At 39.9% G+C, this 72,089-nt stretch overlaps 6 gene segments (V, D, J or C); all 6 read left to right on the forward strand.

Annotated features, from left to right (window-relative positions):
• Positions 1–11,093: 11,093 nt before the first annotated feature.
• On the forward strand, positions 11,094–12,488 carry LOC133067372 (T cell receptor alpha variable 13-1-like). The segment is given in 2 exon segments: positions 11,094–11,204; positions 11,373–12,488. Coding segments are annotated over 2 exon segments (399 nt in total).
• A 4,039-nt stretch (positions 12,489–16,527) lies between these two features.
• Positions 16,528–17,888, forward strand: LOC133067011 (T cell receptor alpha variable 14/delta variable 4-like). The segment is given in 2 exon segments: positions 16,528–16,721; positions 17,452–17,888. Coding segments are annotated over 2 exon segments (486 nt in total).
• Positions 17,889–25,076: 7,188 nt separating this feature from the next.
• LOC133067373 (T cell receptor alpha variable 9-2-like) lies at positions 25,077–26,371 on the forward strand. The segment is given in 2 exon segments: positions 25,077–25,199; positions 25,323–26,371. Coding segments are annotated over 2 exon segments (381 nt in total).
• Positions 26,372–30,628: 4,257 nt separating this feature from the next.
• Positions 30,629–31,474, forward strand: LOC133067012 (T cell receptor alpha variable 22-like). The segment is given in 2 exon segments: positions 30,629–30,765; positions 30,960–31,474. Coding segments are annotated over 2 exon segments (567 nt in total).
• A 3,312-nt stretch (positions 31,475–34,786) lies between these two features.
• LOC133067374 (T cell receptor alpha variable 13-1-like) lies at positions 34,787–35,517 on the forward strand. The segment is given in 2 exon segments: positions 34,787–34,889; positions 35,048–35,517. Coding segments are annotated over 2 exon segments (399 nt in total).
• A 25,752-nt stretch (positions 35,518–61,269) lies between these two features.
• LOC133067013 (T cell receptor alpha variable 12-2-like) lies at positions 61,270–61,989 on the forward strand. The segment is given in 2 exon segments: positions 61,270–61,419; positions 61,631–61,989. Coding segments are annotated over 2 exon segments (411 nt in total).
• Positions 61,990–72,089: the final 10,100 nt, after the last annotated feature.

Genomic DNA, 72,089 nt, shown 5'->3' on the forward strand with positions numbered 1-72,089 from the left:
TCCTGGTTTCCTCAGTGTGTATGCCCAGAAGTGGGATTGCTGGGTCATATGGCAGTTCTATTTCCAGTTTCTTAAGGAATCTCCACACTGTTCTCCATAGTGGCTGTACTAGTTTGCATTCCAACCAACAGTGTAAGAGGGTTCCCTTCTCTCCACACCCTCTCCAGCGTTTATTGCTTGTAGACTTTTGGATAGCAGCCATCCTGACTGGCGTGTAATGGTACCTCATTGAGGTTTTGATTTGCATTTCTCTGATAGTGAGTGATGTTGAGCATCTTTTCATGTGTTTGTTAGCCATCTGTGTGTCTTCTTTGGAGAAATGTCCGTTTAGTTCTTTGGCCCATGTTTTGATTGGGTCATTTATTTTTCTGGAATTGAGCTTCAGGAGTTGCTTGTGTATTTTTGAGATTAATTCTTTGTCCATTGCTTCATTTGCTATTATTTTCTCCCATTCTGAAGGCGGTATTTTCACTTTGCTTTCAGTTTCCTTTGTGGTGCAGAAGCTTTTAATTTTCATTTTAATTAAATTTGTTTAATTTAATAAACAAATGGGTTTGTTTATTTTTGCTTTTATTTCCAATATTCTGGGAGGTGGGTCATAGAGGATCCTGCTGTGATTTATGTTGGAGGGTGTTTTGCCTATGTTCTCCTCTAGGAGTTCTATAGTTTCTGGTCTTACATTTAGGTCTTCAATCTATTTTGAGTTTATTTTTGTGTATGGTGTTAGAAAGTGGTCTAGTTTCATTCTTTTATGAGTGGTTGACCAGTTTTCCCAGCACCACTTGTTAAAGAGGCTGTCTTTTTTCCATTGTATATTCTTGCCTCTTTTGTCAAAGATAAGGTGTTCATAGGTGTGTGGATTTATCTCTGTGCTTTCTATTTTGTTCACTTGATCTATATTTCTGTCTTTGTGCCAGTACCATACTGTCTTGATGACTGTGGCTTTGTAGTAGAGCCTGAAGTCAGGCAGGTTGATTCCTCCAGTTCCATTCTTCTTTCTCAAGATTACTTTGGCTATTCGAGGTTTTTTGTATTTCCATACAAATTGTGAAATTATCTGTTCTAGTTCTGTGAAGAATACCGTTGGTAGCTTGATAGGTAGTGCATTGAATCTATAGCTTGCTTTGGGCAGTATACTCATTTTCACAATATTGATTCTTCTGATCCATGAACACGGTATATTTCTCCATCTGTTTGTGTCCTCTTTGATCTTTCATCAGTGTTTTATAGTTTTCTATGTATAGGTCTTTTGTTTCTTTAGGTAGTTACATTCCTAAGTATTTTATTCTTTTTGTAGCAATGGTGAAAGGTATTGTTTCCTTAATTTCTCTTTCTGTTTTTCCTTGTTAGTGTATAGGAATGCAAGGGATTTCTGTGTGTTAGTTTTATATCCTGAAATTTTACTATATTCATTGATTAGCTCTAGCAATTTTCTCTTGGAGTCTTTAGGGTTTTCTATGTAGAGGATCATGTCATCTGCAAACAGTGAGAGTTTCACTTCTTCTTTTCCTATCTGGATTCCTTTTACTTCTTTTTCTGCTCTGAATGCTGTGGCCAAAACTTCCAACACTATGTTGAATAGCAGTGGTGAGAGTGGGCACCCTTGTCTTGTTCCTGATTTTAGGGGAAATGCTTTCAATTTTTCACCATTGAGGGTGATGCTTGCTGTGGGTTTGTCATATATGGCTTTTATTATGTTGAGGTATGTTCCTTCTATGCCTGCTTTCTGGAGGGTTTTTTTTTTTTATCATAAATGGATGTTGAATTTTGTCAAAGGCTTTCTCTGCATCTTTTGAGATAATCATATGGTTTTTATTTTTCAATTTGTTAATGTGGTGTATTACACTGATTGATTTGTGGATATTAAAGAACCCTTGCATCCCTGGGATAAAGCCCACTTGGTCATGATGTATGATCTTTTTAATATTTGCTGTATTCTATTTGCTAGAATTTTGTTAAGGATTTTTGCATCTATGTTCATCAGTGATATTGACCTGTAGTTTTCTTTTTTTGTGGCATCTTTGTCTGGTTTTGAAATTAGAGTGATGGTGGCCTCATAGAATGAGTTTGGAAGTTTGCCTTCTGCAATTTTCTGGAAGAGTTTGAGTAGAATAGGTGTTAGTTCTCTAAGTTTTTGATAGAATTCAGCTGTGAAACAATCTGGTCCTGGGCTTTTGTTTGTTGGAAGATTTCTGATTACAGTTTCAATTTCTGTGCTTGTGATGGGTCTGTTAAGATTTTCTATTTCTTTCTGGTTCAATTTTGGAAAGTTGTACTTTTCTAAGAATTTGTCAATTTCTTCCAAATTGTCATTTTATTTGCATATAGTTGTTGATAATAGTCTTTTATGATCCTCAAAGAGGCATGATTTGGGTTGACATATTCTGTTTTCCTTCAATTATATTATAGGCATGGTTTTCAATTATGAAGGTCCTCTCAGAATGATGTCTCTTTCTATAGACCACACTGTTTTATACTATTTCTGATTTAGTTTGATTTAGGTCTGTTTGGTGTGAGTCCATTGTACTCATATTTACTTTCTAAGGTGACGACTATGCAATTTTTCTCAGTTTGTAAAGGACCTGTAATATTTTTCTTTATATTTTAGCTTTTACCTTATCTTCAAACAAATTTCCCTCTCTATATTCCTACATGCTCATGTCTCTATACATAATCAATTTAACTTTCCTTTTTATATTTATTTTTAATTTTCTTCCAAGTACAAAAATGTTATTTAGATTAAATAACTATAGTATGTAACTCAAGAAATTAGTATGAACAATAAAATGAAAGAAATCAAAGTTAAGAAATTAAATCAGAAATTGACTGATCAAAGGAAAATAATAAAATCAATAATAAAACCATAATCTGACATTTTGAAAGGGATTATTCTAATACTTGGAAGTATTGTTGGGTTTGATCTGGAAAGATTTCCTTTCGACCTGACATGATTCATTAACTACGGCTGTTCAGAACATATGTATTTGTGCAAGCTTATCTGATTTTGGTAGCTCTTACAAATATTTGGATTCCTCTCTAATTTGATTGAAATTATAAATATAGCATTTATTCCTTTTCTTTAATCTCCTTGTTGCATTTAGGTTATTTCTGTGGTGTATAAGAAAAAAATGATTAGTTTTTCTCAACCATATTTATATTGAAGTCTTGGCTTCCACTTACTGTTTGTGGAATTTGTTTGTTTGTGTATTTGTCTCCTATTGTGAGAGGCTCCAAGTTTTACTCTAGAAGGTGCTGGGGTAGTAACTGTGGTTTAAATTTATGAGACGTATAGATGCTTCAGATTTCTGGAGTGCATCTGAAAATTATTCTCCTTTTTATCCATAAACCTCTCATGATCTTCTGGAAGTCTCACAACTATGATGATTCTGTAGAGGTCAAACCACGGTTTAAATAAAGTAATTGTATAGGAAGGACTGGATTTCATGAATAAAGGCAAGAAAAAGGGAAGAATTTTGGCTTTTACCTCTTGTATTTAATATTGTACCAGGGGATCTAGTCAGTGCAATAAGCCAAGAGGAAGAAACAAAAAACAAAGAGTTTTGAAAGGAAAAGTGAACCTATCTTTAGTCACAGATAGTATAATTGTCTGAGTATAAAATCCACTGGGATCTATGAAAGAAATCTACCAGAAAAAATAAGAAAGTTAGTCAAATATATACCTCCCATATGATCCACCTATTTCACCCCAGATATTTACCCAAGAGAAATGAAAGCATGTCTATAAAAAAAAAAAAAAAACTTATTCACACATATTCATAGCAACGTTATGTGTAACAGCCTTAAACTGGAACTAACCTAAATGTACATCAACAGGTGAATAGATAGGAAAATTGTTTTGGATCCATATAATGAAATACTATTCAGCGACACAGAAGAATAAGCCACTGATACTTATAACCATGAAAGAATCTTAAAATAATTATGCTGAATGAAGGAAGCTAGACAAAAAGTATATATTATCCAATTTATATCATGCTATAAAATGTGTAAACTAATTAATAACAAGTTTTGCATGAAAATGGGAGTAGGAGGTGGGGAGAGGGTTGAGAGGACCACAAAGAGATGTGAGGAAACTTTTGGTGGTGATGCACAGTTCATTATCTTGATTGTGATGATGGTTTCACAATTATGCATATATATGTACATACATATTTGTCTAATCTTATGAAAGCTTACTTTAAATAAGTGCAGTATATTTTTATGAAAATTATGCTTTAATAATGGCATTAAAATCCAAATTTTAAGAAATATCTTCCTTCATTGTTGTGCAAGACTTCTGCTGCTGCTGCTACTAAGTCACTTCAGTCATGTCCAACTCTGTGAGACCCCATAGATGGCAGTCCCATGACTCAAATGCAAATATTTGTCCTCTACATTCTTACTGGCCTTAAAATATATATTTTTTTTAAAGTGTGGATAATAACTTTCTGTATCTGTTCATTCTATACTTATTTTTTCAACTCAGCATCATTAAACCTGTATTGTTTTCCCCCTTTATAGGAGAATAAAAGTTATTAGCTGCTTTTCCTGAATTCCTTTCTAGCATAATTTTGAGGCAGGTTCTGACAATGTGATTTGGAAGGCAAAGGAGAAAGGAAGAAATATGTGAGGCCAACCAGTATCTGAGTCTGCTTTTCCTACTTAATCGGAATCTGGGATACCAGGCACATGTTGACTTTGGACTCATGGAACTCCCTGATCTGAAACTGTGGAGAGTCAACTGAAAGAAACAGCTAAGCTCCCATCTATGTGTCTAGGGACTAATGATTCCAGGGGCTTTACTGACTGTTTCCTTCTCCAGAACTTTATCCTGATAGCCCTCAGGATTTTTGGTTTCTTTTAATTTGTTTAAAATAAACTGAACATTAAAAAAAAAAAAAAAAAAAGTAAGCTAAAGAAGACTTCATTTTGCTGCTGGTAATTCACAGAGAAGGATCATTTAACACAACTTGTAGAGTCATGGACTTCCCAGGTGGCGCTAGTGGTAAAGAACTAACCTGCCAGTGCAGAAGACATAAGAGACATGGGTTCAATCCCTGGGTCAGGAAGATCCTCTGGAGAACGATATGGCAATGCCCTCCAGTATTCTTGCTTGGAGGATCCCATAGACAGAGGAGCCTGGTGGGCTACAGTCTAAAGGGTCGCAAAGAGTCTAACACAACTGAAGCGATAGCACAGTATATTCATGGAAACATTTTTCCATTCTGAGCCCAGAGCTTTCTCCCTGAACCTTGGCAACTACCTTTGTCTAGACAATGATCACAAATGAAATTTTGTTGGACTGTTTTCAACAAAACCTCTTAGGGAGCTTTCAAAATTACAAATTCACAAGTCTCAATTCGGGAAAAAATGATTCATGAAATTTGTGGGGCGTTCGGAATCTGTAATTTTAAATCATGCACATATTGATTCTATCATCAACTGCTGTATAAATATCAATTTATAAGTCTTTAATGATTTGAAAAGCTGGGAAAGAACAGTCCTAACCCAGGCTCCAGGCTTTTGACAGAAATTCACATCTTTAGGGTTCCAGACATGGTGGAGGAAAATTATTTGGTTAAAGTTTGGCATCAAAATGTTGGTATAACATTTTGATTATTACTTATTACATTAAGTAATAAAAACTGTACTTGAGATTAGATATCTGCTGAGTGTATTATTAGTAGGATTTAGTAAGATTAATATTTGTTGCTCAGACAGTAAAGAATCTGCCTGCAATGAGGGAGACACAAGTTCGATCCCCAGGTTGGGAAGTTCCCCTGCAGAAGGGAATGACAACCCACTCTAGTATTCTTGCCTGGACAATTCCATGGACAGAGGAGCCTGGCGGGCTACAGTCAGTGGGTTCACAAATAATCAGATATGACTAAATGACTAATACTTAGCCAGCTTGAAACTGTGAGAGAATAAGATATTCATATCAGAACATCAAGTAGAATTTCATAAATTCAATTATGGTGTTTCTTTCTGACTAGGATTCATATTTTCATTTTCAAATGATTTTTATATCCAGGAATATATGACAGTAAGATATGTGACTTTTCCTCCTTAAAAGCTTTTACTAAAAGATAGAATTCCTTACAATTGATATAATTTAGGACTGGTCCCTCATAGCTCAGTGGGTAAAGAATCAGCCTGTAAAGCAGGAGATCCGGGTTTGATTCCTGGGTCAGGAAGATCCCCTGGAGAAGGAACTTCTGCAGTATTCTTGCCTGGAGAGTCGCATGGGCAGAGGAGCCTTGCAGGCTACAGTCCATGGGTTTGCAAGAGTTGGACAAGACTTAGCGACTAAATCAACCAACCAAGGAAACAGTGCATTTCAAAAAATAGTGATTCCTCAAAGATTGTTTATTCATCATTTTTGTTTAACTGGACAGATATTTTGTGATGTAATAATCTGAGTTTACTGCTCTACATATTAGGGTACAGTGTTGAAAAAAAGAATCACTCAGTAATGACTTGATTTTTTATTACTTCTTCTAAGTTCAACACCAAACATTTTTTTGGTATTTGATGAATTATGGCTAGCTCACACTGAATACATGAGGATGTAAAGGACTGTTTTAACATGCTCAAGGAAATTGGTATCTTTTCAGTTACAGACATACCCTAGGGATGTTATGTTAAAGGACTTCTGTCAGGTAGAGACCTAACAACAAAATAGACCTGAGAGGTTAGAGCAACTTGTTCAGATTTCCAGGTGCCATCTGAAGACTGGTATATATGTCTCAAAAATAAAGCTGGGGATGGGAACAAGTTCTGGAGACGAGGTCACAAGCATCCCATTCCTCTCTCTGTCCACAAGGGGGTGCAGCTTCCTGACACCCACGCATTTCCTGTGTGAAAAGCAGGCTGTGACTTGTCACTTCACTGTGATTTTAAGCTTTCTTCCTCTCAAAAGAAGTGTCAGGTGTCACCTCTTTATTCGGGTGACACTCCAGAGATGAGCTCTTCTCCGGGCTTAGTGACTGTGATACTCCTAATGCTTGGTAAGTAAAATGCCTCTTAAAACACGGATTCTTCCATCTATTACATCAGCAAAATCTCTAACCATAATTTTATCCCAGAAAAAAATGCCCAAGGTGACACAAAATTTTTATTTATAATTTGCCCAGGACAAACCCATGGAAACTCCGTGACCCAGATGGATGGCCAAGTGACTCTTTCAGAAGGGACTTTTGTGACTATAAACTGCACTTATTCAACGTCCTGGTACCCTACACTTTTCTGGTATGTCCAGTATCCCGGAGAAGGTCCACAGCTCCTCCTGAAAGCCACGAAGGCCAACGAAAAGGGAAGCCACAAAGGTTTTGAAGCCACATACAATACAGAAACCACCTCCTTCCACTTAGAGAAAGCCTCAGTCCAAGACTCAGACTCGGCTGTGTACTACTGTGCTCTGAGGGACACAGTGATGGAAACTGCAGGGGGAGTTGAGCATAAATTCTGAGCAGCAGCGGGACCTGGATGCTGAGTGTCTCTGACCCCCTCTGGTCCTAGCAGAGTTTATGGTGGTTTGTCGCTCAGTCTTTGGTTGATACAAACATCATGCCAACGTCTAGAGCATAAGAACAAGAAGTAAACACTCCCCTGTGGGAGTGCTCAGTCACTTCAGTCATGTCCGACTCTTTGGGACTCCATGGACTGTAGCCCTCCAGGTTCCTCTGTCCGTGGAATACTTCAAGCAAGAATACTGGAGTGGGTTGCCATACCCTCCTCCAGGGCATCTTCCCGACTCAGGGATCGAACCTGGGTCTGCTGCATTGCAGGCGGATTCTTTACCACTGCATCACTGGGACATGTTCCCTTTACCCAACCTCTTATTAGTGAAGCTAAAAACTGTCTGACACCAATGGTTCCTTATCAAAGACCAAAGTAATTTCAAGGTTAAACCACATAAACAATGCAATAGTCCCTTACTCAGCCTTGCAGTCAAAATCCATGCCCCACAAGTTGTTCCAGGCCAACTTGATGGGTTTTGCTTTACTGAATTTTATCATACTTTTAGTATACAATACACTTTTAGAGAGCCAGAGTGCACCAGAGAAGGTGTCATTTGCATAGTATCTTCCTGACAGAGCATGCAGGAGAAGTAATAGGAGAGCTACAGCCTCCAAAAACCATGACTTTGTAAAAACTTTTATTTTTAGATTGAAGTAGAGCTGACACACAGCGTTGTGTCAGTGTCAGGTGCACAGCAGAGTCACCATCATGTGCACGAGTGTAGTGTGTGACACACGTGGTGTATGGGTTCTTTCCAGATTCTCCCTTATAGGTTACTGCAAAATATCATAATCTGTCATAATCTTGAAACTATGAGAGATAAGGAAGTAAGAGAAGATGGTGTATTGAAAAGAATAATAGAGCAATCAATCTCTGTATTGCACTGCAAATATACTGCTGGTCTTTGCAAATATTGGTGCAATCCTATTTAATTAACATCAGTTTATTGGCAAACTAGGAGTACTTTTGCTGCTTGGGAAGAAGTTTTAAGCACAGATGTGAACAATATATGTTTTCTGGTTCTGCAGTGACTATTATGATAAGAATGACTAAAAATATTATTGCCCTTGAAATGCCTGCTGCTTCTAAAATGTTTTTCTTGCCTTCATTCTTCCACCTTCATAAAAATTTTCTTCTACTTTTTTCAAAGGCTATATTAGTAGGCTTTGTGGATGAGCTATAGTCATAACATTAATATATTTTTGTTATGCACTGTTGGTTTAAATCTAGTATATATTGCAATGGATTGTTGGTTTAAATCTAGTTAAGTTTTTATTAAATTGGTTTAAATGCAAATTTTATTTTTAAAGTTCTATAAATAAAATCCATGTCAAAGTATACTTTAAACAATACAAAATGTTGTGCAATAAAATGTCTTCTCTGAAATTTGTATAAACATAGTAGATTAATAATACACATTTATTTCTAAGATAGTAAAGAAATCAGAAAGGTGTAAACCTGAAAACACAAAAAGAATAGATAAGGAGATCACAGCACATAGTGATGTCAACAAAATGTCAGAAGGTGAGTTTAAGGCAGAATTAAAGCTTGTGTTACAGACTAGACGAAGAAGAAACCTAGGTTCAGTACAAGAGGTGTCACAATGTGAGCTGTGAAAGAGTTTAAAAAAGAAGGACCTTTGAATAGTTGAGAAAGATGGTGCTGCCCTCGCGAGTGCCTGTGTATGTGTGGGTTGAAGGTTTGTGGCGGGTGCTAAAATAGGAGGCCTGAGTGAGATTACTCATAAGTAAAGAACACCAATGCTCTCCACAATTCTTTATAGTAGTGTTAGTTCCTCAGTCATGTCTGACTCTTTGCGACCCCATGGACTGTAGCCTGCCAGGCTCCTCTGTCCATGGGATTTTTCCAGGCAAGAATACTGGAGTGGTTGCCATTCACTTCTCCAGGAGATCTTCCTGACCCAGGGATCAAACCTGGGTCTGCTGCATTGCAGGCAGATTCTTTACTGTTTGAGCCACCAGAGAATTTAAGACAAGCAATAATTGCTTTCTAAATCCAGAAGAAAAGTGGAAGTTAGTCTTTGATGAATTAAGAACATCACATAAAAAATTGTTCCAAACTTTGTGTATTACCTGGGCTTCCCTGGTGGCTCAGATGATAAATAATCTGCCTGCAATGCAAGAAGTTTAATACACATAAAACCAGCATATTTTAATAAATATACATATTTATATGTTGATTAGATATTCTTCACCATAGTTGTGTAAATTTTTAAAAATATGAGATATGGAACAGAGGTTAAATTAATTCTTTGTAATCCACAGGGCCAGAGAATCCAAATCACAGGAGAGGGGCTTCTACCTCTGGAAATGAAGTAGCCCTGGTTGCCCAGGGACCGTTTCTTATAACAGGTTCTTTAGGGTCAATCTTCTATTTGCACTATTTCTCTAGAAGACATAGGCAGTATTGAGGCTTTCTTAGGTTTATTCTCACAGAGGTAACCAGAAAATTCCAAGTAATTAAAGTGGTTTTGGCAGAGGAAGATAATTCTGGAAACTCACAGAAGTGAAGGGGAAATGTCTTGGGGGAAGGAACCTTTTATTGGGGAAGTGTCAATGTCAGTGTCTTGGGGAAAGAACATTCTAGTGGAGTTTGGAAGAAAAATAATCGAATATAGACTCTGAGCCAGTGATGGCCAAGACAGCAGAAGCATGCCAGTAGAACTGACTCATACTCATCCTACTAAGGTTCTGAGTCATTCACTGCTTTTAAGATATGTGTGAGTTTAAGGTGTCTAATATAATGATTTGATATATGTATATATTTTGAAGTGATAACACTGATAAGGTTAGTGAACACATCTTTCAGTGCACATAATTACCAGGGTTTTTGTCTTGTTGTTATTATGGTGAGTATATTTAAGGTCTGCACTCCTAGCCACTCTCAAATGAAAAGTACAGTATTGTTAACTGTAGTCACAGGTAACAGGCAAGACCAGCTTAGAGGAACACAATCTAAGATAATAGGCATTTGGGATATCAAATGATCTTTTTTTTCTCTTATACTCTTCTTTGGCTTACATGTTCCTTTTAGAAAGATTTTTCTCCCCGTAATAGACATAAGAGCATGGTATACAGGCTGAAAAGGAAAGTTTTATATTTTTATGTTTAAGAGTGAATCTTGGTGCTTTTCTAATTTCAAAACTAATATCAGGCCCATCATTGGATAAAGAGCGACAGCATCTACCTCCTTCTAACTTACTAAAAATGACTCAGTTGTGTGCAGAGGTGTAAATCTTGATCTCTACATTCTTACTGTGCATTTAAATTTTCAATCTAAAACATAATTTGCTTGGTCTTTGCTGTTTTTATGCATCAGAGTCCCTCATAGGCACAGGTATGAGAAGGACATTTAACCAGAGAGTTCAGTAGTTGGAGATGTAACCACCAGAGGGTGGTGCACCTCTGCTGATCAGAACATGAGGAGGGTTCCTTTGAGTGGATTCTGAATGGATAGGTAGGCTTGCGGCCGAAGCAGAGCCTTTTTCTTATTGGCTGGGTAGACAGTGAAAGAAACCACTAGAGAAAAGAAGGGATCACTTGGTAACAGAAGCAGCTCTCCTGGCCAGAGACTGCCGGTCCACAATTGATCCTAAATGGGAAAAACAATGAAGACACCCATTGGAGCTTTAATCACATTCTTGTGGCTGCAGCTGGATGGTGAGTTGAGGGTTTAAGGGAAATACAGTGTATTGGTAGATATTCATTAGACACTGAGACTGACTTTATTCAGGTTTCTTCTAGTTATTGTAGAAAAAGAAAAGTAAACTCTAGAGCTCAATAATCTAGCAGTCCTTCTCCTTTCTCTGACTTCTGCTTTCTCCATAGGTGTCAGCCTGGGAAATGAGGTGGAGCAGGGTCCTTCTACCCTGAGTGTCCAGGAGGGAAACAGCTCTGTTATCACCTGTACTTATAGAGACACAGCTTCAGACTACTTCCCTTGGTATAAACAAGAACCTGGGAAAGGTCCCCAGCTCCTTATAGCTATTCTTTCAAATCAGGGCAAAGAAGAAGACCAGAGACTGACTGTTTTACTGAATAAGACAGCCAAACGTCTCTCCCTGCACATCGCAACCACTGAAGCTGGAGACTCAGCTGTCTACTTCTGTGCAGCAAGGACACAGTGCTTCCCAGGCATCTTCTGTCTGTACTCAAACCTGTGACTGGGGCAGCCCCTTTCCTTTGGTGCAACCTTCAAATATGACAAATGTTATATTGTTTGTCTGCAGGTGGAAACTGATGTGCTAGTCATAAAAAGCATGTGAAAGAAAGTGAAAGTCACTCAGTTGTGTCCAACTCTTTGCTACGCCATGGATATAGTCCATGGAGTTCTCCAGGCCAGAATACTGGAATGAGTAGCCTTTCCCTTCTCCAGGGGATCTTCCCCACCCAGGAATCAAACCCAGGTCTCCCAATTGCAGGCAGATTCTTTACCTGCTGAACCACAGGGGAAGCCCAAGAATACTGGAGTGGGTAGTCTATTCCTTCTCCAGGGGATCTTCCCCACCCAGGAATTGAACTGGGGTCTCCAGCATTGCAGGCAGATTCTTTACCCACTGAGCTATCAGGGAAGCCATAAAAAGCATTGGATAAGAATATTAGGCTCAAGGGTAGCTAGAAAGGGTTAGAACATGTTGTTGGATACCTGTTGCTTACTGAATTCTTGAAGAGAGTTAGTAATTTACTGATTTATTTTGAAATTGTAAGACCGACTTTACATTTTGCCATTCTGACTCCTCTTCTACAAATACTCCCCCTGTTATCCATATCACAAGCCTTATTATGGATGGGTTTTTAAAATATTGTGCTTTGAAAACAGCATATTTTTCTGATTATACAAATTATATGCCAAATATAAGAAAATGCTTTATATAATTAATATGATATTGAAAATTCTATGATCACACAATGTTGCTAATATTCAGTTTACTCTTTTTATAAATTCCTATCTTAACTAGTATTTTTTTCCACTTAATATTAAATATTGGACTGAGCATTCCTCATTTCACTGTCTTGTTCCCAAATATCAGCTTTGAAATATCTCTATGAGAAATATTAATAAATTACAAATTTACATTGTTTGACGTCCCTTTTATGTGCATTGACCACTTTCTTATTGAGAAAATGTGATGTGTGTTTTCCTTCAGTGTCCAGTAACAGAATATATTTTTTGTGTATTTGAGGAAAAGTAAGATAGAAAGTGATTTGAAAATGTCATGTTCAAATGATTGCAAATCAAATGGTGTATTTGCTTTCTCCTGTCTGTGGACAATTTACTGCAAACTTAATGGCCTTCTCTTGATGCTAGGAGGCCACTCTGGGTGTTGATAGCCCCCATGTTTCTTCCTTTTCTTAGGGGGATGCTGGCTGCTCACATCTGTCTTGTTTCCTCCAGGCCAGCAGGGTGGGGCCGCCACTGCCCATGCTCACGAGGCATCTGCAGAGCCTCACTCTGGCTGCTCTTTGAGTCCTGGGAGCAGTGACAGGGAGGGGTGGTGTTTGAGTCAGACGTTGTGTGATGGCTGATACCCCTGGACCACTTTTGATGATTGGCAGGCAAGGCATCCCTGGTGACTGGTGGGCAGTCCTGAGAGAGCCAGTGCCCTGGCAGTAGGAAACTTGTCCACTTTACTGCCCTCCTGGAGACCTGGCTGCCGTTCCCAGGGGCTCCCCACTCCCCACCTGAGCAGCACACCTAAGTGTTCTGGGTGAGGAGAGAAAGGGGCGAGTCTTCTCTGTAGATTCTCCCAAAGCTGGAGAGCAGATGCTCACTCACAGGCCCTCACTTTCCTCTGTGGAGAAATCGCAGGTCAAAATGTTTCTCCTGGAGCCCAGCTGTGTACTGTGAGGGGAGGGGTGATGAAGGAAAGGAAATTGTTCCCCTAACCCTCTGCAGTGTGTCTGACGTCAGACGGTATGCTGGAACTTCTCTGCTGGATTTCTGGACTTCTCAAAGCTCCCTTGGAATATGACTGTGAAAATTGGCGTTTTTGGCGGGGTGAAAAGATGGTAGAAGATTCCTATTTTGCTATTTTGAATTCAGTATTTGAAATCTTAACTCCTAAGTAATTACATAGAATAATGGACTATTTTTTACTTGTATTTCTGTTTATTTTGAATTTCAATCCACTGTGGAGATCATGTAGCCATCACGAGATCCTGACACAGAACAGCTCCGCTGCTCCCCAGAACGCCCCGTGCTCCCCTTTTGTGAAGACAAACCGCCCGATTCCTGCGCTGTGCTGTGCTTAGTCACTCAGCTGTGTCCGACTCCTCTCGACCCCACAGACCGTAGCCCGCCCAGGCTACTCTGTCCACGGGGATTCTCCAGGCAAGAATATTGAAGAGGGTTGTCATGCCCTCCTAAAGGGGATCTTTCCAACCTAGGGATCAAACTCAGTTTTCCCACATTGTAGGCAGATTCTTTATTGACTGAACTACCAGGGAAGCCCATGAATACTGGAGTGGGTAGCCTATCCCTTCTCCAGGGCATCTTCCCAACCCAGGAATTGAACTGTGGTCTCCTGCATTGCAGGCAGATTCTTTACCAGCTGAGCTACAAGGGAAGCACCCCCCTCCCCCCCGCCCATACCGAACTCATTTCAAAAATTTAAAAAAATGTAAATTCAGAGTTTGATGTGAGACTGTCCAAAGAATTGTTCCAGGTATGGATGTACTTTGAGTAACAGAATACAATCATGAGATCCTTTAATTGAGAAGTTTAAAAGACTTAAATAATATGAGGAGAAATTAATGATACTTCATATTTAGTCAACCAGTTGTTAGAAAAAAGTTGGGTGTTTTTAAATTAGAGAACAATTCCTACTGTATGTAGTTCCATTAAACTTAATGGAGATTCCACTGCAAGATTTAAAGATGCTTCAAACAATTTCTCTGAGGCTGTCATTACTGTGACAGGAAGATGTGAAGTGAACAGTGAAGTGAAAGTCACTCAGTCCTGTCTGACTCTTTGCAACCCCGTGGACTATACTGTCCATGGATTTCTCCAGGCCAGAATACTGGAGTGGGTAACCTTTCCCTTCTCCAGGGGATCTTCCCAACCCAGGGATTGAATCCAGGTCTCCCACATCGCAGGCAGGTTCTTTACCAGCTGAGCCACAGGGGAAGCCCAAGAATACTGGAGTGGGTAGTCTATCCCTTCTATAGTGGATCTTCCCAACCCAGGAATCTAACTGGGGTCTCCTGCATTGCAGGTGGATTCTTTACCAACTGAGCTATCAGGGGAAGATAAGTTTTGGCTAATGTATCAAGAAATAGGCTGTGATAGGCAGTGGGTCTTTGTTGTTTGCCATGGTGTTGAGTCATATCCCTAGGCATGGCTTTCCTGTTATATTCATACACAAACAAAGATTTATTACAGACAGGAAGTGGTTAGGGCTGTGGTAGCACAGGTGTAGGGTTGGGGGTGGAATCAGTGGTGATCTAATGGTTAGCTGTCTTATGGAGGTATATGAGATCACCTGCTATGTATTTCCTTTAGAGATGGGCATATAGGATATATAACAGTTTGGTACGGCTTGTTTATGGTCCCAGTTGAGTTAATGGGATGAATATAAGTTCAAAGGCTTGATAATCTAATGACAAAACTAAGGTATCTAATCTGGCTTTCATGAATAGATCTGGACTGTCAAAATTAGTAGAGAATAAAAGGGGATTTCTGTGACAGGAGTCAATCTCTGCAACCTCAGCCTAAACTCCTTAGCAAAAGGTGATAAGACTTTCCTGCTTTGGCCCCAAGATGAGCAACTGAAAACATTGATAGTGAGGAGAATCATTATTGTAACAATAGGCAGAAAGTGAAGAGGAACTAAAAAGCCTCTTGATGAAAATGAAAGAGGAGTGTGAAAAAGTTGGCTTAAAGCTCAACATTCAGAAAACTAAGATTATGGCATCTGGTCCCATCACTTCATGGGAAATACATGGGGAAACAGTGGAAACAGTGGCTGGCTTTATTTTTGAGAGCTCCAAAGTCACTGCAGATGGTGATTGCAGCCATGAAATTAAAAGATGCTTACTGCTTGGAAGGAAAGTTGTGACCAACCTAGATAGCATTTTATAAAGCAGAGACATTACTTTGCCAACAAAGGTCTGTCTAGTCAAGGCTATGGTTTTTCCAGTGGTCATGTGTGGATGTGAGAGTTGGACTATGAAGAAAACTCAGCACTGAGAAATTGATGCTTTTGAACTGTGGTGTTGGAGAAGACTCTTGAGAGTCCCTTGGACTGCAAGGAGATCCAACCAGTCCATCCTAAAGGAGATCAGTCCTGGCTGTTCATTGGAAGGACTGATGTTGAAGCTGAAACTCCAATACTTTGGCCACCTCATGCAAAGAGTTGACTCATTGGAAAAGACTCTGATGCTGGGAGGGAATGGGGGCAGGAGGAGAAGGGGACAAGAGAGGATGAGATGGCTGGATAGTATCACCGACTCAATACATGAGTTTGAGTAAACTCCGGGAGTTGGTGATGGACAGGCAGGCCTGGCATGCTGCGATTCATGGGGACACAAAGAGTTGGAAACAACTGAGCGACTGAACTGAACTGAACTGAACTGAGGCAGAATAGAAGGGCTAAAGTGCTTTGCCTTCTTACCATAAAGTGATTTATTTCTACTTTAGGTGGAAGAACAGAACACAGGTGTGAGGATGCATAATTAGTGTGTCTTATATTATTTCCATAATATATTACAGATAATAGTTTTAAATAAGAGCTGCTCACTCATTTCCTTCACAGAAGCAATGACCCAACACAGCATTGTGTGTGTTTGTATGGAGGGGGGGTCTTCCTTGCAATATCAAATTTAACTTGTGTTTATTTTAAGATGTAATTGCTATCAGTCGAAGAGCTGGTTAATACAAAAGGAAGTTTGGGGTGAATAGGACTCTCATCTTGTTTATAGAGAAGTTGATGTAACCCACATCAACTTGCTACTCAACTAACTGCATCAACTTGCTACTCAACTTGCTACATCAACTAACCCCTATTTCCTGTTGTGGGGCAGCAGCAGCTCATACCCAGCAGTTCTTCCCTCACCCTGTTAACCTCACCTCACCTTGCAAAGCCTTGACACTGAAGAAGATATTTTCCTTCTAGTGGAAGAGTTGAAACATGCTTCTCTCCAGCCTTCTGAAGGTGGTCGTGGCTTCACTGTGTTTCGGTAAGGATGGTCCCAGTGGGATTGTGCCTCTTCTGTGACCTAAGGATCAAGGGAACAGGCAGTCTTAAGGGTACCCTGGGAAGGAAGTCTAGCTGAGTGTAAAGTAGAATTTCTTTATTCTACACGACTTATTCCTCAATCTCTGTTGTTTTTGTTCAGTAGCTAATTTGTGTCTCACTCTTTGCAACCCCATGGACTGCAGAACGCCAGGTTCCCCTGTTCCTCTCTATCTCCCAGAATTTCCTCAAATTCACATCCATTGAGTCAGTGATACTATCTACTCATCCCATCTTCTGCTGCACTCTTCTTTTCTCTTCAATCTTTCCCACCATCAGGGTCTTTTCCAATATGTCCGCTCTTTGCCTCAGGTGACCAAAGTATTGGAGCTTCAGCTTCAGCACCAGTCCTTTCAGTGAATATTCAGGGTCGATTTCCTTTAGGATTGACTAGTTTGATCTCCTTGCAGTCCAAGAGACTCCCAAGAGTCTGCTCCAGCTCCACAATTTGAAAGCATCAATTCTTGAGCACTCAGCCTCCTTTCTGGTCCAACTCTCACATCCAAACATGACTATTGGAAAACCCATAGCTTTGACTATACAGATCTTTACTGGCAAAGTGATGTCTCTGTTTTTTAATACACTGTCTAGGTTATTCATAGCTTTCCTTCCAAGGACCAAGTGCTTTTTAATTTCATGGCTGCCGTCTACTTCTATCTGTTTTTTCCCTCTAGGATCCAGTATTGCCCAGAAAGTAACTCAGGACCAACCACCAATGTCAGTGCAGGAGAAAGAAACTGTGACCCTGGATTGCACATATGACACCAGTGTTACAACTTACAGTCTGTTCTGGTACAAGCAATACAGCAGTGGGGCGATGACCTTCCTCATTCGCCAGGACTCTCATAACAAGCAAAATGCCACAAAAGGCCGCTACTCACTGAATTTCCAGAAGGCAAGCAAATTCATCAAACTTACCATCTCAGCTTCACAGCTGGAGGACTCTGCAGTGTATTTCTGTGCACTGAGGGAGCCCACAGTGAGAGGCGTGCAGGAGGGACCTGCACCAAAACCCAGAGTTCTAATGATACACCCACCTGCGGTAGGGACCAGGGTAGGGAATTGCCTTCACAGACAGGAAGTGGTTAGGACTGCGGCAGCACAGGTGTAGGTTTAGTGGGGAAACACTCCCTCTAAGAAAGTATTTCTCTAGGTTCATAGACCATGTCTAGAGCTATCACTCATCAAAAACATTCTTATCCCTGAAAATTTGGATTTAAATTTCTTATCAAAGACAAATAAAACCACCAAAATCTTTACCGTATGGTGATTAGATAAAACTAGAAGAATTGACTAAGGAAATTCAAAAATGTCAGAATTAAAAATCAGTTTAAAATATGTGTGAATTATTGGTCTTTCAGATCAGTTCAGTTCAGTTCAAGTTGCTCACCCGTGTCCGACTCTTTGCGACCCCACAGACTGCAGCACACCAAGCTTCGCTGTCTATCACCAACTCCCGGAGTCTACTCAAACTCATGTCCATTGAGTTGGTGATGCCATCCAGCCATCTCATCTTCTGTTGTCCCCTTCTTCTCCCACCTTCTGTCTTTCCCAGAATCGGGGTCTTTTCCAATGAGTCAATTCTTCACATCAGGTGGCCAAAGTATTAGAGTTTCAGCTTCAACATCAGTCCTTCCAGTGAATATTCAGGACCGATTTCCTTTAGGATGGACTGGTTGGATCTCTTTGCAGTCCAAGAGACCCTCAAGAGTCTTCTCCAAAACCACTGTTCAAAAGCATCAATTCTTCGGCACTCAGCTTTCTTTATAATCCAACCCTCACATCCATACATGACTGCTGGAAAAACCATAGCCTTGACTAATGGACCTTTGTTGGCAGAGTATTGTCTCTGCTTTTTAATATGCTGTCTAGGTTGGTAGTAACTTTTCTTCCAAGGAGTAAGTGTCCTTTAGTTTCATGGCTGCAGTCACCATCTGTAGTGGTTTTGGAGCCCCCCAAAATGAAGTCTGTCACTGTTTCCACTGTTGCCCCATCTATTTGCCATGAAGTAATGGGACCAGATGCCATGATCTTAGTTTTCTGAATGTTGAGCTTTAAGCCAACTTTTTCACTCTCTTCTTTCACTTTCATTGAGAGGCTCTTTAGTTCTTCACTTTCTGCCATAAGGGTGATGTCATCTGGGTATCTGAGGTTATTGATATTTCTCCCAGCAATCTTGATTCCAGCTTGTGCTTCATCCAGCCCAGCATTTCTCATGATGTACTCTGCATATAAGTTAAATAAGCAGGGTGACAATATATAGCCTTGACGTACTCCTTTCCCGATTTGGAACCAGTCTGTTGTTCCATGTCCAGCTCTAACTGCTGCTTCCTGACCTGCAAACAGATTTCTCAAGAGGTGGGTCAGGTGGTCTGGTATTCCCATCTCTTTAAGAATTTTCCACAGATCAATTTGTTCAATAAATATTTATTATATTTATATTATATTACAAACATTACTTGGAATGAGGAAGGTGGTGAAATCTCTCTGTGGTAGTCCTCTTTTTGAATATTTGTTTGAACACAGTTTTATACCATTTAATGAATAAATTTATTTTAGATTTATTAGTGGAATCAATGTACTCTCATTTACTTTCTAAAATGTTTAGTATGTCACAAACTTTGTGCTAATACTCATTCTGCATTATTAACACCTCTAGCATGAAATAGCTCAATTTCTATAATATAGTTTAACTGCCTCCCATCAATCTTATTCACAAAGTGATTAATAATTAGCTGCTCTTAGAAGGACATTGTGAAGGAGAAGAGTATGAATTGTCTTCTTTCTCTGCTCTTGCTCTTTGCTGTACCACTCTTCAAAAAGCATTTTTACCATCATGTGACTGATTTTGCAACCCTCTAGGCCCTGTTTTTCAATCAGTGTTAACACAATCCAAAATACTCCTTGTCTCCAATTTCCTCCTACCTCTAACCTCATTTTCTCAGCGCCTTAAAATCTGAAGGGTAATGAATGATTGATAAGTGGTCTTGTATTATAACTCCCTCTTATATTTTCATTTAGAAGCAGATGTGTAAAGTAGAATTCTCAAAATACTCCCTTAAATTTTTTTTAAATTAAATTTTTATCATTTTGATATTCATTTTTACTATTTTAAGTGTTCAATCCAGTGATACTAAGTACACTTGCATTGTTGTTCAGCAAACACCATCCATATCTAGTACTCTTTGCATCTTGAAATATTGAAAATTTATACTCATTAAAGACAAACTCCTCAGCACTTGCCTAGTAGTCCAGTGATTAAGACTACATGCTTACAATGCAGAGGACACAGGTTTGATCCCTAGTCAGGGAACTGATATTCCCCATGCCTCAATGTGCAGCAAAAAAATGTAAATTAAAAAAAAAAAAAGACTAACTCCTCATTCCTTTGTCCCTCCAACCATGGCCACTGCTGTTCTACTTTCTCTTTCTATGATTTTGACTACTTTAGATAACTCATATAAGTCAAATTACAAAATATTGGTCATTTTGTGACATTTCTTTTATTATAATGTCCTCAAATTTCGTTCATGTTGTAGATTTTTTTATACCTTTCTAAGCTTGAGTAATATTCCATTGCACACATATACTTTTTGTCTACTCATTCATCTGTTGATGAACATTTGGGTTCCTTCCATCTTTTGGTAGAAACGTGGATATATGAATATGTCAGTATTTGGGGTATATATCCAAATTATTTCAAGTGTTTTGAATGTAATATAATCAGAAGTAGAATTACTGGATCACATGGCAGTACAGTTTTTAAATTTTTGAGAAACGTTTATCCTGGTCAGTCTGAAAAACTATGCTCTAGACTACTTTATCACATGCCAATTTAAAGGAAAAGAGAAATAGAGTGACCAGTAGTCATGAATGAGGTTTCAGAATTCTAGTGGTTTACGGAAACCTAGAAGAGTTTGGTGCACTGGTATGGAGCACGGCTGCTCAGGTGCCTTGTAAGTAGGAGTCTGAAGGGGATGGTCAAGGCACTACCTGGTGGCCATCTCCTGCATTGCAGCTTGAATTTTTTTTTTTTTTTTTTTTTAATTTTGTATTATATTGGAGTATAGCTGATTAACAATGTTGTGATAGTTTCAGGGGCACAGCAAAAGAATTCAGCCATACAGGTACTTGTATCCATTCTCCCCCAAGCTCCCATCCCATCCAAGCTGCCACCTGACAGTAGGCAGAGTTTCCTGTGCTAGACATTAGGGCCTTGTTGGTTATCCATTTTAAATAGAGCAGTGTGTACATGTCCATCCCAAACTCCCTAACTATCTCTCCCCCTATCCTTCCCCTTTGGCAACCATTAGTTCGTTCTCCATGGCTGTGAGTCTGTTTCTGTTTTGTAAACAAGTTCATGAGTATTCTTTATATTTCTTTCCTCTTTTGGCGAAAGAACCAAATCTATAACTATTTAATTAGTTCAATTTGCATAAGTAAAGAACCTATTAAAAGACTGTCTTAAAATATTTCAAAGATTCGAGAAGTAATTTTGCTGCCCTCTCTCTCTCAAAATTTCTCTGAATAGTATCTATAGGGGAAAAAAGGAAAGAGATTTTTGCTATTAGACAGGTCTGTGTTCAAAACTTTTAACTCTAAAATTAAGTTTCTAGATAGCTTTGTTTTACTATTTGTAAAGTGATAGAGTGATATCTTCTTTAATATTTTGTTGTGACAATTTATTAGTAATGTATCCACAGAGATTAACAAATCACAGATGATTACTGACAGAAACCTCTATAGCTACAGAAAAAGCATTGGACAAAACTCGGTGTCTATTCTTGATTAAAAACTCCAGCAAATTAGGACTTAAGGGAATTCATTAACTTAATAAAGGTCCTCTACAAAATAATCTACATCAAATACACTTGATGGCGAAAGACTGAATGCTTTCCTTCAAATTTCAGGAATAAGGGAACAATTTTGACTGGCATCACTTGTACTGAATATCAGACTAAGGGTCTTAGCCAGTGCAATAAGGCAGGAGAAAGAAACAAAAATCATACAGTTTGGAAAAGAAGAAGTGAATCTACCTTTCGTCACAGACAGCATAATTATCTGAGTGTCAAATCCAAGGGAATTTGCAAAAAAGTTACTAGAAAAAAAGGAAAGTTAAACAAAGTCAAATATATACCTAACATAGGCTCCAGTCATTCCACTCCTGGATATTGACCCCAGAGAAATGAAAGTATGACTATAAAAAATCTTATTCGCACATGTTCACAGCAGCTTTATTTGTAACAGCCACAAACTAGGACTAACCTAAATGTCCATCAGTAGGTGAATAGATAAACGTATCTATAGATAAGTCATATCCATATAGTGGAATACTACTCAGCAATACAAAGGAATGAAACATGATTATAATAGCCATGGAAGAATCTTAAAATAATTATGCTGAATGAAAGAAGCTATCAAAGACACATATCATACCATTTACTTGAAATTACTGAATATGCAAGCTATTTTATGAGAGAAATGTTGCTTGAAAATGGGAGTAGGAAGTGAAGAGAGGGCTGAGAGGACTAAAAAGAGACAAGAGGAAACTTTTGGGGTGATGCATTGTTCATTATCTTGATTGTGGTGATTGTTTCACAAGTATATACAAGTGTCAATCTTATTAAGTTAAGGAGGTACAATTTATTTTAAAGAGAACTATGCATTAATAAAGCCATTAAAATCCAAATACAGCAAATACTTTTCTTCAGTGTTGTACAAGTCTTCTTTTATGACCCCGAAAAGCAAAAATACTTCTCCTGTATGTACTCATTGGCCTTAAACTGTGTTTTTTTAAAGTAGAGAGAACAACTATCTGCCTCCATATGCTATACATTTATTTTCAGTCCTACATCATTGCAGCCTATTTTGCATTCTTTCTATATACCAGAATTGCCAGCAGATTCTTTACCATCTGAGCCACCAGGGAAACGCACCTACCAGAACAGAAGTTTGTAACTCATTTTCCAGAATTTCTTTCTGGCATATTTTTGAGGCAGTTTCTCCCTATGTGATTTGGAAGGTGGAGAAGAAAGGAAGGAATATGTGAATTCAAGCAGTATCTGAGCCTGGTTTTTTAACTTCAAGTCTGGATTTGGGAAATGATCCATGTGCTGACTCTGACTCATGAAATTCCTTGATGCGAATCTGAGAAGAGTGAACTCCCAGAAACAGAATGGGCTAAGCTTCCATCTGTGTGTTTAGGGATCTATGGTTACAGGCCTTTACAGAAGATGAATGCCTCTTAGAACTTCATCTTGATACTCCTCAGAGGTTTTGTTTTGTAAAATGAATGATCATAAAAAGAGAGCTAAGAAGTGTTTGTTTTTGCTGCTGGTACTCAAAAAGAGAAGTTTTGAGTATGCATGTAGTCCTGGGAACATCCTGTTGCTCCCTGATCTTTGACAACTACCTTGATCTAGGACTTCTGTCCCAAATGAAAACTTGTAAACCAACATCAGACTGGCTGCGACCCAACTTCTTGGGGAGGTTTCAAAACTTACAGATTCATGGGTCTCAACTCTGGATAATGTGATTCATGAAGTTATTGGTGGGCCCAGAATGTGTAATTTTAAGTCATTCACTCATTAATTCTATTTTCAGCTGTCATGTGAATATTGGCTGAGAGGTCTTTAACAATTTGAAAAACTGGGAAAGAAGAGCATCCTAACTCATGCTCTGGGCTTTTGACACAAATCCACACCTTCAGGGTTTCAAACACTGGGGAAAATTATTTGGTTAAAGTCTGGCAACAAAATGTGGCAGACAGAATAGAAAGTATCTTTGAGGCTAGATTTCAACTAAGAATATATAGTAGGATTAGTACTTGTCTGATTTACATAGGCCAACCCTCTTATCTTAGAGTCAAGGAAGAAGTAGGAGAATAAGATATTGATCTTAGATAATTCTACAAGGATTTGATAATTTCAATTATGATATTTCTTTGGTTTTCACAGTTTAATGATTCTGAAATTCAGAATTATTTGACTATTGATAAGACAATGTGACTTTTTCCCTTGAAAAAAATTTATTAGAAAGATAACATTTCTTACAAATGATATTATTTTAGGACTGAGAAAATATTTTATTTCAAGTAGTAGTGATTCCACAATCAAAGACCCTTTATTCATTACTTTTTTTGTGGTAGAGCAAATATTTAGTGAGCATGTAATAAACATCAGTCAGGGTTTCCCTGGTGACTCAATGGTAAAGAATCTGCCTGCCAATGCAGGAGACTCAGGTTTGATCCCTGGGTTGGGAAGATCCCCTGGGGAAGAAAATGGCAACTCCAGTATTCTTGACTGGGAAATCCTATGGACAAAGGAGCCTAGCAGGCTACAGTCCTTAGGGTTGCAAGAGAATCAGACATGACTGATTCAGTGACTAAACAACAAATAATTGTCAGTCACTCTTCTATAAATTGGGGTACAATGCTGAAAAACAGAGATTCACTCAGTAATGACCTAGCTTCTTATTACTTCCTCTGTGAAAGTGAAGTCGCTCAGTCATGTCCCGCTCTTTGCGGCCCCGTGGTCTGTAGCCCACCAGGCTCCTCAGTCCGTGGGATTCTCCAGGCAAGAATACTGGAGTGGGTTGCCAATTTCTTTCTCCAGGGGATCTTCCCAACCCAGGGATGGAACCCAGATCTCCCACATTGCAGGCAGACGCTTTAACCTCTGAGTCACCAGGGAAGGCCTGTAATCAGCCACAAACTCTTCTGACAGTCAGTGAATTATAGGTTGGCCCACAATGGATACATGAGAATATAAAACACTATATTACAGTGCTTAAGAAAATTGATATCTTCTCAGCTACAAAAATACCTGGGGTGTTTTGTTAAAGAACTTCCATGTCAGGTAGTATCCTAAGAACAAAACAGACTTGAGAAATGTTGATAGCTGTTGATCAGATTTCCAAGCTGCACCTAAAGACTGACATGTGCTTCGTGGATAAAGTCAGGGTAACATTTTTCTAATTTAGGGAAGAGACCAGGATACTTGGGCTTCCCTGGTGGCTCAGTCAGTAAAGAGTCTGCCTGCAGTGTGGGGAACCCAGGTTCGATCCCTGGGTAGGGAAGATCCCCTGGAGAAGGAAATGGCAACCCACTCCAGTATTCTTGCCTGGAGAATCCCATGGACAGAGGAGCCTGGCAGGCTACAGTTCACGGAGTCGCAAAGAGTTGGACCCGACTTCACTTTGACTTTCACTTTATTTCATACATGCATCGCATTTCTGTCCCTGTCCACCAGAGGGTGCAGCTTCCTAACACAGACACGTTTCCTGTGTGTCTAAACTTCACTGAAACTAAACCTCATTGTGACTTCACCATTTCTTCACGTTACGAGTCAAGAACGTTCTTCAGGAGACACTCTAGAGATGATTTCTTCTCCAGGATTAGTGACTGTGATACTCTTCCTGCTGGGTAAGCAAAACGCCTGTAAAAATTTGGATCCTTTCTTCTGTTATATCAACAAAACCTTTAAGCATAATTTTATCCCAGAGTTTTATGCCCAAGATCACAGAGAACTCTCTTGTTTTCCCCTAGGACAAACCCGTGGAGACTCAGTGAGCCAGATGGACGGCCAAGTGACCCTTTTGCAAGGGGCTACCTTGACTGTGAACTGTACTTATTCAGCCACTGGGTACCCCACTCTTTTCTGGTATGTCCAGTATCCTGGAGAAGGTCCAGAACTCTTCCTGAAAGCCATGAAGGCTAATGACAAGGAAACCAACAAAGGTTTTGAAGCCACATACAACGCAAAAACCACCTCCTTCCACTTGGAGAAAGCCTCAGTCCAGGAGTCAGACTCAGCTGTGTACTACTGCGCTCTGGGTGACACAGTGACGGGAACTGCAGGGGGAGCTGAGCGCAAACTCTGAGCAGCGATGGGGCCTGGATGCACTGTGGTTCCAACAGAGCCTGTGGTTGTCTGTCTCTTAGTCTCTGGTTGATAGAAAAAACGTACAAATGGCTAAAGCATAAGAATAAGAAGAGAATATTCCCCATACTCAACTCTTTACTAGTAAAACTGAAAACTCTCTGACACCAATAGTTCCTTTTCCAGGGTCAAAGTAATTTCAAGGTAAAAACCACATAATCAATGAAGTGGTGTTTTGCATATTCTTGAAAAATCCTGCTTCCACAAGTTGTTCCAAGTCACCCAGGTGGGTATTACTATACCTCACTATACTTTCAAAGAACCAAAGTGTGGCAGATGAGGTGTTGTCTGCACAATGTCTTCCTTTTTTTTTTTTAATATATTTTTTTCCATTTATTTCTATTAGTAGGAGGCTAATTACTTTACAATATTGCAGTTGTTTTTGCCATACATTGACATGAATCAGCCATAGATTTACATGTGTTCCCCATACTGATCCCCCCTCCCACCTCCCTCCCCATCCCATCCCTCTGGGTCTTCCCAGCACACCAGCCCTGAGCACTTGTCTCATGCATCCAACCTGGGCTGGTGATCTGTTTCATCATTGATAGTATACTTGGTTCAATACTATTCTCTCTGAACATCCCACCCTTGCCTTCTCCCACGGAGTCTAAAAGTCTCTTCTGTACATCTATGTCTGTTTTTCTGTTTTGCATATAGGGTTATTGTTACCATCTTTTTAAATTCCATACATATGCGTTAGCATACTGTATTGGTCTTTATCTTTCTGGCTTACTTCACTCTGTATAATGGGCTCCAGTTTCATCCATCTCATTAGAACTGATTCAAATGAATTCTTTTTAATGGCTGAGTAATATTCCATTGTGTATATGTACCATAGCTTCCTTATCCATTCATTGCTGATGGGCATCTAGGTTGCTTCCATGTCCTGGCTATTATAAACATTGCTGCGATGAACATTGGGGTACACGTGTCTCTTTCAGATCTGGTTTCCTCTGTGTGTATGCCCAGGAGTGGGATTGCTGGGTCATACGGCAGTTCTATTTCCAGTTTTTAAAGGAATCTTCACACTGTTCTCCATAGTGGCTGTACCAGTTTGCATTCCCACCAACAGTGTAAGAGGGTTCCCTTTTCTCCACACCCTCTCCAGCACTTATTGCTTGTAGACTTTTGGATAGCAGCCATTCTGACTGGCGTGTAATGGTACCTCATTGAGGTTTTGATTTGCATTTCTCTGATAATGAGTGATGTTGAGCATCTTTTTATCTCTAACACCATACACAAAAATAAACTCAAAATGGATTAAAGATCTAAATGTAAGACCATAAACTATAAAACTCCTAGAGGAGAACATAGGCAAAACACTCTCCGACATAAATCAAAGCAAGATCCTCTATGACCCACCTCCCAGAATATTGGAAAGAAAAGCAAAATTAAACAAATGGGACCTAATTAAATTTAAAAGCTTTTGCACAACAAAGGAAACTATAAGCAAGGTGAAAAGACAGCCCTCAGATTGGGAGAAAATAATAGCAAATGAAGAAACAGACAAAGGATTAATCTCAAAAATATACAAGCAACTCCTGCAGCTCAATTCCAGAAAAATAAATGACCCAATCAAAAAATGGGCCAAATATCTAAACAGACATTTCTCCAAAGAAGACATACAGATGGCTAACATGCACGATGTCTTCCTGACAGTGCATGGCATGAGAGGTGATAGGAGAGCCACAGCCTCCAAAAATTATCATTCTTAGTAGAGAAAGAAGGGATGAAAGGAGGAGGAACAAAATCTCACATGTAATGAAACAGTGGAAAGAGAGGAAAGGATTTTATTCACATTTATCTCTGTATTCCCCTGGAACTCTAAGAAATTAGAAAGGGTGTACGCCTGAAAATACAGAGAGAACAGAAAAGGAGTTAGCAGCGCAGAGTGCTGTCAGCAGATTTCAGAGGATGAGAAGTGTAAGGAAAAACGAAGACTCGTCTTGTAGAATAGTTGGAGAAGGAACCTAGACCTCACGTGAGACGCATCAGAATGTGTCCTGAGCACCTGTGCAAAGGTTAAGAAAACACGGCAACAATCATCTTTGAGTAATTGAGAAAGACGGTGTTGCCCCGATAAGTGCATATGTGTGAGTGTTGAAGGTTTTGGGGAGCACTAAAACAGGAGGCCCGAGTGAGGTCGTTTGTAAGGAAAGAATAGCCGTGCTCTCCACAATTCTTTACGACAAGCAATGATGACTTTTTAAACAGCATACAGAGAAGGCAACGGCAACCCACTCCAGTCCTCTTGCCTGGAGACTCCTATGGACGGAGGAGCCTGGTAGGCTGCAGTCCATGGGGTCGCAAAGAGTCAGACACGACTGAGTGACTTCACTTTCATGCACTGGAGAAGGAAATGGCAACCCACTCCAGTGTTCTTGCCTGGAGAATCTCAGGGATGGAGGAGCCTGGTAGGCCACCATCTATGGGGTCTCACAGAGCTGGACACGACTGAAGTGACTTAGCAGCAGCAGCAAACTCAGCATAAAAGTGGAAGTTAGTCTTTAATGACCTGAGAACAACACAAAAAAATTCCCCCAAACTTTGTATGTGCTGTGCTGGGCTTAGTCACTTCAGCTGTGTCTGACTCTTTGCAACCCCATGGACTCCTCTGTCCATGGCTTCTCTGTCCATGGGATTCTTCAGGCACGAATACTGGAGTGGGTTGCCATTTCCTTCTCCAGGGGGCCTTCCCAACCCAGGAATCGAACCCAGGTCAGGTAGATTCTTTACTGTATGAGCCACAGGGATGATCAATAATACTGGAGTGGGTAGCCTGTCCCTTCTGGAGGGGAACTTTCCAACCGAGGAATCAAACGGGGGTCTCCTGCATTGCAGGGGGATTCTTTACCAGCTGAGCTACCCAACTTTGTATACTATTAAACTTTCTGACTTTTACTCATTGGTTAGCCTTTCTTTTCTTAAAAATGTTCTGTAATTTTTTTCCCCTTCTTCCCTGTAACCCCTTGCAAACACTGATGTTTTTACTGTCACCATAGTTTTGCTAGGTCCAGAATATCATATACTTGGAATCATATGGTGTATAGCTTTTTCAGATTGGTTTCTTTCACTTGTGTATGTGTGTGCTCAATTGCTTCAGTCCTGTCTGGCTCTTTGCGACCCTATGGACTGTAGCCATAACAATGGCTATGTGACACTTTTAAAGGTTACTTTCCATTTGCAGTTATTACAAAATATTGGCTATATTCTCCCTGTTATAACAATACATCCTTAAGCCTATCTTATTATACCCAGTTGTTTGTATCTCCCACACCCACACCCTTCTATTGGCCCTGCCCCCACTAATAACCACCAGTTTGTTCTCTTTATCTATGAGGCTGCTTTTATTGTTATATTCACTAGTTTATTGTGTTTGTTAGATTTTACACACAGATGATATCATACAGTATTTGTCTTTCTCTGACATATTTCACTTAGCATAATGCCCTCCAAGTCCATCCCTGTTGCTGCAAATGGCAAAATTTTGTTCTTTTTAATAAATTACCGTATTTACAGCACAACTTCTGTAAATAAGGATTTATTTTGAACTAAAGTAAAGAAATGAAAAAAAAAAAGCACAAAATGAAATTTATCAAATTTTTTAAGGGATAAATTCCCATGAAATGACATTTTAAGAATAACAGTTTATTTTTAGTCTCCATTCAATCTAGGCAGTGACTTTTTTTCTGACTACTTTCTTCATCAGGAAGCATGCAGTTAATGGGACCGGGGTTTTGTGATGCTGCAGTTGTTGGTCTGAATGGGTCTTTGTTGATGGTTTCAGCCCACTAGGGGGCACTGTAGGCTTTACAAGACGTGAAGACCTTTTCTGATGATTCCAAAGATGGAACAGTTAAGAGAGGAGCCCAGATAGCATGGGGAACAGTCAAATTATAGACAGCAAAGGTGGGGAGAGGGGAACAGTGTTTGTGTAAAGTTCATCTCAGATGTCAGCTTTGTCATTGTATACAAGCTTTGGAAAGCTGTAGCCCTTACCTCTGTAAATCAATGGTGAGTATGATTCTCTGTGCAGAGGTAGGGAAATAGGGATACTACTGAGCTCTGAGAGAATGGAAGCTCAGCAGAAAACATCTGCATGATCTGTATTCATTTTTAAAATTTTTATGACTGAATTCCCCAAACCCACTGACCCAGAAATTATTCCAATACCCTAGACCTCCTACCTTTTCACTTATTTCCTCGAGAGTAGAAAGAACAAGAATAAAAAGAGGAAAAAAATAAGGAACAAAAATAGAAGGAAAGGAGAAAGACAATATTGAATTTGAGTGTGACCAGATCAGAATCAGCTGTGGGTCAACAGGGAGTCCAAGAGTTGGACAGTAGGAAGGGGAGGTGGAAATTAAGGCAGAGTGAACATTATACGCATGTCCTGTTTTTTAACAACCAAATTCTTATTGGAATCTGTGCAGAGGCTGACTATATATCTTGGTTTCTAAATGATTTCAAGAAATTGTATTTACTTCTGCAATAAACAGTGCATGTATCAGTAGTTTTCCTTGATCAGAATTTTCACATAACCAAATTATCAAAATCTCTGCCAAACTATGCAGTTTGAAATATGGGTTATCCGTCCCTATAATTCCTCAAGGTTCTACATAATCCATCATGACACAATTCTTCTAGAAATATCATCTACCTTTCCTCACACACTATCCCACAATCTTCTCTTATATATAGTCTTTTAAGAAAAAAAAAAATCTTTACAACTTCACATATTGGAAATATTGCTTTTACCTCTCTGCACTGTCCCCCCAAACCTCAAGTTTGGAGAAATTGCTGACCTTACTGCAGTCTCACTAGGCCACTGTGGGTGGAGTTTCCTGTTAAGTGAGCTGACACACCTCAGATGTGATTGGTACTCAGTGATTCTGGTGGAACACACTGACAGTAAGAACAACATTTCTCTGGCCCCAGGACTCTATATCCTTCAGAGTAGGGGCGAAGGCACCTCAGTACCTGGGCAAGGGATCATGAAGAGACAATGGGGAGCCCTGCTGGGGCTTCTGTGGCTCCAGATTTGCTGTGAGTCGGGGTCCTCCCAGAGAGGGGGCTGGGGAGTGTCCACAGCCATCAGTGGGCGGGAGGGGGAGAGCTGGCTGGGGCTCCTAGATGGTCCTTCATCCTCAGGTGCTTCCTGAGAGGGTTTCCTGGTCTGGAAACCCCATCCGTGACCCCTCAGTGACATCACATGTGTTTGTTTTTCTCTTTCCAAGCAGGGGTGAGAGGAATGAAGGTGGAGCAGAGTCCTTCAGTCTTGAGGCTCCAGGAAGGAGCCAACTCTACTCTGAGGTGCAATTTTTCTGACACAGTGAGCAGTGTGCAGTGGTTGCAGCAGAATCCCGGAGGCAGCCTCACCACGCTGTTTTTCATAACTTCAGGGACGAAGCAGAAAGAAAGGCTGAGTTCCACAATGAATTCTAAGGAACGGTATAGCACCCTACACATCGCAGCCTCCCAGCTGGAAGATGCAGCCACCTACCTCTGTGCGGTGGAGGCACAGTGCTCCCTGGTGATCTGCAGCCTGTGCCCAAACTGCAGCTGCCTCAGCCCCACCCCTCCGCAGGGCTACACCGTGCAAGTACCTAGTTACCTCTTTGGGAGTCCAGATTCATACTTCAGCACTTTTTTCTTCCCAAGATCAGATCCTTTAGGACTGTCATTTCACTATTTGTTTTTTTTTTTTTTTTACCCTTCTTCATCCCAGAAATCTCTCGTGGATATAAAGCTCTAATATGGAGCCATTGCCATAACTGATGTAGATGCCAATATTCAATGTCCTGTTAAAACAATGTAGTGCTCCTGACAGATAAAATATAAGCTACATATAAATTTCTCTGATGGAAAATGCTTGAAAAAATATACGGTGATCAACAAACAGAAAGAGATGACTCAATTATTTGGTTAACTGCATGTGTGTGTTCCTTCAAAGTGAAAAGGGAATTAAATGTGTGTAATGCTTTTAAAGTTTGTATTCAGAGTTTTGAGTCCTGGTAATAACAAATATAAGAAGAAAGATTTTTTTATGTGAAGACAAGGCAGGGACTGGAGCACTGTGTCTGAAAGCCAAGAAGCACCAAACACTGGGGGCAGTTGCCACAGGCTGAGAGAAAGGCATGGGAGTTTACAACAGCTTTATTCACAATTACCAACATTTGGGACTAACCAAGATGTCCTTCAACAAGGGGATCCATAAGTAAATTGTGGTACATCCAAACAATAGAATATTATTCAGTGTTAAAAAGAAGTGAGCTAAAAAAAAAAATAAATAAAAAATAAAAAGAAATGGGCTGTCAAGCCTTAACAATGCAGAGTAAACTTAAATGCATGATACTAAGTGAAAGAAGTCAATCTCAAAGGCTGCCTACTATATGATTCCAACTATATGACATTCTGGGAAAGGTAGAATTATAAAGAGAGTAAAAACCAGTGATTGCAAGGACTGAGGGGAGTGGAAGGATGAATGGGCAGAGCACAGAGGATTCTTAGGAGTGAAAATACTCTCTGTGATACTATGATGATGAACACATGCCACTGTACATTTGTGTAAACCCATAGAATGTACAACACCAAGAGTGAATTCTGGTAAACGATAGACTTTGGGCAATTATAATGTGTTAATATGGGCTCATCAGTTGTGAGAAATAGACCAGTCTCATGTGGAAGTTGATAAGAAGAGAGGTTATGCAAGTGTGGGAGAGGGAGGTATATTGGAAAACTCTGCATCTTCTCTTTAATTTTTCTGTGAACCTAAAATGACTGAAAGTCTCAAAAAATTAGATTCAGATACATGAAGCTAATTTGTATGAAGAGTTAAAGCATTTTAGAAAAATGGTGCCACCAGAAACGTTGAAACTGAAAGTGTTAGTCGGTCCATCCTGTCCTACTCTATGCGACGCCAAGGACTATAGTCTGCCAGGCTCCTCGTTCCACGGAATTCTCTGGGCAAGAATACTGGAGTGGGTTGCCATTTCCTACTCCAAGGGATCTTCCTGACCCAGGGATCGGACCCAGGGATCGAACTCAGGTCTCCCGCATTGCTGGCAAATTCTTTACCATTTGAGCCACCAGGGAAGCCACTAGAAACATTACCTAATGAGACTTTACCCTGCTGCTTGCAAAGAAGATTCCAAATTTCATTTTGCACTGGTTCTAAAAATGATATAGGTGATCCCCACCTACACTTGCACAGAGAGACAGAAGCCAGAAAACAATTTGTTTGCTTTAGAAATAGCCTCTTGCTTTACCTGTTGGCAACTCATTGACTTCCTCCGGGTCCTCCAGTCGTGCAGATGTTTTTTCTTTTGTTCCTACAAGATGAAATAAGACTTACAGAATGAATCCCCAGAAGAACATCTTCTCACCGATTCAGCCACAAAGCCCCTTTGACCTCACTGTCTGTGATGACACTTACATTCAGTGAGCCCCGTCCCATTTTATACCATTTTACTGTGGATTTATATTCTCCTTGATCTTACAGGAGAAATGAAATCACGGATAGGGATTCATTCTAAGGACCCTGCCTCTGCTTCAGAAGAGGACCTAGGGTTAATTAGTGGCAACCGCAGCCCCCGAAGACTGCATGAAATGCAAAAATGGTGTTGCGGTTCCAGAGTGCAAGGGGTTTCTCCCCACTTTCTCTCCTCACTCTACATTGTATATAAGCAGGCTTCAAAGATTTGTTCTGCTAAATAGTATAAAAGAATTTAGAGCTAGATGAGCCCTTATACAGGGTTTAGTTCAACCTCATTTTACAAAACAGAAACTAGATCCAAGATGACAGAATGAAAAATTGTGTAATTAAAAAATAGATCAAACGAGCTAGCAGTAGAAAGTAGAGGATAAACTGGATATCATCACCCCCCCCCCCTTAATGTTCTTTTCCTATCTCCTTCTTCCACACTCTTGTTGCTGAGCAAATAAAAGCTGTCTAATACAAACTGCAACACTTAGATCTCTGCCATTTAGTAACTGCATTTTAGGATACATTTCAACTGTTTCTACTGTCAATTCTCTGAGAAAGCAAGGGCCCACTAAAAACCAGCTTAGAGGAGACAGTCTGAGATAACAGGCAGTTGAAATGTCAAATGATCTCTCTGTTACTCTGATCTTTGGCTTACAAGTTCCTTTTAGAGAGAATTATCCTCCATAACAGGCAAATAAAAAAGTTATATTGGCCGAACTTGATAGTTTCATATATATATATATATAATTTTTTTTGGTTTGTTTGTTTAGGAGAGTGAATCATGGTGCTTTTATAATTTAAAAACTACATATCAGGCCCATCATTGAATAAAGAGCAACAGTATCCACCTCTTTTCAGCTTATAAACAGTCAAATTCTCTATCTCTACATTCTTACTGTGCATGAGCAACGAAGAATTCATGTTTTTGAACTGTGGTGTTGGAGAAGACTCTTGAGAGTCCCTTGGACTGCAAGGAGATCCAACCAGTCCATCCTAAAGGAAATCAGTCCTGGGTGTTCATTGGAAGGACTGATGCTGAAGGTGAAACTCCAATACTTTGGCCACCTGATGCAAAGAGCTGGCTCATTGGAAAAGACCCTGATGCTGGGAAAGATTGAGGGCAGGAGGAGAAGGGGATGACAGAGGATGAGATGATTGGATGGCATCACCGACTCAATGGATATGGGTTTGGGTAGTCTCCGGCAGTTGGTGATGAACAGGGAGACCTGGTGTGCTGCGGTTCATGGGGTCACAAAGAGTCAGACATGACCGAACAACTGAACTGAACTGAACTGAGATTATTTCAATCTGAGACATAATTTGTTTGACCTTTGCTGCTTTTATGCATGTCCCTCATAGGCACAACCATGAAAAGGACATTTAACCAGAGAGTTCAGTAGTTAGAGATGTGACCACCAGATAGTGGTGCACCTCTGTTGATCAGAACATGTGGAGGGTTCATTTGAGTGGATTCTGAATGAATAGGCTTAGGGCAGAAGCAGAGCCTTTTTCTTATTGGCTGGGTAGACAATGAAAGAAACCAGCAAAGAAAAGAAGGGATCACTTGGTAACAGAAGAAGCTCTCCTGGTTGGAGACTGCAGGTCCACAATTGATCCTAAATGGGAAAAACAATGAAGGCACCCATTGGAGCTTTAATCATGTTCTTATGGCTACAACTGGACTGTGAGTTGAGGGTTTAAGAGAAATAGAGTGTATTAGTAGCTATTCGTTAGATGCCAAGACTGGCTTTATTCTGGTTGTTATAGAAAAGGGAAAGTAAACTGTGGAACTTAATAATCTGACAACCCTTCTTCTTTCTCTGACTTCTGCTTTCTCCATAGGTGTCAGTCTTGGAAACGAGGTGGAGCAGAGTCCTTCTACCCTGAGTGTCCAGAAGGGAAACACCCCTGTTATCACCTGCACTTACAGAGACACTGCTTCAGAGTATTTCCCTTGGTATAAGCAAGAACCTGGAAAAGGTCCCCAGCTCCTTGTAGCTATTCGTTCAAATATGGGTGAAAAAAAAGACCAGAGACTGACTGTTTTATTGAATGAGACCGCCAAACGTCTCTCCCTGCACATCGCAACCATCCAGCGTGGAGACTCAGCTGCCTACTTCTGTGCAGCAAGGACACAGCACTTCCCAGGCAGCCGCTACCTGTCCTCATACTTGTGACGGGCAGCCCCCTTCCTCTAGTGCAACCTTCAAAGTAGCATCTGTCATATTGTTTGTCTGCAAGTGGAAACTGATGTGTTAGACAAGCATAGAATAAGAAGGTTAGGTTCAAGATGACCCAGGAAGTATGACACATTTTATGGATAATTGCTGTTTACTGAATTCTTGAAGGGAGTTAGCATTGTTTTGTTTCAAAATTGTAAGATTGCCTTTACATTTGCCACTCAGACTTCTTTTCTATAAATAACCTCTTGGTATCAATTCACAATCCTTATTATGAATGGGTTTTTTAATACTGTGTTTTGAAAACAACATTTATTATTTTTCTGATTATATATTGCATGCCAATTATAGGGAAATGTGTGATATCCAATAAATATGATATTGGTAATTCTGCAATCACATAATATTGTGAATATTCAGCTTGCCTTTTAAATAAATTATTGTTACAATAGGCTTATAATTTTTTTTCACTTACTATTATATGTTGAATTGAGCATTTCCCATTCACATAGTTGATTATCAGTAGATGTTTATTAAAGAAATAAGAAAGGGTGAATCCTGCAATGCAGGAGACCCTGGTTCAATTCCTGCATTGGGAAGATCTGCTGGAGAAGGGGTAGGCTACCCACTCCAGTATTCTTGGGCTTCCCTTGTGACTTAGCTGGTAAAGAATCTTCCTGCAATGTGGGAGACCTGGGTTCAATCCCTCGGTTGAGAAGATTCCCTGGAGAAGGGAAAGGCTACCCACTCCAGTATTGTGGCCTGGAGAATTCCATGGGCTATATAGTCCATGGGGTCACAAAGAGTCAGACATGATGAGCGACTTTCACTTTCACTTTAACAGGCATACATGATATGTGAACTGTGTTAAAAACCTGTAACTACCACTGTATGTATAATTTTTGTAATTTAATGTATCCAAGATAGATCCACAAGTTCAGCTACTTAGTTAATTTCATTTTTGCTAATGATTGGTTTAAAAAGGAGTTTAGAATAGCTATTGCATAGACAGCCTGGTATTGTTTCTTTTCAATATTTAAGATAAGATTATTTTAAAACACATTAATTCACATTTGGTATGAGAGTGTTAAGAAAATCTGTTCTGGACATGAAGCCATTTTGAATAGCAGACGTACTATCAGGAGAAACTTTCACTGAGAAGGGTAACAAAGTTGAATAACCTGAGGGGAAATTAATATTTTATATTAGTCAACTGATTGGTAGAAAAAGTTGGGTGTTTTAGGTTGGGGAACAATTTGTGCTATGTGTGGTACCATCAGATTTAATGGAGATTCCAGGGCAGGATCTGAAAAAAACTTCAACCAGTTTAGCTGATGCTGTAATTACCTTGAGATAGGAAGGTAAGTTCTGTTCAACTTTAAGGGGTAGGCCACTGTAGGTAACAGCTCTCTGCTGTTTGCCATTGTTGACTAAAAAGATGCACAATGTGAGAGTGGTGAGCTAAGTTTTACTTGGGGCAAAATGAGGACTGCAGCCGGGGAGACCAAAGCTCAGATAGCTCTGAGAGACTGCTCCAAAGAGGTAATGGGGGAAAGTCAACATACAAGATTTTGGTAAAGGGGGAATTCCATGCAATCAAATGCTTACTTTACAAAAAATTTTCTGCTAGTCCCAAGGAACTGATGTCACCATGAAGGGATTTAGTGCTTTTCTAGATATGAAGAGATGCAAGGACTGGGATCATGAAATCAGTTCCTGAAAATATCTAAGTATGTAAAGACCTGTTTCACCAGTTTCCCTGGAGGCACAGAGTGCCTCACTGTCCACCCTGCATTACCCTCAGAGGGTTTTGAAAGTCAGCAGCTGCAGCAGCACAGGGTTCAATCTCTGTAGAGGCAGAAGACAAATGCCCCTGCTGTTGTTCAGTTGCTGGCAAATACTCTTGACAAGTGCCAATTTGTAGCTGACAACATGTTGATTAGTAATATTCTTAGGCATGGCTTTCCTTTCACATTCTCACACAAATATTATAATCAGTAGCGGTCTTATGATCAACTGTCCTATGGAGATCTCTTGTGATATATTCCTTTAGAACTAGGTGCACAGAATATAGAGGCTTTTTGAGGCTCTTTTGGGCTTCCCTGGTGGCTCAGATGGTCAAGAATCTGCCTACAAAGGAGGAGACCTGGGTTCAATCCTGGGGTTGGAAAGATCCACTGGAGGAGGGAATGGCTACCCACTCCAGCATTCTTGCCTGGAGAATGCCATGGACAGAGGAGCCTGGCAGGTCTGGGGTCGCAGAGAGTCAGACCTGGCTGAGAGTGTTCCAATTGAATTAATGGGAACAATATAAATTCAAAGTTTTGATAAGCTGATGACCAATATCTAGCATCTATTAGCCCTCTCTGAACAGTCCTGGACTGTCAGAACAAATAGAGAGGAGAAAGGGACCACTGTGACAGGACTCCATGTCTTCGAGATTCACTCTAGGCTTCTGCAAAAGGAGAGTATCTTTCCTCCTACTATTAGGTCCCAAGTTAGGGAACTGAGCAGATGTGGTGAAGAATTATAGTGATTGCTATATTGATATGTAGGTTGAGAAAGCTGCAGTAGTTAACACAAACAGATTTGTCTACTTTTCATAAAGCAATTTATTTCTATCTTAAGTGAAAGAAAGCATATGTAGGTATGAGGATAAATGATCACTACATCTTATGTTGTTTCCATAATCCATTACATGCAGTATCTTGAAACAAGTTCCATCATAGATGCAACAGCTGAACACAGTAGTCAGTCAAATTATCACTCTTCCTATAAATATCAAATTTGACTTGTGTTTATTTTCAGATGTAATTGGTATCAACTAAAAATGGGTTTGGGTGGACTCCGGGAGTTGGTGATGGACAGGGAGACCTGGCGTGCTGCGGTTCATGGGGTCGCAAAGGATCGGACACAACTGAGCGACTGCACCGAACTGAACTGAAGAGTGGGTTAATGCAAAAGGAAGTTTGGGGTGAGTGAGACACTCACCTGGTCCATAGAGAAGTTGACATGAGCCACATCAACTTGCTACTCCAGGAAACCCCTGTTTCCTGTTGTGGGGCAGCAGCAGCACATACCCAGCAATTCTTCCCCTCACCCTGTCAGGCTCATCTCACCTTGCAAAGCCTTGACATTGAAGAAGATATTTTTCATCTAGCGGAGAGCTGAAACATGCTTCTCTCCAGCCTTCTGAAAGTGGTCATGGCTTCACTGTATTTAGGTAAGGATGGTCCCGGTAGAACTGAGCCTCCTCTGTGACCTAAGGACTGGGGGAACAGGCAGTCTTATGGGAACCCTGGGAAGAAGGGATAGTAGGGTCTAAAATAGGATTTCTTCATTCCACACCACTTATTCCTAAAGTTCTGATTCTATTTTTTTTTTTTTTTCCTTTAGGATCCATTATTGCCCAGAAGGTAACTCAAGACTAACCACAAGTACTAGTGCAGGAGAAGGAAGCTGTGACCCTGGACTGCAAGTATGACACCAGTGAGTCACGTTATAGTTTATTCTGGTACAAGCAGCCCAGCAGTGGGGGGATGATTCTCCTTATTCGTCAGGATTCTCATAACCAGCAAAATGCCACAGAAGGTCGCTACTCATTGAATTTCCAGAAAGCAAGAAAATCTATCACACTTGTCATCTCAGCTTCACAGCTGGAGGACTCTGCAGTGTATTTCTGTGCGCTGAGAGAGCCCACAGTGAGACGTGTGGAGGAGGGACCTGCACCAAAACCCAGGGCCCTGCTCCACCTGCCGTAGGGACCAGGGCAGGGAGTTGCCAGCACACACAGGAAGTGATTATGGTTGCACAGGCATAGGGTTGGAGAGAAGATACTCATTCTAAGAAAATAGTTCTCTAGGTTCAGAGGCCATATTCAAAGCTATCATTCATAAAAAAAAATTCTTTATCCCTAAAAATTTAGGTTTAAATTATGTATTTATTAAAAATGTAAAATTATGTGTTGAGGACAAAAATTAGCCACATAAAATCCTTGCCATGTAGTGATTAGTATGAGCTAGAAGAATTGACTAAGGAAATTCAGAAACGTCTGAATTTTAATCAGTAAAAATATGTGTGAATTGTTGGATTTTCATTTCAACTTATTTATGTTTTACCAAAAGTTTTCACTTTTGTCTCAGGTTCAAAGGATTTGTTAACAAGATAAGCCACTTGTTATATACAAATAAATAATATAGATGTTTATTGGAGAATTATCTAGCTTACTTTCAACATATTAGCACTAAACATGCTAATATTAAAAGAAAATAGAAATAGAAAGAGCAGATGATACATAAACCCCAAATTGGGTTTTGACCAACATCCAGACGTGGATGGAGGTCAACCTCCAAACTTGAGAGTTTTCAGCACTGGGAAATCCCAGGTCACAGCACATCTGGAGTCCCAATTATGAAAAGAGTCCTCTCCGTGGGTAAGACTTCAAAGATTACAGTTCAGGGCTCCCATTTACAATCCCAGGACAGTTGCAAACTGATATCATCACCAATCTGTGACCAAATTGCAGCTCTGGTTTCCTTAATGCTGTTCGTTTAGTCATGTAAAACTTGGAATGTTGCTAAGGCTGGGGGATCCCTCTAGGAGCTCAACAATCTCAAGATTCCTTCCCCATCTTATCCATGGTGCTGGAAGTCTTGCACTCACAGCAGGCAGTTACTCACAGTCAACTTACAGTCAGGGCAGTGTCCAGACAGGTTAGAAGCAAGGTCAGAGGCCTGTTCTGCTTTGTCTCTGAAGCCTAAACAAGACTATTTATTTAATTTTCCCAGCAATTCATTAAATATTAATTGACTATATGTTATATTACAGGTATTGTTTTGTCATGAAATCTCTGTGTGATTTTCCTTCTTTTGAATATCATGTTGTTTTACACCATTTAATAAATTCATTCATTTTAGTTTTGTTAGCTGAGTTAATAGTACCTTTATTTACATTCTAAGGTGCCTACTTTGTGCTAATACTCATTGCTTCTTATTAACACTTCTATCACTGAATGGCTCAATTTCCATAATGTAGGTTTTTCCTGCCTCTCTTCAGTCTTATACACAAAAAGATCAATAATTAGTGGCCCTTAGAAGGACATTTTGCGAAGTACTATATGAATTATGTTCTCTGTCTGATCTTGCCTTTCACTGCACACTCCTCCAAAAGCATTTTTTCCATCATGTGGCTGATTTTGCACTCCTCTAGGCCCTCTCGTTCAATCATTGTTACACAATCCCAAATATTCCTTCTCTGCAATTTCTTCCTTCTACCTTGAATCCCATTTCTGTCAGTGTTTTAAAAGTTGAATGGTAATGGGTGGTTGCTAAGTGATCTTGTATAGTAGCTGCCTCTTATATTTGTATTTGGAAAGCAATTATGTAGAGTAGAAATCTTAAAAGGAATGTCTTACATTGTTTACAATAAGTGAGGCTGGAAAAGCTGGACAGCTAAATGTAAAAGAATGAAATCAGAACACTCTCTAACGTCATACACAAAAATAAACTCAAAATGGATTAAAGGCCTAAATGTAAGACTGGATACTATAAAACTCTTAGAGGATAACATAGGCAGAACACTCTTTGACATAAGTCACACTAGAATCTTTTCTTGCTCTACCTCCTAGAGTAATGAAAATAAAAGCAAAAATAAACAAAAGGAACCTAACTAAACTTAAAAGCTTTTGCATAGCAAAGGAAATCATAAACAAAACAGAAAGAAAATTCACAAAGTGAGAGAAAATATTTGCAACCGAATTGACAAGAGATTAGTCTCCAAAATATACCAACAGCTCATGCAGATCCATTAAAAAAAAAAAAAAAAAAAAAAGACAAACAAACCCAAACAATTCAAATTAAAAATGAGGGGACGATCCAATAGACATTTCTCCAAAGAACAGGTACAGGTGACCAAAAGGCACATGAAAAGATTCTCACCGCCATTAATTACTAGAGAAATGCAAATCAAAACTACAATGAGGTATCACTTCACACTGATCTTTGGGCTTCCCTGGTGGCTCAGTTCATAAAAAATCTGCTTGCAATGTGGGAAACCTGGGTTTGATCCCTGGATTGGGAAGCTCCCCTGGAGAAGTGAAAGACTACCCACCCCAGTATTCTGGCCTGGAGAATTCCATGGACTGTATAGTCCATGGGGTCACAAAGAGTCGGACATGAATGAGTGACTTTCACTTTCACTCACACTGATCAGAATGGCCATCATCAAAGAATCTACAAGCAATAAATGCTGGAGAAGGAGTGGAGAAAAGAAGAAAAGGGAACCCTCCTACACTGTTGGTGGAAATGTAAATTGGTATAGCCACTATGGAGAACAGTATGGAAGTTCCTTAAAAAACTAAAATGAGTGCTACCATATGACCCAGCAATTCCACTCCTGGGCATAAATCTGGAGAAAACATACTTTGAAAAAATACATGCACCCTAATGTTCACTGCAGCACTATTTACAATACCAAGGACATGGAAGCAAACTATATGTCTATGGAAAGAATGGATAAAGAAGGTGTGGTACGGAGGAGCCAAGATGGTGGAGGAGTAGGACGGGGAGACCAGTTTCTCTCCTACAAATTCATCAAAAGAATAACTGAACGCAGAGCAAACTTCGCAAAACAACTTCTGATCATTAGCTGAGGTCATCAGGCACCCAGAAAAGCAGCCCATTGTCTTCGAAAGGAGGTAGGACAAAATATAAAAGATAAAAAGTGAGACAAAAGAGCTAAGGACGGAGATCCGTCCCGGGAAGTCTTAGGCGGCATTGCTTGGGGTAGGGTCCGGGCCTGAGTGCCCTGAGGACAATCAGAGGGAGCTTCTGTGAGTTGCCAACTTGAACTGTGGGAGACCAAAAGAGAGAGAGTAAATTAACCGGCCCGAACACACTGCCGGCCATTGGCAGAACAAAGAGACCGAGAAAATCCAGAGAAGAGCTCGCAGGCTGTGGACCGGCCCAGCCCTGCCGGAGGCAGGAGGCAGGGGGGAGGGGAAGGTCGCGGCGAGACACAGGGCGCAGGCACCCGACCGGCGCGGGCGGGGACTGGGGCTGGGGACGCAGAGGGCAGAAGGCGCGCGCACCCGACTGGCGCCAGTGGAAACTGAGACTGGGTCCACGGAAGGGAGGGGGCGCGCCACACCTGGGGAGAGTGCGACCACCAAGCCCCTGGCTGCCTGGACCGCTCTGACGGGGAAGGCACAGAGAGCAGGCGCAGCTTTTCCTTCCGCGCTTTTGTGGAACACCCGAGGGCTGGAACCTCGCGCAGCGCGGGGCGCGCTCCATATAGAACAGCCGGGAGCCTGAGCAGCGCAGACGGAGAAAGCAGCGTCAGCCCCTCCCGGCAGCGCAAGCCCCTCCCCGCAGCGCCAGCCCCTCCCCGCAGAGCGACGGAACTAGCTACTTGAATAAGAGTCCACCTCCGCCCGCCTGTGTCAGGGCAGAAATGAGGCTCTGAAGAGACCGGCAAACAGAAGCCAAATAAACAAAGGGAACCGCTTCAGAAGGGACTGGTGCAACAGATTAAAATCCCTCTAGAAAACACTGACTACACCGGAAGGGCCCTGTAGATATTGAGAAGCGTAAGCTGGAACGAGGAGCTATCGGAGACTGAGTCGAACCCACACTGACTGCAACAGCTCCAGAGAAACTTCTAGATATAATTTTACTTTTTTCTCTTTTTTTTCTTTTTTCTTTTTTATTTTTTCTCTTTTATTTTCCTTTAAAATCCGCTATTACTCCCCCATTACTCCTTAACTTTCATTTCCATAGATTTTTACGATTTTTTTAATTAGGGAAAAAAAAATTTTTTTCTTTTTCTTTTTTTTTTTTTTCTTTTTCTTTCTTTTTTTCTTTTTTCTTCTTTTTTTTCTTTCCTTTTTCTCTTCTATTTTCTATTGTTCTTTTTCTTTCATTTCTTTTAAAGTCCTCTAGTACTCCTCTACTACTCCTTAATTTTCATTTTCAATACACTATAACCTTACAAAAAAAAAAAAGAAGAGAAGCCCTATTTTTAAACCGAAGATTATTCTCTCCCAATCTTGACTCTCTGTTTTCTACCTCAGAACACCTCTATTTCCTCCTTTCCCCTTCTCTTCCCAATCCAATTCTGTGAATCTTTGTAGGTGACTGGGCTACGGAGAACACTCTGGGAACAGACAGCTGCATAGATCTGTCTCTCTCCTCTTGAGTCCCCTTTTTTCTCCTCCTGCTCATCTCTATCTCCCTCCTCCCTCTCCTCTTCTTCATGTAACTCTGTGAACCTCTCTGGGTGTCCCTAACGGGGGAGAATGTTTTAGCCATTAACCTAGAAGTTTTCTTATCAGGGCTGTATAGTTGGAGAAGTCCTGAGACTACAGGGAGAATAAAACTGAAATCCAGAGGCAGGAGACTTAAGCCCAAAACCTGAAAACACCAGAAAACTCCTGACTACATGGAACTTTAAGTAATAAGTGACTGTCCAAAAGCCTTCATACCTACACTGAAACCAAGCACCACCCAAGAGCCAATAAGTTTTAGAGCAAGACATACCATGCAAATTCTCCAGCAATGCAGGAACATAGCCCTGAACATCAACATACAGGCTGCCCAAGGTCACACCTAACACATAGACCCATCTCAAAACTCATTACTGGGCACTCCATTGCTCTCCAAAGAGAAGAAATCAAGTTCCACGCACCAGAACACTGACGCAAGCTTCCCTAACCAGGAAACCTTGACAAGCCAATCGTCTAACCCCACCCACTGGGTTAATCCTCCACAACAAAAAGGAACCACAGACCTCCAGAATACAGAAAGCCCACTCCAGATACAGCAATCTAAACAAGATGAAAAGGCAAAGAAATACCCAACAGGTAAAGGAACATGAAAAATGCCCACCAAGTCAAACAAAAGAGGAGGAGATAGGGAATCTACCTGGAAAAGAATTTAGAATAATGATAATAAAAATGATCCAAAATCTTGAAAACAAAATGGAGTTACAGATAAATAGCCTGGAAACAAAGATTGAAAAGATTCAAGAAATGTTTAATAAAGACCTAGAAGAAATAAAAAAGAGTCAATTACAAATGAATAATGCAATGAATGAGATCAAAAACACTTTGGAGGGAACCAAGAGTAGAATAACGGAGGCAGAAGATAGGATAAGTGAGGTAGAAGATAAAATGGTGGAAATAAATGAAGCAGAGAGGAAAAAAGAAAAAAGGATCAAAAGAAATGAGGACAACCTCAGGGACCTCTGGGACACTGTGAAACGCCCCAACATTCGAATCATAGGAGTTCCAGAAGAAGAAGACAAAAAGAAAGGCCATGAGAAAATACTCGAGGAGATAATAGCTGAAAACTTCCCTAAAATGGGGAAGGAAATAGCCACCCAAATCCAAGAAACCCAGAGAGTCCCAAACAGGATAAACCCAAGGCGAAACACCCCAAGACACATATTAATCAAATTAACAAAGATCAAACACAAGGAACAAATATTAAAAGCAGCAAGGGAAAAACAACAAATAACACACAAAGGGATTCCCATAAAGATAACAGCTGATCTATCAATAGAAACCCTCCAGGCCAGAAGGGAATGGCAGGACGTACTGAAAGTTATGAAAGAGAATAACCTACAACCTAGATTACTGTATCCAGCAAGGATCTCATTCAGATATGAAGGAGAATTCAAAAGCTTTACAGATAAGCAAAAGCTGAGAGAATTCAGCACCACCAAACCAGCTCTTCAACAAATGCTAAAGGATCTTCTCTAGACAGGAAATGCAGAAAGGTTGTATAAACGTGAACCCAAAACAACAAAGGAAATGGCAACGGGACCACACCTATCAATAATTACTCTAAATGTAACTGGGTTGAATGCCCCAACCAAAAGACAAAGATTGGCTGAATGGATACAAAAACAAGACCCCTATATATGCTGTCTACAAGAGACCCACCTCAAAACAAGAGACACATACAGACTAAAAGTGAAGGGCTGGAAAAAAATATTTCATGCAAACGGAGACCAAAAGAAAGCAGGAGTCGCAATACTCATATCAGATAAAATAGACTTTCAAATAAAGGAAGTGAAAAGAGACAAAGAAGGACACTACATAATGATCAAAGGATCAATCAAAGAAGATATAACAATTATAAATATACATGCACCAAACATAGGAGCACCGCAATATGGGCAGCAAACACTAACGAGTATGAAAGAGGAAATTAATAGTAACACAATAATAGTGGGAGACTTTAATACCCCACTCACAACTATGGATAGATCAACTAAACAGAAAATTAACAAGGAAACACAAACCTTAAATGACACAATGGACCAGCTAGACCTAATTGATATCTATAGGACATTTCACCCCAAAACAATCAACTTCACCTTTTTCTCAAGTGCACACGGAACCTTCTCCAGAATAGATCACATCCTGGGCCATAAATCTGGTCTTGGAAAATTCAAAAAAATTGAAATCATTCCAGTCATCTTTTCTGACCACAGTGCAGTAAGATTAGATCTCAATTACAGGGAAAAAATTGTTAAAACTTCAAACATATGGAGGCTAAATAACACGCTTCTGAATAACCAACAAATCATAGAAGAAATCAAAAAAGAAATCAAAATATGTATAGAAATGAATGAAAATGAAAACACAACAACCCAAAACCTATGGGACACTGTAAAAGCAGTGCTAAGGGGAAGGTTAATAGCATTACTGGCTTACATTAAGAAACAAGAAAAAAACCAAATAAATAACCTAACTCTGCACCTAAAGCAATTAGAGAAGGAAGAAATGAAGAACCCCAGGGTTAACAGAAGGAAAGAAATCTTAAAAATCAGGGCAGAAATAAATGCAAAAGAAACTAAAGAGACCATAGCAAAAATCAACAAAGCTAAAAGCTGGTTTTTTGAAAAAATAAACAAAATTGACAAACCATTAGCAAGACTCATTAAGAAACAAAGAGAGAAGAACCAAATTAACAAAATTAGAAATGAAAATGGAGAGATCACAACAGACAACACTGAAATACACAGGATCATAAGAGACTACTACCAGCAGCTCTATGCCAATAAAATGGACAACTTGGATGAAATGGACAAATTCTTAGAAAAGTATAACTTTCCAAAACTGAACCAGGAAGAAATAGAAGATCTTAACAGACCCATCACAAGCAAGGAAATCGAAACTGTCATCAAAAATCTTCCAGCAAACAAAAGCCCAGGACCAGATGGCTTCACAGCTGAATTCTACCAAAAATTTAGAGAAGAGCTAACACCTATCTGACTCAAACTCTTCCAGAAAATTGCAGATGAAGGTAAGCTTCCAAACTCATTCTATGAGGCCACCATCACCCTAATTCCAAAACCAGACAAAGATGCCACAAAAAAAGAAAACTACAGGCCAATATCACTGATGAACATAGATGCAAAAATCCTTAACAAAATTCTAGCAAACAGAATCCAACAACATATTAAAAAAATCATACACCATGACCAAGTGGGCTTTATCCCAGGAATGCAAGGATTCTTTAATATCTGCAAATCAATCAACGTAATACACCACATTAACAAATTGAAAGATAAAAACCATATGATTATCTCAATAGATGCAGAGAAAGCCTTTGACAAAATTCAACACTCATTTATGATTAAAACTCTCCAAAAAGCAGGAATAGAAGGAACATACCTCAACATAACAAAAGCTATATATGACAAACCCACAGCAAGCATCACCCTCAATGGTGAAAAATTGAAAGCATTTCCCCTGAAATCAGGAACAAGACAAGGGTGCCCACTCTCACCACTACTATTCAACATAGTGTTGGAAGTTCTGGCCACAGCAATCAGAGCAGAAAAATGAAGTAAAAGGAATCCAGATAGGAAAAGAAGAAGTGAAACACTCACTGTTTGCAGATGACATGATCCTCTACATAGAAAACCCTAAAGACTCTACCAGAAAATTACTAGAACTAATCAATGAATATAGTAAAGTTGCAGGATATAAAATTAACACACAGAAATCCCTTGCATTCCTATACACTAACAATGAAAAAACAGAAAGAGAAATTAAGGAAACAATACCATTCACCATTGCAACAAAAAGAATAAAATACTTAGGAGTATATCTACCTAAAGAAACAAAAGACCTATACATAGAAAACTATAAAACACTGATGAAAGAAATCAAAGAGGACACAAACAGATGGAGAAACATACCGTGTTCATGGATTGGAAGAATCAATATTGTCAAAATGGCTATTCTACCCAAAGCAGTCTATGGATTCAATGCAATCCCTATCAAGCTACCAATGGTATTTTTCACAGAACTAGACCAAAGAATTTCTCAATTTGTATGGAAATACAAAAAACCTCGAATAGCCAAAGCAATCTTGAGAAAGAAGAATGGAACTGGAGGAATCCACCTGCCTGGCTTCAGACTCTACTACAAAGCCACAGTCATCAAGACAGTATGGTACTGGCACAAAGACAGAAATATAGATCAATGGAACAGAATAGAAAGCCCAGAGATAAATCCACGAACCTATGGACACCTTATCTTTCACAAAGGAGGCAAGGATATACAATGGAAAAATGGCAACCTCTTTAACAAGTGGTGCTGGGAAAACTGGTCAACCACTTATAAAAGAATGAAACTAGAACACTTTCTAACACCATACACAAAAATAAACTCAAAATGGATTAAAGATCTAAATGTAAGACCAGAAACTATAAAACTCCTAGAGGAGAACATAGGCAAAACACTCTCCGACATAAATCACAGCAAGATCCTCTATGACCCACCTCCCAGAATATTGGAAATAAAAGCAAAACTAAACAAATGGGACCTAATGAAACTTAAAAGCTTTTGCACTACAAAGGAAACTATAAGTAAGGTGAAAAGACAGCCCTCAGATTGGGAGAAAATAATAGCAAATGAAGAAACAGACAAAGGATTAATCTCAAAAATATACAAGCAACTCCTGCAGCTCAATTCCAGAAAAATAAATGACCCAATCAAAGAATGGGCCAAAGAACTAAACAGACATTTCTCCAAAGAAGACATACAGATGGCTAACAAACACATGAAAAGATGCTCAACATCACTCACTATCAGAGAAATGCAAATCAAAACCACAATGAGGTACCATTACACGCCAGTCAGGATGGCTGCTATCCAAAACTCTACAAGCAATAAATGCTGGAGAGGGTGTGGAGAAAAGGGAACCCTCTTACACTGTTGGTGGGAATGCAAACTAGTACAGCCGCTATGGAAAACAGTGTGGAGATTTCTTAAAAAACTGGAAATAGAACTGCCATATGACCCAGCAATCCCACTTCTGGGCATACACACTGAGGAAACCAGATCTGAAAGAGACACGTGCACCCCAATATTCATCGCAGCACTGTTTATAATAGCCAGGACATGGAAGCAACCTTGATGCCCATCAGCAGATGAATGGATAAGGAAGCTGTGGTACATATACACCATGGAATATTACTCAGCCATTAAAAAGAATTCATTTGAACCAGTCCTAACGAGATGGATGAAGCTAGAGCCCCTTATACAGAGTGAAGTAAGCCAGAAAGATAAAGAACATTATAGCATACTAACACATATATATGGAAATTAGAAAGGTGGTAACGATAACCCTATATGCAAAACAGAAAAAGAGACACAGAAATACAGAACAGACTTTTGGACTCTGTGGGAGAAGGTGAGGGTGGGATATTTCAAAAGAACAGCATGTGTACTATCTATGGTGAAACAGATCACCAGCCCAGGTGGGATGCATGAGACAAGTGCTCCGGCCTGGTGCACTGGGAGGACCCGGGGGAATCGGGTGGAGAGGGAGGTGGGAGCGGGGATCGGGATGGGGAATACGTGTAAATCCATGGCTGATTCATATCAATGTATGACAAACCCCCCCCCAAAAAAAATAACCGTATGGGAAAAAAAAAAAAACAAGTATACTATGTTGATCATGTTCTATTTCATAATCAGTATGACAATTATACAAGTGTCCACATTCTAAAAAATTATCAAGTAGATTTTATCACAAATATGTTTTACTTTAATAAAACAATTATAAAAAAAAAAAAGAGAGAGAAGGTGTGGTACATGTATACTATACACCATTACTCAGCCATAAAACACAATGAGGTAATGCCATTTGCAGCAACATGGATGGCCCTGGAGATTGTCACACTGACTGAAGTCAAACAAAGACAAGTATCATATATTACTTATATGTGGAGTCTTAAAAAATGGTACAAATGAACCTAATTCCAAAACAGAAGTAGTCACAGATATAGGAAACAAATTTATGGTTACCAAGGGGGAAGTAGGGGAGGGATAAATTAGGAGGCTGGGATTGTCATATACACACTACTGCACATATAATATAGACAGATAACTAATAAGAAACCTACTGTAGGGCACAGGGAACTCTGCTCAATATTTTTTAAGGACCTACATGGGAGTATAATTCTAGAGTGGGTGTGCTGTGTGTGCACAACTGATTCACTTTGCTATACAGCGGAAACTGACACAGTAAATCAACTATACTCCAGTAAAAGTTAATTTTAAAAAGTCTTAAATTTGTTTAACTCAAAAAATTTTACCATCCTAACAGACTTTTTTTTTTTTTTACCATATTAATAATCTTAAGTGTATAATACAGTGATCATGTATTCCAGTGGTCATGTATGGATGTGAGTTGGACTGTGAAGAAAGCTTAGTGCCGAAGAATTGATGCTTTTGAACTGTGGTGTTGGAGAAGACTCTTGAGAGTTCCTTTGACTGCAAGGAGGTCCAACCAGTCCATCCTAAAGGAGATCAGTCCTTGGTGTTCATTGGAAGGACTGATGCTAAAGCTGAAACTCCAATACTTTGGCCACCTCATGCCAAGAGTTGACTCATTGGAAAAGACCCTGATGCTGGGAGGGATTGGGGGCAGGAGGAGAAGCGGGCAACAGAGGATGAGATGGCTGGATGGCATCACTGACTCGATGGGCATGAGTTTGAGTAAACTCCGGGAGTTGGTGACGGACAGGGAGGCCTGGCGTGCTACAGTTCATGGGGTCGCAAAGAGTCGGACACAACTGAGCGACTGAACTGAACTGAACTGAATACAGTGATATTAAATACATTTACATTATTATTAAACAGAAACATTATTCATCTCTAGAACTCTTTCCATGTTGAAAAACTGAAAATTTGTACTCATTAAAGAGTAGCTCCCCATTCCCCTGTCCCTCCAGCCCCTGGCCACTACTCTTCTACTCTCTCTGAGTTTGACTACTTCAGACAGCCTGTATAAGTGGAATCATGCAACACTGGTCATTTTGTGTCTTATTTCATTTATCATGATGTACTCAAGTTTCATCTATGTTGTAGCATGTTTTAGAATTTCTTTCCTTTTTAAGGTTGAATGGTATTCTAGGGTAGGTATAGGCCATATTTCATCTATCCATTCATTTGGTGATATTTTGGTTGCTTCCACCTTTTGACAGAAACATAGATATATAAATATCTCAGTATTTGGGGCATATACCAAAATTTCAATTTTTGACATAATCAGAAGTGGAATTCTTAAATCATATGACACTTCTGTTTTTAAATTTTTGAGAAGTATTTATCCTAGTTAATTTGAACAGCCATCCTCCTGACTACTTTATCATAAGCCAGTTTCAAGGACTAGAGAAAGCGAGTGACCATGAGCTGTGAATGAAAGTGTGGTACTCTGGGCGTTCACCTAAACCTAGAAGAATTTGTCATCTTCGTTACAGTGCATTGCTCCTCAGGTGCCTAACAATTGATTTGAAAGGAATGGCCAAGGCAGTACCTGGTGGTCAGCTCCTGAACTGCAGCTTGGATATTCTTTCCAATGTGTTGCTGTCCTCCTTTGGTGAAAGGGTCAAATCTGTGATGATTTAGTCACTTTTTATTGTTCAATGTGCAGAAATAAAGAAGAAAGCAGTTAACAGATGGTACTGTGTGCGCGTGCGCTCTGCTGCTTCAGTCATGTCCAGCCCTCTGTGACCCCGTGGACTGTAGCCTGCCAGGCTCCTCTCTCCAGGGGATTATCCTGGCGAGAATACTGCAGTGGATTGCCATTTCCTCCTCCAGGGGATCTTCCCAACTCAGGGATCCAACCTGCAGCTTCTACATTGCAGGTGGGTTCTTTACCACTGAGCCACCAGGGAAGCCCCGGAAAATTATCCATAGTATAAAAAACAGGGAATCAGGTTTTGCTATCAGAGAGATTTCTATTCAAAATTATTAGCTTGGCCACAAACTTTCTAGACACTTGTTAGCCTTGTTTTATTATATAAAATGGGAGAGTAATATATTCTTTGACATTTTATTGTGGCAAGTTATCAACAGTGTAGTTACAGGGGCTGACAAGTAGCAGTTGATAATTAACGAGAATAACCTCAATAGATGCAGAAAAAGCATTTGAGATAATTCAGCATCCATTCCTGTTCAAAAACTTCCAGAAAATTAGGACCTAAGGAATTTCCTCAACTTAATAAAAAGCCTCTACAAAAACTACATCAAACATCATACTTGATGATGAAAGAATGAATGCTTCCCCCCTAATTTCAGCACTAGGGGAAGAATTTTTGCTCTCACTGTTTGTATTTAGTGTTTTACTAGGGATTCTAGCCAGTGTAAAAAGGCAAGAGAAAGAAGCAAAAAAACACAATTTGGAAAGGAAGACATGAACCTGTCTTTAGTCACAGACAGCATAATTATCTTAGTATAAAATCCAAGGGAATCTATAAAAAACCACTAGAAAAATAAGAAAGTTAAAGTCAAATAAACACCTACCATATGCTCCAGGGATTCCACTTCCAGATATTCACCCAAGAAAAAAATGAAAGCACATGGCTACTAAAAATGTGACACAAAAAAGCTCAAAGCAACTTTGTTTGTAGCAGCCTCCAACTAGAACTAACAGAAATGTTTGCTAATAGGTGACTAGATTAACAAATTGTTTTATGTCTATGTAACGGAAGACTTTTCATCAATACAAAGGAATGAACCATTGATACTTACAACCATGAAAGAATCTTAATTATGCTGAGAGAAAGAAAGTAGACCAAAGAGTACACGTGATTCCATTTATATCATATAAAATATGCAAACTAGTTCATGATGGAAGTGCTGCATGAAAATTGGAGTAGGAGGTGGGGAGAGGATTGAGAGAAGATTATAAAGAGATGTGAGGAAACTCTTTTGGGTGATGCACTGTTCATTATCTTGCTTGGAATAATAGCTTCACAAATGTGTACACATGTCAAATCTTATTAATTTCTTTATTTAAAATAAGTGCAGTATAGTTTTGTGAATGTTGTGTATTTATAAAACAATTAAAACTCCAAGTTTAGCAAATGTATTTCTTCAATGTTGCATGAGTCTTCTAATGTGACCCCAACTCCAAATATTTCTCCTCTGTGTTCTCATTGTCCTATGTAGTTTTTTAAAGGTGTGGATAGTAGCTTTCTGTGTCCATGTGTTATACATTTACTTTCAACCCAGCATCATCCAAACTTATTTTTCGCTTTCTGTTTAATGTGTCAAATTTTTTCAGAATTCCTTCCTAGCATAGTTTTGAGGCCATTTTTGACAACGGAGTTGGAAAATAAAGGAGAAAGGAAGGAATATGTGAACCCAAAAGAGAATCTGAGCCTGATTTTATTACTTAAATCTAGATCAGGGAAATTATCTGTATGTTTACTTTGCACTGATGAAGCTGCTTGATACAAATCTGTGGAGAGTGACTCCAGGAATCAGGCTGAGCTAAACTTCCATCTTTGAGTCTAGCATGGGGCTTCCCCTATGGCTTAGTGGTAAAGAATCTTCCTGCGATGCAGGAGACTCAGGAGTTGTGGGTTCGATTGCTGGGTCAGGAAGGTCCCTTGGAGGAGGGCATGACAACCCTTGCCTGGAGAATGCCATGGACAGAGGAGCCTGGCAGGCTGCAGTCCATAGAATTGCAAAGAATTGGACATGACTGAAGCGGCTGAGCACCCACGCATGTTTGTCTAGGGATGCACGGTTACAGGGTTTTACAAAAGGTGCACTCCACTCTAGAACTTCATCCTTGAGGATGTTTTGTTTATTTTATTTCTTCAAAGATGAATATTCATAAAAAGTAAGCTAAAGAAGTGCTTGTTTTTGCTCCTGCTTCTGCTGCTAAGTCTCTTCAGCCGTGTCTGACTCTGTGCGACCCCATAGATAGCAGCCCACCAGGCTCCCCCATCCCTGGGATTCTCCAGGCAAGAACACTGGAGTGGGTTGCCATTTACTTCATAGCAAAAGACCAGTTTAAAAAATGGCATTTCTGCCTGATCATTGATGACCATCTTGCTTTAGGACACTGATTACAAAAGAAATCTTATAAACCAGTATTGAACTAGCTGCAACAAAACCATCTGGGAGTTTTAAAAGTTATGAATTTCTGGGAATTCACTGGTTGTCCAGCAGCTAGGAGTCTGTTCTTTCACTGCCGAGGGCCCTGGTTCCATCCCTGGGCAGGGAACTAAGATTCTACAAGCTGTGCAGTGGGGTCAAGGAAAAAATTACACTTCTTGGTCTCAATCCTGAAAAGTACAATTCATGAAGTTATAGTTGGAATTCCTGAATCTGTCATTTAAGATCAGTCACACATTGATTCTATTATTTGCTGTTGTATGAATATCAGCTATGTTTTTAATAATTTGAAAAGCTGGGAAAGAACAGAGTCCTAACTCATGCTCCAGGCTTTTGACAGAAATCCACATTTTTAGGGTTCCCAACCCAATGGAGGAAAACTATTTGATTAAAGTTTGGCAACAAAATGTGGCAGATGGGTGTTGAGAGAATCAATCCTGAAGCTAGATTTTCATTAAGAGTATGGGGTTCATCTTGGCTGATTCAGATAGATTAGCCATCTTATCTTGAAATCAGGGAAATAGTAGAATAAGATATTGATGTCAGATCATTCTATAAGGATTTGATAAATTCGGTTATGATAATTCTTTTGTTTTCATATTTTAATGGTTTTGAAATTCAAGGTTATTTGACTCTTGATAGGATAGTGTGAAGTTTTCCCCCTGAAAATATTTATTAAAAAGTTAGCATTTCTTACAAATGGTATTATTTTAGGAATGATAAAATACTATATTTCAAGTAGTAGTGATTCCTCAATCAAAGACCCTTTATTCATTATTTTTGCTTGGTATAGCAAATACTTAGTGAGCATGTAATAAATGTAAGTCACTGTTCTATAAATTGGGGTACAACGCTGAGAAATAGAGATTCATTCAATACTGACTTGACTTCTTATTACTTTCTCTGTAATCAGCCACAAAACCCTTTTCTGACAGTCAGTGGATTATAGGTTGGCCCACATGGATGCATGTGACTATAAAGCACTATGTTAAAGTGCTTAAGAAAATTGATTATCTTCTTAACTACAGAAATACCTGGGATGCTCTGTTAAAGAACTTCCATATCAGGTAGTATCCTAGAAACAAAACAGACCTGAGAGGTGTTGACAGCTGTTGATCAGATTTCCAAACCTCACCTGAAGACTGACATGTGCCTTATGGATACAGTCAAGGATAACATTTTTCTGATTTGCAGAGGAGACCAGGATACATGCATCATTTTTCTGTCCCTGTCCACCAGAGGGTGCAGATTCCTAACACAGACACATTTTCTGCGTGGAACTAAATTTCACTGTGACTTCAACATTTTTCTTCATCTTAAGAGTCAAGAACGTTATTCAGGAGTCAAGAACGTTATTCACTGTGACTTCAACATTTCTTCATCTTAAGAGTCAAGAACGTTACTCTAGAGATGAACTCTTCTTCAGGCTTAGTGACCATAATACTCTTCCTGCTGGGTAAGCAAAATGCTTCTAAAAATGTGGATTCTTTCTTCTGTTATGTCAACAAAACCTTTAATCATAATTTTATCCCAGAGCTTTATGCCTGAGATCACACAGAACTCTTTTATTTTTCCCCAGGACAAACACGTGAAGACTCAGTGACCCAGTTAGGCGACCAAGTGACTCTTCCAGAAAAGGCTGCTCTGACCATCAGTTGCACTTACTCAGCCACCGGGTACCCGACTCTTTTTTGATATGTTCACTATTTAAGAGAAGGTCCACAGCTCCTCCTGAAAGCCACGAAGGACAAGGAGAAGGGAATCAGCAAAGAGTTTGAAGCCACATGCCACAGAAAATCAAAATCCTTCCACTTGAAGAAAGCCTCAGTCCAAGAGTCAGACTCGGTTGTGTACTACTGTGCTCTGAGAGACACAGAGAAGGGAACTGCAGGGGGAGCTGACGCTCACTCTGAGCAGCAGCGGGGCCTGGATGCGGAGCGCCTGACTGATCCACTCCGTGGCACAGTCTGTGGTGTTCTGACTCTGTCTCTGGCTGATACAAAACTCATACAAATGACTAGGGCATGAGAACAAGACGTGAAGATTCCCCATACCCAACTCTCATTAGTGAATTTGGCAAAAGAGTATGACACCAATAGTTCCTTGTCCAGGATTAAAATAATTTCAGGGTAAAGTCACGTAAATAGTGATACTTGGGGGCCATTCAAAAAACGAACAAGAAGCATTGGGATGCTGCTGTACCCTTGTGGAAAAATTCAGAGACCAGATACATCAATTACATTTGAATAATTAGGGTGGATTGAAGCGTTGTGTGTGTGTGTGTGTTCCGAGGTCATTCAGAGAGTGAAGGTTGGAAATAGGAAGACTAAAAATATATAAGCAGAGACTACCTATGCTCTCTACCAGTGCCTGTATAATAAGCAGTGATCACTTTCCAAACCCAGCAGAAAATTGGAAGTTAGCCATTGATGAATTGAGCAATGGCACATGTAAGTAAGAAAGCCAAAATAATTAAAAATTTAAAATATAATAATTAAATATTCATTTTAGGGAAATAAAATATTATTGAAGATAGTAACATACCCATAGTCTTTATGATTCAACTAAATTTTCTCCTAGATAAGTTTTACCACCAATAGTAACGATTAGGCAGAATACCTATTTTCCTAAACTTTGTGTATTACTGAGGTTTTGGACTTTTGCTTATCAGCTAGGCTTTAAATTTTTTTTAATTATTTAAAGTTTATGAATGAGGCAGAACTTAATTTCATTTAAAAGTCATTTATATGTCTTCGTGTAAATTTTCTATTCACGTATCTTACCCTTCCCTACTGGGTTATGGGGCTTCCCAGCTGGTTAGGTGGGAAGGAGATGAAGGCTCAGTCTCTGAGTCCAGAAGAGGCCCTGGAGACGGACATGGCAGCCAATCTGACATTCCTGCCTGGGAAACCCCTGGACAGAGGAGCCTGGTGGGCTGCAGTCCACGGGGTGCCTGAGAGTCGGATGTGACTTAGCAACTAAAACAGCGCCTGTGTTAGAGTCATTTAAATATAGCTTTGAAAGAACATTCTCTGTTAAGAAAGTTGTCATTAAACTGTCATATATATGTCTTTTAAAAAGTTTAATACAATCTTTTTGACTTTGTTCATGTTTGCTATGCAGAATTTTAAAAATAGTATGTAGTAAATTTTTGAAAAATTTCTTTTATGGATTCTGAGCTATATATTTCATGCTTCATAATCTGTAGCACCTTAACTGGTAAAATTTTATCTCATATTTTCTTTAATTTCTCTCAGATTAGTTTTGTCTTTGATCTTAAATGGCTCATTTTTCTTCTGGTTTTTAAATGTTATATTTGTCTTTTTTCCTATCTCTTTCATTTTTCCTTATTAAAAATTTCAACCTAGGCATTCTTTTCTGTTCAATATTTATATTTCAATATTCACAATGCTTTTTGCCAGTTGCTTACTGGATACATAAGGAATACATGTTCAGGCAACTTCAAGCCAGTGCTAGAAATATAGAGAAAAAAATGTGACCGGGAGAGATGCCATTGGAGAAGTAAAGAGAGGTAAATCCACTCCATTGCATCAAAAGATGTGTATGAAGTGTCATCTCAGGCAATGGAAACTATCTACCTGTGTTCCCAGCTCTGTCAGTTGGGGACCCAGGCAAAGTCGCTAAAAACATGTTCACCATTAGTCCACACAAGGCTGGGAGGTGGACAATCAACACTGGAGAACAACAATCTTGTGTCATCTGTCTTCTTGAAGAAGAGGATTTAAATAATGAGGACTGGGATTTAGAGTCACATCTACTTGAAATGATTTGAAATCTGCAGCTGCCTCAGTGTTTTGAACTCTGTCATTGCTTTGTAGGACATTTTTGAATTTTTTTTTCTGTTGCCACATTGATTTTTGATGAAGTTTGTAAAAATTTACTTTAGTAACTATCCTTGTTTCTGTTGAGGGTGTAGTTGAAAATTGATGACTTTATTTCAAACATCTTGCCACTAGTTTAAGCAGAACAGGTATGGGCAGCTCTGTGGTCTAAGGTTCTTCTCTCCTCTCTCTTCTTCCTCTCCTGCTCCCTTCACCTCTCTCCTCTCTTGTCTTCTCTCAGCTCTTCTGCTCTTGATTTTCCTGGACTGATTCTGTTTTCATCCTTCTCTGAATTAAGCATTTCTAATCAACCATTTCTTTGAGCCATCAATGTCTAAAAATAATTTTATTGTGAAATATAGCAAATGTTCACAGAAGTATGTAAAACCCACAATATATATTATTTAGGTACATCAAAATTTGAGACTATGATTTTTGGCTTGTGAAATTTTATGAATTTTAAAAGTTCTCTGTATTAGGGTTCCCCATAGAAACAGAACCAATAGGATTAATTCAGTGTGCATGTGTCTTCATCTCTAATAATCCTATTCTGAAGGGCTAGTTTGTTATACAAGGGGATAATATGTTAGCTTTTTAAGGTAAGTGTTTATGTGATATATCTTTTGCCATTCTTTTGCTTTCAAAATCTTTGGGCATTATATTTCAAGTTTAGAATAAATCTTCAGATATCCACATTCTCAAGTGTTCGTTGGCTTTCTATTTCACTGAGAAAATAGAAGGAATAAGAAAATTTTCACAAGCTCCTACACTTAGCACTTTTTAAGGTAATTCACAGCTATCCATTTCTTTCAGTTGGTTACTGGAAATTTATTTCCTGCCTTTGATTGTATCATGTTTTCTTGATTCTTTATGCATCTTGTATATTTGCTTTGTTGTGTGAGCTTTTGAAGCAGCAGGTACCTCTCCCAGTATTTATGGTCTGGTCTTTACTAGAAGAGACCTTCCTCAGTCAGCAGTGCTAAATATGAGGCAAGATAGAGACCAGTCCCTTTGGGAGTATACTCCTGAGTAAATTTGGACAAGGACCCGTTGGTTTCCAGTCCTTTCCTTTGAAGGAAACACCTCAGTTCTATCCTTCCTCCACCTTGCAGATCAGTACTAGCTGTAATACCACACTATTCTTTCTCCCTTTGCTGCTAGCTGTTCCAGTGACCAAGCCCTGCCAGTTATTCCATGCTAAGTATGACCTGAAGCAAGTAGAAACTGGCTCCATGGAGGGTGCTTTGCATTATCTGGCATAAGGCCCCCTTCACTCTGTGTGGGGTTGAAACCAGTTCTGCACTGATTCCCAGTCTTGCAGGGCAGTGCTAGTTGTAGAACCACACTCTCCCTTTCCTTGTTCCTTACTGTCCCAAGGGACCAGGATCTGCTCCATCCTGAATAGGGGGAGAGAGAAACCATTCCTACTCTGAAATGCTAGGAGTAAGGCCAGCTCTTTCTCCTCCCACCATTTGCTCTCTTTTTCCCTTTGGTGGAAGAACCTCAGTTCTCCTCTCCCAAGTTCACAGAGCAGGACTGGCAGCAAAAGAGACGTCCTGCATTTTCCTTTGTTGCTCACTGTCCCAAGGGATTACTCTCTGCCTGTCATACTGGGCGGGAGGTAAGATAGAAAACCAGCCCACAGAGGGTGCCCTGAGAAGACTGAAGGTCGGGTGCAAGCTCCACTATCACTCCCCTCCCCCACGGGGGACACGATGGGCACAGGCTATCTTCTTGGTACTGAGCTGAACCCATCTGAGGGATTGATGCGGATGAAGTGAAGTTGCTCTTCTCCCCCCGTAAATGTGACTGCTCTCAGCTTGTTCTTCCGGGAGCGCGTTTACTTTTACCTGGTTCTGCCTTGTCCTTCAAGGCATATTGTCATTAACACCGTTGTTGCATCCATGTCTGTGCAGGAGAGGGAGATAGGGCTTCCTCCTTTGCCATCATGCTGAGAGCCACATCATGTCTTTTACATCTTTTTTTTTTTTCTTTTCGTTTATTTTTATTAGTTGGAGGCTAATTACTTCACAACATTGCAGTGGGTTTTGTCATACATTGACATGAATCAGCCATGGAGTTACATGTATTCCCCATCCCGATCCCCCCTCCCACCTACCTCTCCACCCGATTCTTCTGGGTCTTCCCAGTGCACCAGGCCCGAGCACTTGTCTCATGCATCCCACCTGGGCTGGTGATCTGTTTCACTATAGATAATATACATGCTGTTCTCTCAAAACATCCCACCCTCATATTCTCCCACAGAGTTCAAAAGTCTGTTCTGTACTTCTGTGTCTCTTTTTCTGTTTTGCATATAGGGTTATCATTACCATCTTTCTAAAAATTCCATATATATGTGTTAGTATGCTGTAATGTTCTTTATCTTTCTGGCTTACTTCACTCTGTATAATGGGCTCCAGTTTCATCCATCTCATTAGAACTGATTCAAATGAATTCTTTTTAACAGCTGAGCAATATTCCATGGTGTATATGTACCACAGCTTACTTATCCATTCGTCTGCTGATGGGCATTTGGTTGCTTCCATGTCCTGGCTATTATAAACAGTGCTGCGATGAACATTGGGGTGCACGTGTCTCTTTCAGATCTGGTTTCCTCAGTGTGTATGCCCAGCAGTGGGATTGCTGGTTCATATGGCAGTTCTATTTCCAGTTTTGAAAGGAATCTCCACACTGTTCTCCATAGTGGCTGTACTAGTTTGCATTCCCACCAACAGTGTAAGAGGGTTCCCTTTTCTCCACACCTTCTCCAGAATTTATTGCTTGTAGACTTTTGGATAGCAGACATTCTGATTGGCGTGTAATGGTACCTCATTGTGGTTTTGATTTGCATTTCTCTGATAATGAGTAATGTTGAACATCTTTCCCTGTGTTTGTTATCCCATTGTGTCTTAAGAGGATTCTTTTGAGTTAGATTAGATTTCTTTAAAAATAGAGGTGGGGAAATAAGATAGGAAGTGTCTGGCCTGATATGAAGAAGAACTACACAGATACCCTGAATCATGAGAGCCTCACCCAGACTTCTATCATTAGAATACCTTTTTGTCAGTGTGAGAGAGTGGCCATTTGATAAAATTGCTTCTAATCAGATAAGTGTTGCCTTTTGATGTAAAACACATATGTACACATCAATCTATCCCCACACACATTGACTTGGACCATATGCTTCTCAAATTTTTAATTTAACTAAAGTGGCAAATTTTTATTTTCATCAGTTCCCATAGTAAGGATCTATGTTTCGAATATTTCCTTGATCAGGGTCTTGAGTCCACAAGATGGCAGTGTCTTCTCAGGTACCCTACTCATGTATTCCTTCCTATGTGTGTGTGTGAGAGAGAGAGAGAGAAACAGAGAGGGAAAGAGAGAGGGAGAGAGCAAGAGCGAGAGAGAGAGCAAGAGAGAGAGAGAGAGTGAGAGAGAGAGAGAGACAGACAGACAGACAGAGACAGACAGAGAGAGAGAGAGAGAGAGAGAGAGTGAGAGCGAGAGAGGGAGGGAGAAAGTGGGAGGAGAGAGGGGGAGCTCAGTGGTGTGTTGCATGCATAGTGAAAAAAGTCTCTTTTTTCTTTGGTAGAACAGGCTCTTTTTACAATTTCTAGAGCAGAAGAATTGAAATGTCTGAGCTCGACTTTTTTTTTTTTTTTTTAGGGCTTAAAATTTGAATCCTCAGTGAACCAGAGGAGGCAAGAATGATGAAATCCTCAAGAGTTTTATTAGTGACCTTGTGGCTTCAGTTAATCTGTAAGTTTGGGGCATTTCTATGGGACCATAAAATATAGTATTTGGAGTCATTGTTCCTTCTAGGCTCATGGAGAAACATGAACACTATTTCCCTTAAATAAGGGATGCTAGAGGTGGGAGGCCTGTGAAAAGACAACTTGAATTCTGGAGAGGAAACATCCACTACCTAACCAATCTTCTTTGACTGACCATTCACTGTCTCTCTGCACAGTGGTGAGCAGCCCAGAGAATACAGTGGAGCAGAGTCCTGCATCTCTGCCAGTCCCAGAGGGAGATGTCGCCTCTCTCAGCTGCACTTACTCTGACAGTGTTTCTACGTACTTTGCATGGTACAGACAGTACCCTGGGAAAGGCCCTGAGTTTCTGCTGTATGTATATGCCGACAAAGACAAAGAGGAAGGAAAATTTACAGTGCAGGCCAACAAAGCCAACAAGCATGTCTCCCTGCTTATCAGAGACTCCGAGCCCAGCAACTCAGCCACCTACCTCTGTGCAGCGAGCACACAGTGCTCCCCAGGCACCTGCAGCCTGTGCCCAAACCTGCTGGGGCCCCAGCAGTGCCTCTTGTAGAGCTTAGGCTGCAGGGCACAGACATCCTGTTACCTCTCTAGATGTAAATGAGGATTAAGAGTAGAGTAACCAAAGGAGATCAGTCCTGAGTGTTCACTGGAAGGACTGATGCTGAAGCTGAAACTCCAATACTTCGCCACCTCATGTGAAGAGTTGACTCATTGGAAAACATCCTGATGCTGGGAGGGATTGGGGGCAGGAGGAGAAGGGGACAACAGAAAATGAGATGGCTGGATGGCATCACCAACTTGATGGGCATGAGTTTGTGTAAACTCCGGGAGTTGGTGATGGACAGGGAGGCCTGGTGTGCTGCGATTCATTGGGTTGCAAAGAGTCAGACACGACTGAGTGGCTGAACTGAACTGAACTGAACTGAACAGTGAAGAAGGTTTCATTGATTAGGGAAGTATTTTCATAATTCTGAAACAGTTAATTCTGAAGGGAAATTAAAGACACAGTTTGGTCTGAATGACTGAAATTTTTTCAATCTTCTCATTGTACTCTAGTTTTGTACCATAACTTTACTCACTGGAATTGGTATTATGATGCTTTTATATATGACAACAATATTTTAATATGATAACTGAGATACTTACTCCCTCATAGTTCCTGGTACATTTGCTCTTTCCCCATGTAGTTATTCAAGGTGTTTGATATGCATTGCTTTAGAAAATAATGGAAAAACATAAATGCAGAAGTCTTTTTTTTAAGTTGTTTTTTTTTTTAATGTGGACCATTTTTAAAGCCTTTATTGAATTTGTTACAATATTGTTTCTACTTTATGTTTTTTGCTTTTTGGCTGTGAAGTATGTGGGATCTTAGTCCCCAGACCAGGGATTGGAAGGCACACAAGTGGAATGAGAATTGGAAAGTCCCCCTGCATTTGAAGGCCAGGTCTTAACCACTGGACCTCCAGGGAAGTCCCAGAAAGGAGTCTTAAGCAACTATTTTGAAAATGTTGTAAGTCATGAATTATTTTAGTTATAGGTCTGCCACCTCATCTTCACCTTCAACTGCAACCGCATTGATGGATTAGATAAGGATACATTTGATGGATGGATGGAAGGACTAGCATCAAAAGGTGAGAAATGGTTGAAACAAAAAGCCTAGACAGTTGCAGGAATTCAGATCAGAGGTTTATGTTACCATTTTTTAGTAAAGGCTGAGTAGAACTCAAAGTTCCAGGTGTGAGCCTTGTGGGAGAGTGCATTGATTCCTATGTATTTGAGTGTGGCTGGGGATGGTAGAGAGAATAAACTACAGCCATAGAATGTCCCATTCCCACAGCAGGGTGTAGGGGTATAGATTTCCTGAGAAGGATCTCTGAGTAACCAATGTTATGGTGATTAAAGACCTACATGGATCAGTTGTCAAAGACCATATGGTATTGAGGATGCTTTAGAAAATGTTGGTGAGGGGAGCTGGGAATACCAACAAGAATATGAGTATCCACCCTCACCTGACTCACCGGTGCTGTGGAATTGTCCTATAACTTATGCCAAAGTCCGGGAAAAATGTTTGTGATCTGATGGAAATCAATTGATGCTTTTGAACTGTGGTGTTGAAGACTCTTGAGAGTTCCTTGGACTCCAAAGAGATTAAACCAGTCAATGCTAAAGGAAATTAACCCTGAATATTCATTGGAAGGACTGATGCTGAAGCTTCAACACTTTGGTCACCTGATGCAAAGAGTTGACTCATTGGAAGACCCTGATGCTGGGAAAGATTGAAGGCAGGGGAGAAAGGGATGGCAGAAGACGAGATGGTCAGATGACATCACCGCTCAATAGACAAGAGTTTGTGCAAGATCCAGGAGATGGTGAAGGACAGGGAAGCCTGGTATGCTATAGTCCATGGGGTTGCAAAGAGCCAGACATGACTGAGTGACTAAACAACAACAAATAGATCCAGGGAAAAAATTAGAAGTCACAGTCGTCTCAAAGCTGGAGTCGTGGTCTGTTAGACATGACATTGTTTGTTTAGTCCAAAGAGCAGGAAAAGCTGGGAATGACTAGTTAAGATTTTTACTCAGTTTTGTTCACATAGTCACTGACTAAAAGGATGTAAAAGTATAAAAGGCTACAACCCAGGAGGTTGCACAGAATCAGACACAACTGAAGCAACTTAGCATGCAAAGGAGGATGTAATCGAATCGGAATTTGCTTCAAATTCTCAGTCTGGAAACTTATGACTCAGAAATATTTCCAAATCATGGAAAAAGCACTTGAAAGGCAGTGAGAAAGAGCATGAAATGTATTGAGCTCAAGATACTTGAATTCTTTTTCCACTTGTGTGTCTTCTGGTGCCACTGGAAAGAACCTGGTTTGTGGTGCTAGTCTGATTATCTTTTGTTGCTAATGAGTGACTTGATTTCAGGCTATACTCATATATATTTCAGGAAATGTTTATGGTTAAGTGAGGTAGCATATTGTCTTAGGTTGACTTCCTTAACAAAGCCAAAGTTGGGATTTCTGACACCCATCTTATTTTGAGAAAAGCAAGTGGGGAGGGGAAGAGGGTAAAAATGAATGTGGCTGAGCTGAACTCTTGATCCAGCCTGACTTCATGGGGGTCTCTGGAGCATGAAATGCCCCACAGAATTGGTCCCTCCCACCTTGAGCCAAGGGGGTCATACAGCTGATCTTAGAATAAGGCACTCATTGGAGCATGGGTATACTCTACTGGAGAAAGGTGATGCTAATTGATGTAGATCAGTTTTCTGGGAAAGAGGGCAGCTATGAGCCAAGCATAGCCAATGCTTGCAGCAGCTGGGAATTGGGTCCACTGGCCTGGAAAAGGGGGTTTAGGTTGAGCACCAGCAGTGTCTACTACTAGCATGGAACTCTCTTGTCATGTGGGTGCATTCAATAAATGGTAGACTTGAAAATTATTGTATTTAAAAAGCTAATTTCTTTCTCTATTTCTTGAAAGTGAAACTGAGTCACTCAGTCATGTCCAACTCTTTGTGACCTCATGGACTATACAACCCATGGAGTTCTCCAGGCCAGAATCTTCCAGTTAATTGGGAAAAGTGAAAAGTCAAAGTGTTAGCTGCTCAGTTGTGTCCAACTCTTTGTGACCCCATGAACTGTAGCATGCTAGGCTCCTCTGCTCATGGAATTCTCCAGGTCAGAGTACTGCAGTGGGTAGCCATTCCCTTCTCCAGGGGATCTTCCCAAGGTCTCCTAAATTGCAGGGATTGAACCCAGGTCTCCCAAATTGCAGGTGGATTCTTTACCATCTGAGCCACCAGGAAGCCCTTTCTATTTCTTACCAATCTGGAAAAATTAAAATAATGTAAGGTAAAGAACTTAAAAGAGAAAAATTTAAAAATGTAAAGAATTATTATTTAAAGCTAAGACTCCAGATTTTTTGAGAGTAGTGACCAAGGAACCATTATATTATTCTCTTAGATCCTTTGGTCATTCTCCAAATACACATTTCCATACGACACCATAAAGCATGACATTCTGCCATCACTTTTGTTCCAGGTATAATGACTCTCATATTCACAGTTGATGACTTGGTGCTTCAAGGTATAGAAAGAGATACCGTCTGTACTTATTAATGACTAGTGTTAATTTATTCTTGCTTTATATTTAAGAATGAAGAACTGGGTAGTGGAATGGACTTCTTATGTGATCGTGTCCCTGTTCTCCACAAAGTTTCTTCCTGAATGGGATTCTTGGCCAGTATTCTGGCCATGTGGACTTACCATGTTACTTGGAAGGCTTCTTTTTAGGATGAATGAGCAGGGAACTGGTTATTAACTTGTTTCTTCCTCTCCTTTCCACCTAATATCAGTTTGAAGGTGGCTTAGCTCTGTTAAGTGCTCATAGGAAAAAATAGCCTTCCAGGTGCTTTATTTCAACTTTAGTGAACATCAGGTGCCCACATACAGGCTAGCCTACTATGCTTCTCACATACAAGTCCAGTAGCAAGGAGACTAGTATAACTATTCCACATATTGACCTTCAACTGGTCCCCACATGCTGTCCCTCCTGCCCTCCATCACACTTATCCTTTCTCAGTCCAGAATCTCTATAGGTTCCTAGGGAGTAAGTTTCCTTCACTTGCATGTCCAATAAAATCTTCTCATAGTTCATTCTGGGCTGTGCTTTCTCCCTCTCTGTTTCACCCATCAGAATGCTTGCATCTACTTTTTGTCTTATGGGAACTGTTCATATCTTTCATCTTTTTATTATTTTCACATTATGGATTTGGTATCATCCTATTTATACTTGTAAATTTCATCCCAGTGGGAAGTTTGGTGAGAAAGGAGGAGAGTACATGTATTTGATCAGATATTTTGAATCATATAGAATTTCAAACTGACCATATGATTTGGTCTTACATGTGAAAGAAAATCTATCAACAGGATCAAGAAGTAAATAGAAGCACAAGTGAGAATTTATTTCAAACTGGTACAAGTCAATGGAGTGCTCAGAAAGAAGGAAGTTGATTTGACCTTGTCAAAAGGACCCCCGCTGACCAGACTTTCATTTCAGCTGAGATTTCTCTGCTTAATATTTTCAACATTAGTTTTCAGTGTTATCTACGCTAAAATAAGTTGGGTAGGGAAGTCTTTTCCCTTTAGAGTTGCATCTTATCATTAGACCACAGAAGGAGTGTCCCGTGAACAGACCCTCTCTCCTACCAGCATGGGATGCTAATTGCTTTGCTATGTTGAGCGTCTGTGTCAGTTTACTGCCGTGTCCTCTGTACCTACAGAAGTTCTTCTCACTTCTGCTCTCCTGGTTTCACTCCTTCCAGCTTTATTGAGTTTATGTAAGTGTACTCTTCTTTTTCTCACAGTTCTTTCCAGAATCATTTATTTGTGTGCTATATTTTCTTTACTGCTAGAATGTAGCTCAAGTTTCTCTGCAGATACGCCTCTGTTGACATTCTCCTTAGTGTGAGGTCCCCTTCATTTGGCGCAGTATACCTGTCTGTTCTGACCATCGACAATTGGAATGGGACTCTCCCTTTCTGCACATAAACATGTGGTGCCCACGTCATTTTTTTTTTTTTTTCATGGCTTTAGCAAATATCAGAGTTGTTCACCTGAGACCGAGTCATATTTAGACTTTCTGACTGACAAAGAAAATCGTTGTTTTTTTTATTAATTTGCATTGATTAAATAATTAACATTACATGTTCCACTCTGATGTTAAGTAAAAGTCTTTGATCTAATTTACTCTTCCCCTTTTAGCACCAAACAGAGGAATAATCTCTCCTCATCCCCCACCTGCTATGACACTCATATCCATCCTTCCTTTTTTGAATGTGATGCTTGCTGAACCACCTGAGTCCAGCAGGGAGCCCAATCACAGAGTTTTAACATTTCTGTCACTTCATGGCATTATTTTTATGTCTCCTAAGCAAGATTTGAATATCATTCAGATTGTCTCTATAACTTAACAGGAGAATTTGCCTATTTATATTTGTGTTTACATGCATTTATTGTTCCAACTAGTATTTTTAACTATTTGAAGCAGTGTCTTTGTTTGGAACAAAGTACAATACGCCGGGGATTATAAACAACATGGGTTTATTTGTTTCTCACCATTCTGGAGGCTGGAAGTCTGAGGTCAGGGTGCCAGCATGGTGAGTTGCTGGTGAGATCCCTTCTGTGGTTTACAGACTGCTCACCTCTTATTGTATCTTCACGTGGAGAGCAGAGAGGGAAACAGCCTGTCTTGCATCTCTTATAAAGGCACAAATCCCACAGTGAGGGCTCCACCCTAATTTCCTCTCAAAGACCCCACCTTCAAATGCAATGACATTGGGGGATTAGAGTTTCAACATAAGAATTCCATAGCAAATAATGATGACATTTTAAGATTATAGAACACTCCCTTCTTGAAATTCTTTATTTAGATTTAGAGCCAGAGCACTTTCTTGGTTCTCATCCTGTTATCAGTTGCTCCTTCTCAGTCTCTTTTGAGAGTTTTTCCTTCATCCCCCTGATCTCTAAACATTAGAATGCCTCAAGACTTTATTCTTAGAACTCTTTACTTTCTACCAACAATTTATTTCCAGCTAATTGTATCCATTCTCTTGGTTTTAAAAACTATTTAAATATCACCATTTATATATGAAACCCACATGGTTCCTCTGATTTCTGAACGTGTATATTAAATGCTCTATCTGACATCCGTATTTGGGCATCTTCTTCTTGGTATATCTCCAGGTGATCTCCTGATTTCCACCACTCCAGCTACTTCACCCTCCAGACCTCCCACCTGCTTTTTGTGAACTCATCCTCATTTAGGCAAAAGGCAGCTCTGTCTCTGAAATTCTCTAATCACCTTTGTCAGAAACCTTGAAGGTGCCCTTATCTCCTCAATTTTTCTCATATCACCATTTGATCTGTTAGGAAAGTCAATTAGCTCTTTCTTCAAAGCAGGCCCAGAATTGATCACTTTTCACCCCCTACTCTGCTCTTACCTGATCCAAGCCACTCTCATCTCTGCCTGGGGGTGGCAATAATAACCCTCCCTGATCTCTCTTCTTTCCTTCTTGCCCTCTTCAGTCTGGTCTCCACCCAGGGGAGTGAGCTTCTGAGAACATAACTCAGATCATGTGGCTTCTGTGCTCACAACTCTGCTGTGGTTTTTCATCCATTGAGTTGAAAAGCAGATTCTTACTACAACCTGTAAGACTGTTCCACCTGGTTCCCTGCCCCTCTCTGCCTTCAGGCACTGTCTCCTCCTCACTCTCTCCCCTTCACCATATTTGATGCTGCTCTGACCTGATACCTGCTTTCCTGCCCTGGGGTTTCTGCAGCTCTTCTTCCTGGACCTGAGTGCTTTTCCTCCAGGTAGCCACCTAGCTTACTCTCTCACTTCATTCTGGCCTCTGCTCAGAGACATGCTTGAAACATTTATTGCAGCACTTGAGAGTGGTAATAGTTGGAAAAAAGAAATACAAAGTGTTTCTCAGAAAATGAGTTCAAAAGCTGTATTACAAATCTATTCTACATTAGGCCCCCTATATACAAGTGAGTTCCATTCTGAGAGCATGTACACAACTCCAATTTGTTTGCAAGTCCAACAAAGTTAGCTTTGTCCTACTAACACAGCTGGTTATATAGTACTGTACTGTACAAATGACACATAAAAGATGAATACAAAAATAAAGAAAACAAAATAAAATTATAGTACCTTGAAAATTACACCAGATATGTGAACTAACTTACATGGCTGGACATGAGAATGCATGTTTGCATCTTTGAAAGTTTGAAACTTGAAGGTTCGTATATAGGGGACTTCATTATCATGAAGCGGGGTGTTAGCATCAATAGATCATCAGGACGTATAACGGAGTTCCATAACTCAAGTTGCAAACTGTATACTATTACATATAGAGAGGAGAGATAGGTTAATAATATATCCATATGTCCTTTAAAATTTTGAAATGCACAATAGAATAGAACACTTTACCTCATATCTCCCACATTACTTCCCCCTGTCTGTCCATTTCCTACTCTTCATTTTCATCTAGAAAGAGTAGTCTTCAGTCTACTCCCAACCCATTATCTCTACTTAACCTCTGATAACATTCCTTTCCATCATTTCCAGGAAAAAGACAAGGCGATTTTGTTCTCATTAATTTTTGTTTGACTCTTCTCTGTTATAAGAAATCTCTCCTTATTTCTGGATTCATTTTGTACTATCTCATGTGCCACTTTGTATATGAAGACACACACACACACATGTCCTTGTCTTTCCTATTATGTTGCAACGTCTTGTAAGTATACAAAGCTGAATTCAGTTTTTAAGTTTTAAAGACTTAGAACAAGATCTCACTCATAGAAAACCTTTGATAATTTGTTGTGGACTTACTCTGAAATAGATTGGAAAAATCACATTCAGCTTTGAAGATGCAATTTGACAAAATAGTTTAAGATAGTAGTTTCCATTAACTGACATTTTGAAGAAGGAATAAGTTTACTTAAAAAATCCCCACCCAAGCCGACAGTTCTTTTGTTCCTGATAATTTCTAGATGGTCCTCAGGAGAGAATGGAGGGCTAGAGGCTGCTGATGAGCTAGTTGACCCAACAATTTTAGACCATTAGGGGGCACTCTAAGCTACTCCAAATGACGAAATTTTTTCTCAAGGTTTGAGATGAATCTTGGTGAACATTAGAATGAGGGTTTCTGGCAGTTAGGAAAACCTCTGAACTAGTCAGATGGGGAACTGGGGCATCTCCATATACTCATCTGTGAGGAAGATCTGTTGCTTTGAGTGGTGTAAATCGATGATTCCCCAACAAAATTGAGCATCAGATTAGGGCCATGGTAAAACTAAAAGTTCAAGAAGAAAAGACATGCATTACCTATGTAGAGTTTTGATATTCATGACTAAAAATTCTAAAATATGAGCCTTGCTGTCATTTCACAAATATTCCAATGATTTCTACCTTCTATTACACATCCATTTCTTTCAGAGACCAAAAAAAAAAAAAAAGGTAAAAAGGAGATGAGAAGATGAAACAGAAGAGAAGTACTGCACAGAAAAGAGAGAAGAGAAAAGAGAGAGGTTGGGGAGAAAGAAATAGGAGACAGTTACTTGAATTGTGGCCCCTACTTCATAGTCACAGAGCAGAATCAGTCAGGTGCACTTGCAAGGTGCGTGGGGAAAGTGCTGGATAGGAGCAGAAGGGTGGTGGAATTGAGGTCAGATGGTCATCATGTACATGTCCTGTTTCTCTTCCATCAATCAAAATCTTGTTGGAGACACTGTATTTTTTTCATGATAATTATATCTGAGGTTTACATAATTATCCTTATTTTATTTAATTGCACTTATTCCCTCAAGAGGATTCAATAAATAAGCAATGCATTCAGTGAGATATTCCTTCTTTGTGAGAGCTTCCTGGTAAATGAATTCTCAATCACTGAAAACTTTGTGTCCTGATTTTTGGCTAGGGGAATTGGGTCACTGACCCTGATCATTTTTTAGACTTTATTTTCCCCAGATGAAGCCCTTATTTTTCTCTGAAGTATCCTTTCCCTTTCTTTACTCCTTTCTGACCTGTCTGATTGCTGGGGCACTTTATGTGGAAGCAATGTCATGACAGTGAAATGTCTAGATACTTCTGTACCTGTAATCAGCAATGTCTTAGGCAGAAGGGCACTGGTCTCAGCAGCAATGCCAGTATCTTGCTGAAAAACTAGAAAGACATGTCTTTTCTCTCCGATCTCGTTGTACTCCTCTCCATTTAGGACAGATGGGACTCAATCTGCTACTTCCTTCTCAGCTATTTGGGGGCTAGAGAAAAGACTTTCTCAAAAGAACTAGCTTCCTTAGAGGTCCACTGATCTCTGCATGCAAAGCTTTCTTTACGACCTATAGTTTTCTGCTCTTCATCCTGAAGTTCCTTGCTACTGACCCCAGATTTATTACGAGCTCCAGTGGAAGAACTCACTTGAGCTCTGTTGGCACAGATTTGGCTGGCTTCAACAGAAAGCTCCTTGGCTAAACACAGGGGGTCAGGAACATTTTTAATCTACACTCTTTCTAGAATTGCCTTCTTTTTAGTTCAAATGCTTGTTACTTTGTTAATGAACTATTTTAAAACAAAGACTGTAGATCTAAAATTCTAAGGGCCCATTCCTGGTGTGAGGAAGGTCAAAATCAATGATGATGAATGTAAAATAACTCGGTATGGTAATGCTTAAGCATTTCATTAGCAAACCTATACAGAAGCTTAAATTTCTGTGAAGTCTGATCTGCTAATATTTTCCTATACTCTTTCTGGCTTTCATGCATAGAAAATTCATGACCATCCTAAATTTATCAAAAAATAGCTATTACATAAAATATTAATTATCTATATTTAGAATTTATTTAATAACAGATGCTAAGGTAGGTGTCCAAATTTATTTGTTAACCTCTAGAGGACTGCAGGGGACCTTTAGTATTGGGCATGGAAGTGCCAAGAGGCTCCCCTAGGAAATCTCCTGGGTTCCAGACATAGTCCTCTTTTTATTTGATATGTAGCAACCACCCCATTTCTCCTTGGTAATTGGTATCAACCACCCTAGTCAGTAGAGTAACATCATTTTCTATTCATTGGTTGTGAGACGTATGT

Source organism: Dama dama, chromosome 12 (assembly GCF_033118175.1).
Source record: "Dama dama isolate Ldn47 chromosome 12, ASM3311817v1, whole genome shotgun sequence".
NCBI classification, from domain to species: domain Eukaryota; kingdom Metazoa; phylum Chordata; class Mammalia; order Artiodactyla; family Cervidae; genus Dama; species Dama dama.